Here is a 70,513-nt window from a genome sequence, read left to right as displayed (position 1 = left end):
GTAGGGTGACCAGATGTCCCAATAAAATCAGGATTGTCCTGATATTTAACCCTTTGTCCCGTGTCCCGATCAATGTACGATTGGGATGCCATTTGTCCCGATAGTCAGGTAAGGAGGCAAGCGGGAGGGAGGTGCTGACTCCATGGGCCTTTTATATTCTCTGTTATGTGGAAGGACACCCCTTTGTTCTTACTGTGGAAAATCACAGCAGCAAGATGGAGTTTGGAGTCACATGAGCAAGTCACATGTCCATGCATGACTCAGTTTGCAGACGTCAGCCATTGCTCACATGCTACCTTGAACATTCCCAGGAAGACTTCTCAGATGTGGATTGGAGTCTCCCAAGGGCCATTGTCAGTTAAGTGTTTCTTGATTGGGCACTTAGGCCTTGGCTACACTTGCAGATGTACAGTGCTGTGAGTTAAACCTGACTTTGTGCAGCTGAGTAGGGAAAGCGCTGCAGTCTGTCCACACTGACAGCTGCCCAGCGCACTGTTGTGGCCATATTTGCGGCAATTGCAGAGCTATTGGGAGCGGTGCATTATGGGCAGCACCTTTTCCCATTCTGGCGCCGTGGGTTGTGGGAAGGGGGCGTGGGTGCGGGGGATTCTGGGTTCTGTCCCAATGCCCCATGATGCATTGCTTCGCATCCCAGAAATCCCTTTGTTTCCGTCCACCTTTGGTGCCATCTTTCAACGGTTTCTGTGCAGCACGATCTGTCTGCGGGAAATGGAGCCCGAACTGCTGCGGCGTATGCTGACGAGTCTCACCAGCACGTCACGTTTGGCTGTCGAACTATTCCTTAAGATCCAAAGTGACAGTGAGAGTGAGGGTGAGGAGTCCGACGATGCTATCGAGCCGCATAATGCATACGACACGAAATTGCTTGTGGCATTCACGGACATGCTCAGCACCGTGAAACGCCACTTTTGGGCTCGGGAAACAAGCACCGAGTGGTGGGATCACATCGTCATGGAAGTCTGGGATGACAAGCAGTGGCTACAGAACTTTTGGATGAGAAAAGCCACTTTCATGGGACTGTGTGAGGAGCTTGCCCCCACCCTGTGGCGCAAGGACACGAGATTGAGAGCTGCCCTGCCAGTGGAGAAGCAGGTGGCTATTGCAATCTGGAAGCTGGCAACTCCAGACAGCTACCGGTCGGTCGCAAACCAGTTTGTAGTGGGAAAGTCGACCGTTGGAATCGTGTTGATGTAAGTTTTGCAAGGCCATTAATTGCATCCTACTCAGAAGAACCGTTACTCTGGGTAATGTGCAGGAAATAGTGGATGGCTTTGCACAAATGAGGTTCCCTAACTGTGGAGGGGCGATAGATGGGATGCACATTCCTATTCTGGCACCACCCCACCTAGGATCCGAGTACGTTAATCGGAAGGGGTATTTCTCTATGGTTCTCCAGGCACTTGTGGATCACCGTGGGCGTTTCATTGACATTAACGCAGGCTGGCCCGGAAAGGTGCATGACGCACGCATCTTTCGGAACACTTGGCTGTTCAGGAAGATGCAGGCCGGGACTTTTTTCCCAGAGCGGAAGATCACAGTAGGGGAAGTTGAAATGCCCATTGTGATCCTTGGAGATCCCGCTTACCCGTTAATGCCATGGCTCATGAAACCCTACACAGGGAGCCTTGACAGCAGCAAGGAACGGTTCAACTACAGGCTGAGCCGGTGCCGAATGACTGTGGAGTGTGCCTTTGGCTGTTTAAAGGGCCGCTGGTGATCTCTGTATGGGAAGCTGGACTTGGCCGAAAACAGCATCCCTGCGGTTATAGCCGCGTGCTGTGCCCTCCATAATATTTGTGAAGGGAAGGGTGAAAGCTTCACTCAGGCATGGACCTTCGAGGTTCAACACCTGGAGGCTGAATTTGCACAGTCAGAGAGCAGGGCTATTACAGGGGCCCAGTGGAGCTGCAAGGATTAGGAATGCCTTGAGGGAGCAATTTGAGGCTGAAAACCAGCAGTGATATCTGGTGCCCTGCACGGGAGTGAAGTGCAGTAGTTCCAATCTTTAGGAATCAGTGTCTGCTTAGCAGACAAGCAGACTTGCAGTGCCTGTTTATTTCCTGGGCTAAGGAGTCTTTTACTTTATGCAATAATAAAGAATGTTTTCAAAGCCAAAGAATCCATTTATTGAAAAGAAAAAAAAATATTTATTGAAAAGAAACAAGGGGGTGGAGTGGGGAACAGTACAATCACGGAAGTTGGGGAAAGTGGGTTGGAGGTGACAGTGGGGCACAATGGAAAGAGTTTTGGGACAAGGGCTGTAGGGAGGGGTGGCGTTTGCGGTACTGCTCCTCTTTCTGCATGGCTACCAGCTCCTGGATAGCATCTGCTTGGCACTCCAGGATGCTTATAAGCCTATCAGTGCTTTGCTGCCGGTGCGCTGCGTTTTCCTGGCGGATCCTGCTTTCTCTCTCCCTCCAGTTCTGTGCTTTCTCATTCTCTTTAATAGATTGCTGCATCACTTCTTGCAGCATGTCTTCTTTGCTTTTTCGCGGCCTCTTCCTCAGTCTTTGCATTCTCTGAGCAGGCGATAAGAGGGAGGGCTGAGGTCTCAAGGTTGATGCAGCTGTATAGGCAAAATGCAACATTTAACAGAGGCAGCATTGTTTATACCAGACAGAGTAATGATTCCCCCCGCACTTAAGGAGTAGAAAACACACAGGGTCTACACAATAGTATAATTTTCCCATCCGAAACAGAGCACACATATCCCACGGGAGCCTCAAAATGGTGAGTAAGGGGGACTGATTGTTTCAGGGCTGCACTGTCCTCTGGGTTTCTGTGCCTTGGGGAGAGCCAACAGCTTCAGGGGGCACCTACACTGAACACTGTCCCAACATTTTCTACAGAAGTTCATCCTGGATGATATCTCGCTGCTGAGGGTGACCTGGGAAGCAAGGGAGGGTCTTCTACTGCAATGCGGCTTCCGCCCTGGCCCATATGCAGCTTGCCTGTGTGCAGCAATGGTCCCCTCACGGCACAGTGGCACGGACACGTTAGCCTGGCTGGGACAAGGACCATGGTGGCTCTCCCGATAAACCTGCGCAAGCGCATTGCACATGTTCTGGATGAGACATTCGAGGAGATTACCGAGGCCGATTACCGGCCACATCAATGCACTATTCCACATCTAGGCATGCATGCCTAGCCCTCCTCTCCCAAAGAGCCCTCACCGAAAAAATTCCTTCCCGAAAAAAAAAAAAAAAAACCGCTTACCAGGAACCTGCTCTTCTGTTTGTCCTCCACCAAGTACCGGCCGCTGCGACTGGCTACCTTCCTCCTGGCTCAAGAAGAGCTCCTGGCTGCATGGCTCCAGGGATTCTGGGGTGTCTCCATCCGGCCCACCACCATCACTCCCGTTTTCCTCCTCCTCCTCCTCCTCCCCCCCCCCCCCCAGCTCTGAAGTGTCCATGGTGGTGCTCGGAGTGGAGGTGGGGTTAACCCCAAGTATCGCATCCAGCTCTTTGTAGAATCGGCAGGTCGCAGGGGGAGCACCCGAGCGGCCATTTGCGTCATGGGCTTTGCAGTAGGCACTCCGCAGCTCCTTCACTTTAATCCTGCACTGCAGGGCGTCCCGGTCATGGCCCCTTTCCATCATGTCCTTTGATACCTTCCCAAAGGTATTGTAATTCCTACGGCTGGAGCGCAGCTGGGAATGTACAGCTTACTCCCCCCAAACACTGATGAGGTTCAGCAACTCGCCATTGCTCCATGCTGGGGCTCGCTTGGCGCGTGGAGGTATAGTCACCTGGAAAGATTCGCTGATAGCGCTCCACACCACGCCGGGCTGAGCAAACAGGAAGGGGATTTTTAAAATTCCCAGAGAATGTAAAGGGTCGGTCACATGGTTGGTTACCTGAGGCCAGGGCAGTAGAGTTTGAACTGATGACCAGAGTGGCTAGAACAGGCATTGTGGGATACTGCCAAATACTTCTGGAGGCCGTTCACAGCGCATTGGGCGGTCACACTGGCGCCGCAGTGCTGCAGTGGCAGCGCAATACTCGCTATTCCTCTCGGAGAGGTGGAGTACATGCAGCGCTGCAACCATGGAGATACAGCGCTGCAAATGCCTTGCCACTGTGGACGGGGAGTGAGTTGCAGCGCTGGGGGAGCCTTTACAGTGCTGTAACTTGCAAGTGTAGCCAAGGCCTTAATCTGCAAATTCCTCTCTCAAGAAGCTGACCAAATGCTTCACTGATGCTACTTAGAATCAAACACATTGAGCTACAAGTACATAGCCAATATTCATAATTTCAACTACAAAAATGATACACACAGCATAATCATAATCAGCAAATTATAACCTTTTTGTAGACACCTCACTTGATCTCCTTTGTACAAGATTTGGTGCCACTATAGGACCTTGGTTGCAACAATGATCTATACGGTCACAGTTCAAGTTAATAACGTCACACCCCTCTAGCAGACAGTGGCTCTAATCCTAGGGCAGGGGTCTGATTGGCACAGTGGGTGGGGAATGGGACTTTCCCCTCTAGCTGCCTCCAGCTCCCATTCGGCCCCAGGGTGAGGGACTGGCTGGCTCAGGGGGGCAAGAAATGGGGCACAGGGCCTTCCCCTTCTGACCCATCTCCAATGGCCTTTTCAGCTTCCCCCTCCCCCCCGCCTGAAGGTCCTGGTGGACGCAGACGCCCGGGCCTGATCAGGGAGGATGACTTGTTCACGCTGAGATGCGTGGGGACAGCAGGTCTCTGGACCAGTTCTACTTCTGCGTTCACAACTACAAGGACTTGCCTGGGGGCCCCTCTGTACAGATCGAGCAGGGGGCAACCTTGTCTCACGGGGGCAATTACACCTGCATAGAGTGGGTCTCTGGCACTGGGTGCAGCTACCTGGCCATATCCCCCATGACCTATGTGGCTATCCTTGGTGATAGCAAGTGCCAGTATGGGGCCACAGCTCTGGGGGAGGGGGCCAAGGAGCACAAATGGGAGGGGCCCTTCTGTCACTGACATTCCAATTGGGGGTGGGGCCACAGCCATGGGGGCAGAGCAGGAGAGCACAGATTGGGGGGCCTTTCTGTCACTGACATTCCAGTTGGGGGCAAGGCCACAGCCATGGGGGTGGGACCAGGTTCACAAATGAGAGGGGGCTAGAGCATTGGGGACGGAGCCATGGAAAGCCCCTCTGCCCCATGCCATGCTGCGCCTAAGCCCCCAGCTGCCATCCCATGGGGGTGCCGTTAGCTAATATCTCATTCCACTTCCTCTGCAAGCCCCACCCCACCCCCCGTGGTGCATGTGGTGGCCACCTCAGGCCCTTATTGCAGCATAGGAGAACACCTGTACCTGATGTATGGGCTGGACACCAGCGCCTATAGCAGAGGATGGTGAGCCTATGGTACAAGGATAGTGAGCAACTGGGGTGGGCACAGCCAGAGCTGGCTTTTCTGCATGTCCAGGTGGCTGATGGGGAAGAGTATCAGTGTGAGGTGCACAGCACCCTAGGGAAATTCACCTCCCTGCCACTCACCATCACTGTTGTGTGTAAGTAGTGGGTACATTTGATTTCACGTTATGCATTACATAGCCAGGGAATGGCTTAGAGCCCCCCATGCACCATGGTTGAACCCCCCACCCCGTGCCACCTCAGCACCATCCTTCTACAAGACCAACTTCAATTAAACAAGCTCCCAGCTCGTGCTCCAGCTCTGTCCACTTTGTTGACCAGGCTCCAGTATCCCTGTCCAGTGCACAAAGCCATCAAGCGGCCGAATGATATTGCAAGTCAACCTGTCATCAGGTCAAAAAACACCCATTCAAATAATGTAGATTTGGTTGAAATTTAATATTTTTTAATTATTGTGAAAAAATGTCTGGTTTGCTCCCCTCAAAATTAGCTCTTTGCCAGACTTTTCATTAAATTTTTCATCTCAGCTTTTACCTATAATGTTTTTGAAGGGGCAACTCATGGGTGACGGGGGAACAAGCCATTGGGGGAGGCTAGCCCCTTGCCCCTACTTCTCTGCCCGAGGCCCCACCCTCCCCTTCCCTGCCAGAATCCAGAGCCCTGGTGTGTGTGTGTGTGTGTCCCTGCCCGCCCCCCGCAGCCACTGCCCACCCCCGTGCGCTCCCAGTTCTGGAGCACCCCCAACCCCAGCACCAGGCGGGGTGGCCCCAGCCCCCTCAGACCTGGCCCAGGCCTTGCAAGCAGCAGCCCCAGCCAGAGTGGGAAGGGACCTGGAAGCAGGTAGGAGAGTGCCTGGGGGCGGAGTGTGGCTGGGGCCACGCCTGGCTGGGGAGGCACAGCCTTTCCCATCCTATGATACCCGCCGCCTATGGGGCAATTGTTGAAAATTATAATCAGTTAAAATTAAAGTTAAATAATCTTTTAAACAGAAAATGGTGTGTGTGTGTGTGTGCGGGGGGGGGAGGTAAACAAAATTGTTTAGGTTTTTGGGAAACAGACAATTATGATGGCTGAACAGAACCATATTTGATCAAAATGCAGATAAAACAATGGATGAAAATTTGGAGGAAACGTTTGCTCAAAGTCAGATTCAATCTTTGACAAAAGAGTAGATTCAAAGTTTAGCAAAAGTTTCAAATGCCAAATTCCCAAAACTTTTTAGGGAAAAAAAGGGGAAACGGCTCCATTTTGTACCCAGCGAAACAGAAACACACATTTTTGTGATCATTCACATTTTTTCTTCCATTGGCCTGTGCAGCTGCCGGCACAAGGGGGCTCTAGTTTCACTTGGGGCAGGGTGTGTTTCATGCTCTGAGTCTGTGATCTCAGCAGGGACAGGGACTGTCTCTGTCTCTGGGTCTGGGCAGTGCTCAGCACAATGGGGCCCTGATCTCAGCGGAGGCTTCTAGGTGCCATTGTAATAAGAGGAGATTGGAGGTTTTATGAACCTGGAAGAAACTCCAATGTCCAATAAACACTTGGGAGGAAAATTCTCCTGGTTAAAAACCCAGCTTCCTTCCTGCCCCCTCCTCTGAGACTGGCCTTCATTGTCCCCCCTAGGACTATGCTGCCCCCTCAACCAGCTCCCACCTCCCCATCTCCCCTGTGCCTGCCCCACTGCACCCTGCATGACACTGGAGCTAATGATCCTATTCTCCATCCCTGCCCCCCACAGATGGCAGTGACTGGTACCAGCTGAGCCCTGGCCCCATGGCAGGCTTCGGAGCAGGGGTCCTGCTGCTCTTCCTCCTGAGTAACCTCTGGGTTTATTGTCTGGCCAGGAGACTCCACCAAGGGAAAGAACTGCGGGGGAGTCAGCAGGTGTGACGTTATTGACATAAACTGGGACCATATAGATCATCGTTGCAACCAAGGTCCGGTAGTGGCACCCAAATCTTGTATAAAGGGGGTCAAATGGGGTGTCTAGGACAAGGTTATGGTTTACTGGTTATGATTATGCTGTCTATATGTATGTATCAGTTTTGTAGTCGAAGTTATGAATATTGGCTCTATACTGTCTGTATGGCAAACTTATGCTATGCTTCTGGGTAACATCCCAGACAAGCTGAGATTAGCTCTGCCTAGCCTGCTTGATGGCCCATTAAGGACCATCAGTTATACAATGGACCCATTGAGAGAAGGCAGATACGCCTTGTACCTCAGCAAAGTATGCAGGGACTGGCCCATGTGACTCCAGACTCCATTTTGCTGTAATTTTCCACAGTAAGAACAAAGAGGTGTTCTTACACCTGGAAAAGACTATATAAGGCTGATGCCTGATCTCCATCTTGTCTTCAATCCTGCTTCTTACCTCTGGAGGGACTTTGCTACAAACTGAAGCTCTGAACAAAGGACTGAATGACCCATCCCAGCTGGGGATGTATTCCAGAGACTTGATTTAAACCTGCAGTTTATTCTATCACTGCTGCAAGCCTGAACCAAGAACTTTGCCATTACTGTATGTAATTGATTCCATTTAACCAATTCTATCTCTCATCTCTATCTTTTCCCTTTTATGAATAAACCTTTAGATTTTAGATTCTAAAGGATTGGCAGTAGCGTAATTTGTGGGTAAGGTCTGACTTGTATATTGACCTGGGTCTGGGGCTTGGTCCTTTGGGATCAGGAGAACCTTTTTCTTTTACTGGGGTATTGGTTTTTATAACCATTTGTCCCCATAACGTGTGGCACTGGTGGTAATACTGGGAAACTGAAGCGTCTAAGGAGATTGCTTGTGAGACTTGCGGTTAGCCAGTGGGGTGAGACCGAAGTCTTAGTCTGGCTGGTTTGGTTTGCCTTAGAGGTGGAAAAACCCCGGCCTTGGGCTGCAACTGCCCTATTTTAGCAATTTGTCCTGAGTTGGCACTCTCAGTTGGGTTCCGCCAGAACCGCATTGTCACAGTGGCGTAGTCGGCAGGATCCACAGAACCAGGTCAATTAAGCTTTGGGTCAGAACCCCACGCTATCCAAATTTGAATTTTGGGATTGAGAGTTTTGTTGGTTAAAGAGCTGCTGCAATGGCTGAGCAAAGAGCATATGAGGGACTTGGCAAAAAAGCCCTGGAAAATTTGTGTTCAGAAAAGAGGATAAGCTTTAGAAAGAAAGCTACAAAGGAAGAACTGAGAAATCTGTTAATAGCCAGTGATCAGGGGGCAAGAGCACAGCCCTTACCTGAGGCTGCAGAAGATGCAGAAAAGATTAGGATGCAAAGGGTGACAAGTCAACTGCAATTTGAGCATGAACAGAAGCTAGCAGATCTTCGATTGCTGGAGAGGCAAAAAATAGCAGAGTTAGAAAGAGAGAGAGAGAAAGAGGCTGCTGAGAGAGAGAAAGAGGCTGCTGAGAGAGAAGAGAGAGCTCGTAAGGGACGTCTAGAACTGCTCGCTGCTGAACAGGAGACGGCCAGACTTCAGCTCCAAGTAATGGAAGAGCGGAGAAAGTCATCCCCACCTGGTACTCCACTTCCCCCCCACCATGAGAAAAACTGGGAAAGGATGTGTCCCATTTACAATGATACTGAGGATATAGAGGAGTTTTTGTCTACCTTTGAACGCCTCTGCAATCTGTACCAGATCCCTGAGGGTCAGCGAATGCCTGTCCTGCTGACCAGACTGACTGGAAAAGCCAGGGAGGTGTTTAATGACTTGGGGGAACAAGAAGCCTTAAATTATGAGCGGTTTAAGGATTCTGTGTTAAGGCGGTTCAAGGTTACTCCTGAATCTTACAGAGTTAAGTTTAGAGAGTTTAAAATGTCTAAGGATTGTACTTTTGTAGAATGTGCTCATAAGCTGATGGGTTTTGTTAAAAAGTGGGTTGTGGGAGCCAAGGCGCATGGGAGTTTTGAAAAACTGCTGAATTTAATAACTTTGGAACAGTTCTTAAACATTGTGCCGGACAATGTGAGAGCAGCTGTGTGTAACAGGGACCCTGAGTCAGTCCTACGGGCAGCAGAGATTGCGGATGCCCATACCCAAAACAGGGCTCGAGAAGGGTGTAAAACCCCGGGGAAAACTGATCACCATTCTCCCCAGTTCAAGAGGAGGGAAGGATTTAAAAGTAAACCTGACTCTTCTAAAGGAGTTCAAGGGGGCCCGGGGGGTAGGAACTCACATCCCAGGACGGAACAGGTTACATGTTATCACTGTGGTATGCTGGGTCACATGAGACCAGACTGCCCGACACTGAAGGGCAGCCCAAAACCAGCAGCCCCAAATGCCACGGCAAATGCTAACCCTGTTGTTGTAAACTCACAGGCAAGCCACACAGAGCCCAGCATTGGTGCCCTGTGTGCAAATGCTGTTTCTGTGGTCTCTGAAGAATTTGACCTTAAAACTCACATTAGAGCTAAATATGGGGGAAATAATGCAGAGTTTATTAGCAGTGCAAAAGTTAATGGAGTCCGGTGTATGGCATGGAGGGACACCGCAGCAGATATTACTCTGGTTAAAGCAAGTCTTGTCAGGAAGGAAGATTATTTGCCAGGTGAAGATATAACTGTTGTAGCCTTATCTAAGTATTTTGTCAGGGTGCCTTTGGCTAAGATCCACCTGAAATGGAAGGGATTGGAGGGCACTATGGTTGTGGGAGTAAAAGACATAATCCCTAAGGATATTATGATTGAAAATGATATTAAAGCTATGGTCAGTCAAGTTAATACAAACCAGGCACAAGAGAGGATTGATCCTAAGGTTGTGCCTATGGAGGGTTTCTCCAAAGGTTTGTCTTTGGAAAGTAGCGGTTTGGCTGTGAATGAAGTTTCTGAATATCTATCTAATGTCTCAGAAGTAAATCTGGAATTAGATCAAGCGAAGGGAGAGGAGAACAAGGAGATTTTGGATGAGCCTAGGCAGTCATGTGAGCTGATGGCTTCATCTAGTCAGCAGTTTGGGAAGGCAAGGAGAGTGAAAGAGGAGTGTCCCTATACCTTATCTGTTTCCTGTGCGAAGAATAGTGACAGTAAAGAAAATGTGCCTGTGTCTGTCAGGGGTATTGACTTGCCTATGGAGGAAGCTACCCCAGTCTCCAAGCAGTTGTCTGTGAACAGCCCAGTGTGCTGGGACAAGGGAAATGAAATCCCAAACTATATGTCTAGTAAAGAAAAATGCGTCTCCAACTCTTTTTTGTCTGTGGAGCAGACAGAAGGTGCCTTTCGGCCTGTAATGGTTGAGAGTAATTTAGTTGTCTCAGAGTTGGTTCTGGATTCAACTAAAGCCCAGGAAGGGAATGGTCCTAAGTTTGCATCTGCTGGGGAGAATGGCACCGTAACTAGGTTGCATCCAGTTAGTGTCTTAGCAAAATCCCAGAGACCAGACAATTCTGATGCTTGTATTGGGCCTGTTGCTCATGTGTGGTTGGAGAAGGGTGTAACAACTCTGTCTAATCAGGGTAATACCCTAGCCAGGGCACAAGAAGAGCAGAAAGGTAATTTGGTTGTGTTACCTACGGACAGTTTAACAACTTGTAGCAAAAAGAAAAAAATTTCTAAGCTGGTGTGTGGCAAAGAGAAGGGAAATATTTCTAACCTTTTATCTAGGAAGTCTATGGGTTCGCCTGAAAGGGGATTGTGTAGAGATCTGCCTGATGGGCCAGAGGTGATCCTGAATGTAAGTAAGTCCCAGACAAAGTCTGTTGTTGCTCAGGAAAGTGTGCCTTTAGAGCAAGCCCTAGGTGAAAAGGGTAAGGGCAGAATTTCTGTGAGGGGTGAATTGCTGCTTAGAAAAGCTCCTGGAGAAAGGAATCCTCATGGTACTCGGTGCAAGCAGTTCTCTGCAACTGAAGGGTGTGAAAGTGATTTAATCAAGGAAGTTTCAGTTCCTAGCAGCCAAAAAATTGTCTGTTGTGAATGGATCCTCTGACTTTCCTTTTAAAAGATCCAGTGTGGGTAGCTTTGAGAAGGTTTCAGAGAAAGTAAAAGTTGTTAAGGAATTGAGGCAGCCCTATAACCAAGTGGCTGTGTGGGGCCAACTTGTTGGGGAGACAATGGTGTTGAAACAGGAATGTCTCCTTTCTGATTCTTTAAATGAGCAGTTTGTGCTTCAGGGTTTGAGGACAGATTTGGTTACTGATGTGTCAAAGCAAAGCAGTTTTATGGCTAAATGCTTAAGGATGCGGGGGAGAGCAAGCAAACTCTCACCCGCAGACTCTTTGGATTTGTGTGGTATCTCTTTAAGACAGAGTCCAGCCTTGGAGATGATAGCAGTTACGAATATGAAAACTGGTGAACTGGCTCTGGTCTGGGGTAGTGCAAATTACTTGCCTGGCTGGAAAAGGAAGGACTTGCTAATAGCTGTTAGCACAGAGGGCCCACCCCATCAGCCAGTGAATTCTGTTAAGCAAGAGAAATCGGGGTTTAATCCTGCAGGACAAGGAGGAAAGAGAACACTAAATTTTGCAAAGGGAAGCCACAGGTTAACCCTAAAATGCCCAAACTCCAATGGTATTGAGCCAAAGGTGTGGCATGACAAACATGACTGTAAATGGACACTTGCAATGAACTTGTTGTTATTGCTAAATTTTGTAATTAACAATGTGCCTAATCTTTTGGAGAATCCCTTGAACATGTTAAAAGGAATACATGAGAACACACGTTATGTTAAAAGGCCTTGTTACACTGGGGTTTCACAGGTAATGCCTATGAACAATATGGGAACTTTTCACAGGGGAAAAGACATTCCAGATCTAATGTGCTATATGAAAAGGAAGACTAAGGCACACTACCATATTGCTTTCATGGCTAAATGCCAAGATTCCTGGACTATAAAGAACATTAATATCTGCATTTATTCGATGTTAATTGGGTTCCAAACGTTTGCCCGAGCTGGTATGGATAAAGTAGCAGTTTTCTTTAGCTCTTGGCAAGATCACATGGCACATACAGGAACCATGCTGCCAGAGCAGATCCAATCCACTATTGTTCTAACTAAGTGTTACCTTGAGTTTGTAAAGAGGTTCAATCATGTGGTTAAACATGATTTTGATAAACCGTTTCTGTTATACACTGGTACGGCTTCTAACCCAATACTAGCTGTAGTGAGACAGAACCCAGGATGGGGAGCTCTTGGGATGCAGTCAGTGATGTTTGTGTCATCCCTTCCTGCATCAATTTTGCGTTGGGGGTGTGACGTTATTGACATAAACTGGGACCATATAGATCATCGTTGCAACCAAGGTCCGGTAGTGGCACCCAAATCTTGTATAAAGGGGGTCAAATGGGGTGTCTAGGACAAGGTTATGGTTTACTGGTTATAATTATGCTGTCTATATGTATGTATCAGTTTTGTAGTCGAAGTTATGAATATTGGCTCTATACTGTCTGTATGGCAAACTTATGCTATGCTTCTGGGTAACATCCCAGACAAGCTGAGATTAGCTCTGCCTAGCCTGCTTGATGGCCCATTAAGGACCATCAGCTATACAATGGACCCATTGAGAGAAGGCAGATACGCCTTGTACCTCAGCAAAGTATGCAGGGACTGGCCCATGTGACTCCAGACTCCATTTTGCTGTAATTTTCCACAGTAAGAACAAAGAGGTGTTCTTACACCTGGAAAAGACTATATAAGGCTGATGCCTGATCTCCATCTTGTCTTCAATCCTGCTTCTTACCTCTGGAGGGACTTTGCTACAAACTGAAGCTCTGAACAAAGGACTGAGGACCCATCCCAGCTGGGGATGTATTCCAGAGACTTGATTTAAACCTGCAGTTTATTCCATCGCTGCTGCAAGCCTAAACCAAGAACTTTGCCATTACTGTATGTAATTGATTCCATTTAACCAATTCTAATTCTCATCTCTATCTTTTCCCTTTTATGAATAAACCTTTAGATTTTAGATTCTAAAGGATTGGCAGTAGCGTAATTTGTGGGTAAGGTCTGACTTGTATATTGACCTGGGTCTGGGGCTTGGTCCTTTGGGATCAGGAGAACCTTTTTCTTTTACTGGGGTATTGGTTTTTATAACCATTTGTCCCCATAACGTGTGGCACTGGTGGTAATACTGGGAAACTGAAGCGTCTAAGGAGATTGCTTGTGAGACTTGCGGTTAGCCAGTGGGGTGAGACCGAAGTCTTAGTCTGGCTGGTTTGGTTTGCCTTAGAGGTGGAAAAACCCCGGCCTTGGGCTGTAACTGCCCTATTTTAGCAATTTGTCCTAAGTTGGCACTCTCAGTTGGGTTCCGCCAGAACCGCATTGTCACAGCAGGGTAAGGGACCCCACCCGGGGTGGGAATTGGGGGAGGGGCAGGAAAAGGGGGGTTCTGGCTGCATCGTGGAAAACCTGGAGTGTGAAGGAAATCAATCCACTGCTCTGTGTGTGTGTGTCACTCCACCCCCTGCTGGAAGGGCTGAGCCCTGCACTGTGTGTGTGAGGGTTGGTGGAAATGGCCTGCTTTTGGGGGGGGAGGGGCAGAGAAATGATTGATTTGGGGGGAAATGTTTAAAGAAGGAAAATAAACAGTGAAAGGGGATAATTGTGTCTCCTTCCCCAGGAGGCAGCAGAGAGGACCCCAGCACCCCATAGAGAGGCTTACTCTATGAGGTCAGTGAGGGGGTGGTCTGTTAGCCCTTGGGTCTCCACTACACCCACATACCGGCTGGAGTTGAGTAGGCAGCTGCAGCCTGTGCCCTCCCCCCAGCAGGGTGAAGCCCTGCCCCCAGCTGGACGGAATCAGCACTACCTGAGCATGCGTCATAGACCCCATCCTGATAATGGCTCAGGGGAGATTTTCCTTCACATCCAATAGCCAGATCCTGCACTGGCACAGGAGGCTGGGAGATGTCTCCCCAAATACAGTCGGGGATGCTCATTGTTAGTGCGCCAGGTAACTGCAGTTCACAGCTCTGCAGGGCAGTAAAGACGGGCTTGGAACACAGGAGTCCGGGGTCCCAGACCCAACCCCGCCCCGAGCCACTAGACCCCACTCTCCTCCCAGAGCTGGGGAGAGAACCCAGGAGTCCTGGATCCTACTCCTCCGCCCCGCCCCCATTATTGCAGGTACAGGCAGACATCACACACAGGTCTCCTGCTGGGGGAGTGTCACCTCTTTCACACAATCTGTCTCTCTTCCTGTGTCCCCAGCAGGAAATCCCATGTGCCAGGGAGATTCCCTGACCCTCGACTATTATAACCGCTCCAAGGACTATTGTAACTGAACACGGCCGAGATCCCTGTCATCCACAGTCCTCTCCGTGCTGCCGCAACCCAGATCTCGATAAGAGTCCACCGCTCATGCCCCAGGGAGCATTCACCCTCCTCCATGAGCTGGGGAAACCCACGAGAACCCAGGCATCTTGACTCCCAGCCCTCCTCCCACCCCGCAGCAGAGCCCTGGGGCAGGCCCCACTTGGACCACTGGAACTGGGCATTTCTGGGGCAGTTTAATTGTAGCTTCAATTTTCCAAGCTGTGTTGGCTTTCGGGAGTCAGGTCAGCCTAGCAGATAGAGAACAGAACTGGGAGGGAGGCGACCTGGAGTCTGCCTGCCCATGGGCAACTCACAGCCCTGCTGTGTGCCTCAGTTTCCCCATCAGTGCAAGAGGGGTAATGATCCTGCCCTGAGTGCCCTCCTGTGTATAGCACCTGGCGATCTCTGGCCGGAAAGCGCTAGACACGGGCAGGGTGTCGTTACCGACCCCACTGCTGTTTTCTTTCAGTTCCAGCCCCTTTCTCAGCTTTAACACAGTTTTCGTCAGGGAATTGCCTCTGTTTTGTTTCTTGTTATTGGATAATAAAGTGGTTTTACAAAACCATCAGCTTGGGTGACTGCCGCAGGACAGGGAGGGTTTGCCAGGGGCAGGGGACTCCGAGGCTCGAAAGCAAAAGGAAAAAATGACGCAGCAAGCAGCCTTTCAAAGGGTTTTTTTAGCAGATTGAGCAACTGGGAGCCAATCACACTTTCCCGCCAGGATCCATTTTTGACCGGACGTTCCAGTCGAAAACCAGACACCTGGCAACCCTACCTGTAAGTTGGTCTACTAATGCAGTTTGTTGCCTTGGCTCTCTTGTTCCTGGTGTCTTGTGGACAAAGCTCCCCCTTAAACGCTCTGTTCTCAGGTCTCCAAAACTTAGGGGTCACTGTTGGGCTGTTTATCTGTGCCAAAGTTCATAGGCCCCAAGCCTTATGCTAACTGCTGCAGCCAGCAATTTACAAGAGACAGGCCTGTGGGTTGCTTGCATTACTGTCCCATAAAATAAATGCTAAAGCTAGCTCTATGGGCTACACAATGCTGCCACAGGGCCCCATGTGACCACGAGCAAGCCACTGCAGTGCTCTGTGCCTCAGTTTCCCCATCTGTACAATGAGGATAAAAATCTTACTTTTCAGACTACAAATGCTTTGGAGCAGTTTCTCGCTGTGTCTGAGCAGCATCTGGAACAATGGTACCTTGATCCCAGCTGGGGCAGGGACTGTCTCTCGCTGTGTCTGGGCAGCACCTGGTAGTACAGTGGGGCCCTGATCCCAGCTGGGGCAGGGACTGTCTCTCGCTGTGTCTGGGCAGCGCCTGGTACAGTGGGGCCTTGATCCCAGCTGGGGCAGGGACTGTCTCTCGCTGTGTCTCGGCAGTGCCTGTGGTGCCCTGATCTCAGCTGGGCCATTAGATGTGACTGTAACACATGTGGTAAATTGTAACAATGACCTCGCAGTGTTTAGCTTTATTAAGCATCGCAGCTTCCTGCCTCGCCGAGGAGAACTGAGACACTCCCAGCCCAGCCGCTTACTGCTGCGTTCATTGATCTGCCCATCTTAATGCCAGAAGGGACCGTGGTGTCCACACAGTCCACCCAGCCCGGAGACCTCCCCACAGGGATCCCGGATTCCAGCCCAGATTTCATGGTCGAGCTAGAGCAGTGCTTTTAGGGACGTCTGATCTCCATAGAAAGACTCCGAGGGCTGGAGACTCTGCCCTGTCCCTGGGGCAGTGATTCCCAGGGTCAGTTCCCCTCCCTGGGGAAAATCTGCCCCTTATTCCCAGTCTTGATTTGTCTGGCTTTATCCCCCAGCCGTCAGCTCTCACTCTGCCCCTGTCTGTTGGGTTGATGAGACCTCTGCTCCCCGAAAGCTCCTCCCCAGTGAGGTGCTCACAGACCAGGATCTAATCTGCTTGTCTCCTTCTCTGGGAGAAACTCACTAGATCGAGCTCCTTCAGTCCTTGGCTCTCGGGCAGGTTTTCCAGCCTTCAGATAGTTCCTATTGCTCTTCTCTGACCCCTCCCCGATTTCCTGAAGTCCTGCTGCACAAAGACTAGTGGCGAAAGCCGGCCTCCTGGGTTCTTTATCTAGCTCTGGGAGGGGAGCGAGTGTGACGCTCTATAACCTCGGGGGAACATCCAGCACCCCATGTTCATCCTTGTAAAATGATTGTGTGGTATCTAATGCAAAGTTGTCGGGTGTCTTCGGAAGGCTCATGATGCACTGAGCATTGTTGTTACAGTAATGTTATAGGTTATAATTTCATGTATGTAGTTATGAGCCTGAAAATGTATCCTCATGGCTTAAAATAAGCCCAGGAAAAAACTCTCCAAGAGCAGAAAGGCAGTTCACACTTCATCAGGGCAGGTATGGGACAAACTCAGCCCAGACTCACAGGACCAAAGGATGGTGGCCTAGGCAGCAACAAAAGGATCTGATGGGCTCTTGAGTGAGTCACCCCCTTTCCTTAGGCCTGTTTGGGACTGCGATGAGGTAATGCTCACCTGACTCTGAGGGGGGGGGGGTGCAAAGCCAAGAGGGAAGAAAGAACATGATAAAAGGGAGAGACCTTTGCCATGCTCTTCCTCTCTTCCACCTACATCTACAGACACTACACCAAACGACTGAAGTGCTGATCAAAGGGGAGAGCTTGGCTGAAGAGCAATCAGCCAGCCTGTGGTGAGAAGCATTTAAGTTTGTAAGGACATTGAAAGTGTTAAGATCTCTTAGAATGCGTTTTGCTTTTATTTCATTTGACCAAATCTGACTTGTTGTGCTTTGACTTATAATCACTTAAAATCAATCTTTCACAGTTAATAAATCTGTTTTTTACTCTACCTGGAGCACTGCGTTTGGTCTGAAGCGTGTCAGAGACTCCCCTTGGGATAACAAGCCTGGTGCATATCAATTTATTTGTTAAATTGACGAACTCATATAAGCTTGCAGCGTCCCATTGGCATAACTGGACACTGCAAGATGGAGGTTCCTAGGGCTGTGTCTGGGACCGGAGATATTGGCTAGTGTCATTCGGTTGCACAATCCAAGAAGCAGCTTACATGCCAGAGGCTGTGCGTGAACAGCCCAGGAGTGAGGGTTCTCACAGCAGAGTAGGGTAAGGCTGGCTCCCAGAGTCAAGGATTGGAGTGACCTAGCAGATCACCAGTCCAGATAACAGCAGAGGGGAATGTCACAGCGGGGTCTACAGGTTAGAGCGGGGAGCTGGAAACCAGGACTCCTGGGTTCTCTCCCTCGCTCTGGGAGAGGAGTTGGGTCTTGTGGTTAGAGCAGGGGGACTGGCAGTGAGGATTTCTTTGTTCTATCTCTGGCTTTGGGATGAGTGCAGGTCCAATGGGTTAGCGCGGGGGGACTGGGAGTCAGGACTCCTGGGTTCTATGCCTGGCTTGGAGAAAGGTGTGGGGGTCTAATAGTTAGATCAGGGTAAGGGGGTAGGGGCTTTTCCCTGATAGGCGGCTGGGTGGAGTGAGCTGTGAGCATCTCAGACCTGTTCCTAGCAAACGTGTCTGAAGCACAAAATTGACACCAGGGCTGGCTGAACCTAGAGGGGAGGTGGGCATTAGCAGGGAGGCCATGAGCATGGGGTACAGCAGTGGTTCTCAAACTTTTGTATTGGTGACTCCTTTTACACAGCAAGCCTTTGAGTGCGACCCCACTTAGAAATTAAAATCACCTTTTTTATGTTTAATACTATTATAAATGCTGGAGGTGACAGCTTGCGACCCCCCCATGTAATAACCTCAGGACCCCCAGTTTGGGAACCCCTGGGGTACAGAATGGCTCAGCAAAGACCCCAGAGGGAATTCAGTCTCCAGGGCACATGAGCTGTGCCTTATCTTTGTTTCCAGGTGGCACTGTTACAAATTGCGTAGGGGCCACCATGGTGTGACCCACCTGAATGGGGAAAATGCAAATTGCAGCTCCCAGCAGGCCCCGCCCCCCCGAACTACAGCTCCCGGCGGCCCTTCCCCCAGACTACAGCTCCCGGCAGGCCCCGCCTCCACAGGACTACGGGCCCCGCCCCCCGAACTACAGCTCCCGGCGAACCACGCCCCCACAGAACTACGGGCCCCGCCCCCCCGAACTACAGCTCCCGGCAGGCCCCACAGCTCCCATCGTGCTTTGCGGCAGCGGCTGGCGCGCTCGGGTCCCGGCATGGACCCGTGTTGGAGTTGAAGCTCTGGGCGGCCCAGGAGATGGGGCTGCCCCCCGCGAAGGTGCCCCCCGACGGGGCCTTCCGCCGGTGAGAGCCCCGGGCCCCCCAGCGCGGGATCCCCCCGGCTCCCCCCCTGCTCCCCGGGACTTCCCCCGGCTCCTGTTCCCCGGGTTCCCGTTTCCCTCCTTGTCCGCCCCGGCCTCCTGCGGCTCCCTCCCCCGGCCCCCTTCCCCTGCTCCCTCGGGGTACCCGCTTTGGGGAGCGGCCTCGCTCTCTCCTCGCTTCCTGCCCCCTCCGGTCCTTTTCCCTCCTTCGACCCCATTTTCCCCCTCTTCTCCTTGGTACCTCCCTCCCTGCCCCAGCCCCCCCCCCCCGCCTATCATACCCCCACCTGGGACCTCTCTGCGAACCCCCCTGCCCTATGGTCCCCACCCCACCTGGCCCCATTCATTATGTCCCATCTGTGGAGCCAGAGCCCTCCCACCACCACTCTGCTCTCCCCCAGAAAAGGGTCTGCCTGCCCCCAGAGATATTACCCCTGAGCCCTGTGAGGTTACCTGGATGAGCCAGGCCTGGAGGGGGGAGGGAAGGAAAAGGGGCAGGGACAGGGGGGGATATACAGTCCTGAAGCGAGGGCCTCCCATGCTCCTTGTAGAGGTTTCCAGTCGTGTCCCTCTGGGCTGACGCTGTCGCTCTGTATCCCCAGGATTTGCTCAGGCCAGTGTGCGGAGATCTGGAGATACGTCACCCAGCACGTGCACCACCAGAGGTGAGAGGAATGGGGCGTGGGGCCTTTCCTCTCAAAGGGCTGCTGGCTCCCATCCGGCCCTACGGTGGGGGACTGGCTGGCTCAGGGAGGCAGTGAATGGGACATGGGGCCTTCTACTTTTCAGGTCTTCTCCTAGAGCCAGGGGTAGAACCCAGGAGTCTTGACTCCCAGCCCTCCCTGCTCTAACCACTGAACCCCACTCCCCTCCCAGAGCAATTGCTGTTTCTGCAGTAGCTTCACCCCTCTCTCTTTCCTCACAGGAATGTGAAGACGATCCGAGGGAACTTACTGTGGTATCCTTTCCTCGTTCCCCTCTGCCTTGGGGACTTGTTACTATGGGCAACTTTCTCACCAAGGGGCCCATCCAGCCCAGTGTCCCACCCCGTCCCTGCCCCCTAGATCAAGCCCCTGGGCCCATCCAACCCCTGGGGGGGAGAAGGTTTAATTTCCTTGCTGACCTTTGGCTGGCATCTGTCTCTTGGCCTTGGACCCCCCGCAGCCTGTTGGGTCCGACCTCTGTCTGTCCATCCAAGCCTCTGTCCCTCTCCACGTTCAGCCTCCTTTACTCAGGCCTTGCCTCAGGTACCAGCATCTGGAGGAGACAGAGGTGAGTGGGCCGGTGGAGACTGCTGGTTGAATGGAGCATGGGGCAGGTGTGGATAGGGGCGTGTGGGTGAGGGCTGTTGGTGGGATGGGACGAGTGTTGTGGGTGGGATTGGGTAATGCTGTGTGGTGTGGTGGGTGGGGACAGTGGGTAGGGGATAGTAATCTGGATTTGGAGGGGCGGGGAAGAGGATCAGGGTGCTGTGGGGTAGAACAGGGGCCCTGCCATGGGGTGAGCTGGATGCCTGGGTCTATAGCAGTGGGTGGATGGGGGGCACACTCAGAGGCGGAGCTGTCCAGGAGAAGCCCTACCCCCAGTCGGTGTCTCCCCCGCCCCACAGGGAAAGCCCAGCGGGTCAGAACCGGAGCAGGAGTGGCACAGTTGGGCCTGCAGATGGAGATGGCCCAGCGTGAGGTCATGGCTGACGATAAGGGGGGAGCCCCAAGGATCTGGGGGGTCAGCATAGTCTGTGCCCCCAGTGCGCTACCCCAGCCCATCGCTCTGGGGGTGGGGGGCATAAAGTCCACCCCAGTCCTCCCATCTGTTCTCCCCCAACACACAGTGGGATCATCCCCCTGCAGCCCAGATCCATTCCCTCCCCCCCCCCCGCCTTGGGGGCACCATCTCCCCACGTGGTCTTTTCCCCAGCCGCAAGGTTCCTGTGGCCCATGGGGCTGCTGCTTTTCCCTCCCATGCTCCCTCCCCAGAAATCACCTGTGGGGTTCACACCCATCACCTCAGGATTCCTGGGTTCTGTCTCCTACTCTGGGAGTGGGGCAGGGGAGGGGGAGAGGCTGGGAGCCAGGACTCCTGGGTTCTATCCCCAGCTCTGGGAGGGGAGTGGGGCCTAACATCTGGGGCTTGGGGTGAGGTTTCCCTGATGCTCTTTCTCCTCACACCCTGCAGAGGTCTCCCTAGAGGCGGCCCAGGAGTGGATCTGCAACACCCAGCGCCGCTCCCTGCTGCTCAAGGCCTATGCGGCCCGCACGACCAAGGAGCGCCAGCAGCTGCAGGGCAGCGTAACCCAGTTGGGGGTGCGGCTGGAGCAGCTGCAGGACATCAGCAGGTGTGTGGGGGATGGTTCCGTCCTTAGCGTGTGGTACCCACTGCTCCTGGTCACATCCCCCAGAATCCTTTGCTCCCGAAGCACTACCCAGTGGACATCTAAATAAAAATAAAATAAATAAAATCTCTGCTGGGTAGTAACTCCCAGAATCCTTTGCTCCTTGGGAGGGGTGTGACGGAGCAGGGAGCAGGGCAGATTTGACCTGGGAATGTTGCAGGGGGGTTGCAGTGGGGATGTGGGACTTCCCTTGAAGGAAGCTACCTGAGCTGTAACCTGAGCCAGGAACGGGGGTGGGGAGAATTAACACCTTCTGCCCGGGAGACTGAACAAAGGAGAGGAGCAGCGGGAGGGGCTGGGAGTTTAGTTTCGGTTGGGGCTGGGTGGTGCAACGCAGGGAACCCCAAGCTGGGGTCTAAGCTCCCTGAACCTCCCAGAGGGACCTAATTGAGGGGGTCCGGTCGTACCTACACGCTCTGAGACTGTGTTCCTGTCCTTAAATAAACCTTCTGCTTTACTGGCTGGCTGAGAGTCGCAGTGAATCTCGGGAAGAGGGGTGCAGGGCCCTAACTCCCCCACAATCCGCAACAACTGGTGGCAGCGGTGGGATCTACTGCACCCCGTGGACGGAGCTTCCTGCAGTAAGTGACTGGGGAGCAGTAAAACGAAGGGGGATTGACGGGGACCAGGCGTGCTGAAGAGTGAGAGAGAGACGGTTATTACCCCTGGGAGTGTGTGACCAGCGAGAAGGACTTTTGCAGTAACAGGGTCCCCCGGGGGGATCGCAGCGAGTGGTCCCAGGGGCGGAGGAGTCTGCAGCTCGACCCTGGCAGAGAGGTGGTGACCTCGAGAAGGGCTGGCACACTAGGGGTCCCCCTGGGAACTGTGGGGAGCTGTGAGCACACAGGCCGGTGAGTGGCCAGCAGGAAGATGTATGCCAAGCGGCTTAAGAGCAACCTGGTGGAGCTGTGCAAGCAGAGGCGGCTGTGCATTGGGAGGCTCACCAAAGAACAGCTCATTGCCCAGCTGGAGGCGGAAGATCGCGCGAATGAACTGATCCCTGTGTCTCAGGGAAGCAGCCTGGCAGATGCAGCGCAGGGACCAGTGTCTGTCCCAGCTGGGAGTGGTCAGCCGGCTGCTGAGGGCTTCCCGAGACCCCTCCTTCCTATGCCTAGGGGAAGGGTGGGGAGAAGCCCAGCAAATACCGAGGGCGCCGTGACCCCCCCGGCCAGCAGGGGATCCCCCCGGCGAAGCCCGCCGGCCAGCAGAGGATCCTCCCGGCGACGTTCGGCATCCGGGGAGCGGAATTGGCTGGAATGGGAGAAAGAGCTAAAACTGAGGGAGCTGGAGGATCGTGAACAACAGAGACAGCATGAAGAGAGACAGCGTCAGCATGAACGGGAGGAGAAAGAGAGACAGCATCAGCGTGAAGAGAGACAGAGACAGCATGAACGGGAGGAGAAAGAGAGACAGAGACAGGAGAATGAGAGACAGCATCAGCGTGAACTGGAACTGGCGAGACTGAGGGGCAGCGAACCCCCGGCTGCGGTGAGTGAGGGGGGACCCAGGACTGCACGGAGCTTTGATAAGTGCATCATGGCCCCATACAAGGAGGGGGAGGACATGGATGACTTCCTGGAGGCCTTTGAGACGGCCTGCGAGCTGCACCGGGTTGATCCCGCGGACAGACTCCGTGTCCTTACCCCCTTACTGGACCCCAAATCCGTGGCATTGTACCGCCAACTGGGAGAGGCAGAGAAAGGGGACTACGAACTATTCAAAAGGGCCCTGCTACGAGAGTTTGGGCTGACTCCTGAGATGTACCGGGAAAGGTTCCGGAGTCAAGATAAAACCCCTGAGATCTCATATCTGCAACTAGCCGTCCGCATGGAAAGATATGCCAGCAAGTGGGCTGGTGGGGCCCAGACGAAGGAGGACCTGATTAAACTGCTGGTACTGGAGCAACTGTATGAGCGGTGCCCATCCGACCTGAGGCTGTGGTTGGTGGACAGAAAGCCAGAGAACCCGCGACACGCCGGGCAGCTGGCTGATGAGTTTGTAAAGAGCCGGTCAGGGGGTGGCAGGGAGGAGCCCCAAAGGAACAGGCCCGCCGCGATGCAGAGAGAGAGTCACCCTGGGACCTCCCAAAGGGGGAATATGGGGAATCCCCTCCCACGGGGAAGGCCCAGCATCAGGGACAACCGACCGGCTCGAGGGGACCCACGGGACCTGAGCTGCTATTACTGCGGCCGAAGAGGCCACGTTCGGGCCCAGTGCCCCAAGCTCAAGGACAGACTGAGCAGACCGAACCCGCACCGGGTTAACTTGGTAGAGGCCCAGACGGACGAGGGGCAGGCTTCCCACGCAAGAGGGGCTGGCAGCTTATCAACTGCTCAAGAGAGAGAAGGGCCCCCGGCCAGCTTCTCTGGGGGGCCAGATGCTCCGGATTCAAAGTTCTCCGTTTACAGGGTTGGTGCGGGGCTGTCCCTGCGGAGCGAGTGCCTTGTTCCCCTGGAGGTGGATGGGAAGAAAGTTTATGGATACTGGGACACGGGCGCAGAGGTGACACTGGCCCGGCCCGAGGTGGTGGCCCCAGATCGGGTGGTGCCCAACACCTTCCTGACCCTGACCGGGGTGGACGGGACCCCATTCAAGGTTCCCGTAGCGAGGGTACACCTGAAATGGGGGGCCAAGGAGGGCCCCAAGGACGTGGGAGTGCACCACCATTTGCCCACTGAGGTGTTGATGGGGGGGGACCTAGAGGACTGGCCAAGCAGCCCCCAGACCGCCTTAGTCATGACCCGTAGCCAGAGCCGGCGAGGGGCACTACGCCCGGACCTTGGGAAGGATGTCCCACCGGAGGCACCGAACCCTTCCCGGGTGGGAAGGGAAACCCCAAGGACAGGCCGCGGGGTGGCTGGGGCTTCCGACCCAGCCGACGAGAGGGAGCAGGTCCCCATCCCTTCCCCAGCCGCCGAGTTCCAGGCCGAGTTGCAGAAGGACCCCTCCCTGCGGAAGCTAAGGGGCCTGGCTGACCTCAGTGTGGTACAGACCATGAGGAGAGGATGCAAGGAGAGGTTCCTGTGGGAGAAGGGGTTCCTGTACCGAGAGTGGGCTCCCCCGGGGGAAGTGGAGTCGTGGGGGATCAGGAGGCAGCTGGTGGTTCCCCAGAAGTTTCGCCACAAGCTACTGTACCTGGCCCATGACATCCCTCTCGCAGGGCACCAGGGGATCCGGCGCACCAGGCAGAGGCTGCTACAGAACTTTTACTGGCCCGGGGTCTTCACCAACGTCCGGCAGTACTGCCGATCCTGTGACCCCTGCCAGAGGGTGGGGAAGGCCCGGGACAAGGGGAAAGCAGCATTGAGACCTTTGCCCATCATAGAGGAGCCTTTCCAGAAGGTGGCCATGGACATAGTGGGACCTCTCAGCAAGGCGACCCGGTCTGGGAAGAAATACATCCTGGTGGTGGTCGATTTCGCCACCCGCTACCCCGAGGCAGTGCCCTTATCGTCCATTGAACCAGACACTGTGGCGGATGCGCTGCTGACCATTTTCAGCCGAGTGGGGTTCCCCAAGGAAGTCTTGACGGACCAAGGGTCCAACTTCATGTCGGCCCTACTCCGGTGCTTGTGGGAGAGATGTGGGGTCCGGCACACCTGGGCCTCAGCATATCACCCCCAATCCAACGGGCTGGTGGAGAGGTTCAATGGGACGCTAAAAATGATGCTGAAAACATTTATGAATCAGCACCCGCAGGACTGGGACAAGTACTTACCTCACCTGCTGTTTGCGTACAGGGAGGTACCCCAGGAGTCTACCGGGTTTTCGCCTTTCGAACTGCTATATGGAAGGCGGGTAAGGGGGCCCCTGGACCTGATGAGAGACGAATGGGAGGGGAAGGCCACTCCTGACGGAGAGTCGGTGGTGGAGTATGTCCTGACCTTCCGGGAACGACTTGCCGAGCTCATGGGCCTGGCCAGGGAGAATCTGGCCAGGGCCCAGAGGAAGCAGAAGGTCTGGTATGACCGCACAGCACGGGCCCGCGCCTTCGTCACTGGGGATCAGGTGATGGTCCTCATCCCCGTGAGGAAAAACAAACTCCAGGCCGCCTGGGAAGGGCCCTTCAAGGTTGTCAAGCAACTAAACGAGGTAAACTATGTGGTGGAGCTGTCGAACCGGGCACACCACCACCGGGTGTACCATGTGAATATGATGAAGCCATATTATGACAGGGGGAATATGGTGTTGGCCGTGTGTGGACAGTGGGAGGGGCAGGGAGATGACCCTTTAATTTAATTTAATTAATGGAGATATCCCATCTCCTAGAACTGGAAGGGACCTTGAAAGGTCATTGAGTCCAGCCCCCTGCCTTCACTAGCAGGACCAAGTACTGATTTTGCCTGAGATCCCCAAGTGGCCCCCTCAAGGATTGAACTCACAACCCTGGGTTTAGCAGGCCAGTGCTCAAACCCTATTCCCTGGGACAAGAGTTGGCTTCCCCCTGGAAGCAATTCCTCTCTCTGATCGGCTAACCCCTGCCCAGCGAGCTGAGATCGGAGGGGTGCTGCATCTGTACCAGCAGCTGTTTTCCAACCAGCCTGGACGCACTAATCTGACTGTCCACCGGGTGCAGACAGGATCGCACCCGCCTATAAAATGCTCCCCCTTCCGAGCCACAGGGAAAACTGCTCAGGACCTGGAAAGAGAGGTCAATGACATGCTGGCTTTGGGGGTGATCCAGCCCTTGGGCCTCGCCGGTGGTGCTGGTCCCCAAAAAGTACGGGTCGATCCGGTTCTGTGTGGACTATCGGAAGCTCAATGCCATCACTGTGGCCGATGCCTACCCCATGCCCAGGCCGGACGAGCTCCTAGACAAGCTGGGAGGTGCTCGGTACCTTACCACCATGGATCTTACAAAGGGCTATTGGCAAGTGCCGCTGGATGCAGATGCCAGGCTGAAATCGGCCTTTGTCACCTCTCTGGGGCTCTATGAGTTCCTGACCCTGCCCTTCGGCCTCAAGGGAGCGCCGGCCACCTTCCAGCGCCTGGTGGATCAGCTACTGAGGGGGATGGAGAGTTTTGCCGTGGCGTATATCGATGACATCTGTGTCTTTAGCCAGACCTGGGAGGACCACATATCCTAGGTTAGACAAGTGCTGGACCGACTCCAGAAGGCTGGGCTGACCGTAAAACCGGAGAAGTGCAAGGTGGGGATGGCTGAGGTATCCTACCTAGGCCACCGGGTGGGAAGCGGCTGCCTAAAGCCGGAACCAGCCAAAGTGGAGGTGATCAGAGACTGGCCCGCTCCTCAAACCAAAAAGCAGGTCCAAGCCTTTATTGGGATGGCAGGGTACTATCGGAGGTTCGTGCCCCACTTTAGCGCCATAGCCGCCCCCATCACTGAGCTGTGCAAGAAGGGGAAGCCAGACAAAGTGGTCTGGACCGAGGAGTGCCAGGAGGCTCTCCGGGCGCTGAAGGAGGCTCTGGTCAGTGGCCCAGTTCTGGCAAACCCAGACTTTGACAAGCCCTTTATGGTGTTCACCGACGCCTCAGACACAGGACTGGGGGCGGTGTTAATGCAGGAGGATGAAAAGGGGGAGAGACACCCCATCGTGTACCTGAGCAAGAAGTTGCTACCCCGGGAGCAGAACTACGCGGCCATCGAGAAGGAATGCCTGGCCATGGTGTGGGCCCTCAAGAAACTAGAGCCATATCTCTTTGGGCGTCACTTCACCGTGCACACCGACCACTCTCCCCTGACCTGGCTGCACCAGATGAAAGGAGCCAACGCCAAGCTCCTGAGATGGAGCCTGCTCCTGCAGGATTATGACATGGACGTGGTCCATGCGAAGGGACGTGACAACCTGATAGCGGACGCGTTGTCCCGGAGAGGGAGCCCTGAACTTCCCCAGGTCACTGGTCAGAGTGACCCCGCTCAGTTCAGTCTCGAAGGGGGGAGAGATGTGACGGAGCAGGGAGCAGGGCAGATTTGACCTGGGAATGTTGCAGGGGGGTTGCAGTGGGGATGTGGGACTTCCCTTGAAGGAAGCTACCTGAGCTGTAACCTGAGCCAGGAACGGGGGTGGGGAGAATTAACACCTTCTGCCCGGGAGACTGAACAAAGGAGAGGAGCAGCGGGAGGGGCTGGGAGTTTAGTTTCGGTTGGGGCTGGGTGGTGCAACGCAGGGAACCCCAAGCTGGGGTCTAAGCTCCCTGAACCTCCCAGAGGGACCTAATTGAGGGGGTCCGGTCGTACCTACACGCTCTGAGACTGTGTTCCTGTCCTTAAATAAACCTTCTGCTTTACTGGCTGGCTGAGAGTCGCAGTGAATCTCGGGAAGAGGGGTGCAGGGCCCTAACTCCCCCACAATCCGCAACAAGGGGGTCCCATGGCGAGTGGCATTACGGATAGGGGACTGCCCATCTTAGGTAGCGTCTCTCAGGATCCTTTGCTCCATGGCATGGTCCCACTGGGGATGGGGCCTGGGTTGAGGTGAGGGTGGAGGGATGTCCTGAACTGTGCTTCCCCTCTCCCCCATCCTGTTTTCACGGCCTCCTCTGGTCTGTGCAGAAAGGCCAAGGGGGAGCTGACAGTGGGAGGGAAGGTGCCTGACCTCGGATTTGCTGGCGCGGAGCCTGAAGTACTGGTGAGTGGGGAGGGGACAGAGAGTAGATTCCCAGGTGGGCGGAGAGGAATTTGGGAATCCTGCTCCCTTGTGCTAGTTGGGGATGGTGATCTGGGGATCCCAGTCCTGGGATCTTGAGGGGATCTGGAGATCTCAAGGCAAGATCTAGTGACACAGGGTACCCAGTGATCTGAACCCTGTGAATGCCAGCATGGGGCTCTGGTGATCTCACTGTGGGATCTGGTGATGGGGTTTGGTTGGGGAGGAGCAGCGAATCGGACTGAGCCTGGTGCCGGGACCCGGGGGGAGTCTGTCGGGCCATTGGCAATCAGGTCTTGGGATCCTGAGGGATCTCACTGAGCCTGGTGCCTGGATCCCAATAAGGGGTGAGGATCCAGTAGATCCTGGTGATTCCACCAGTGATTCCTGGTGATCTGCAGCTTTCTTGAGGGCCGTCGTCTCCTCCCCACCCCGGTAACCCGTCCAAGTGTCTGTCCGTCTCTCCACAGCGGGACATGCGGACGGCCTGGCAGCTGCGCTTCCACTTCCTGAAGTTGCTCTTCGAGCACAGCATGTCTGGGGCCCTCCCATAAGACCCTGCAAGCTCCCCTGCCCTCTCCCCCCCCCCACTCTGTTTCTGACTCGCCCCATGTGCGTCCAGCAGCGAGGAGCTGCTGGACGCATCCTACCAGCACTGGCTGAGCACAGTGGAGGTAACAGGGGAGGAAGGGGCAATGGGGTAGGGACCCTGGGGACGGCTCGCATGGTGCACAGATGCAGCCACCTCTGAGCTGGGAAGAACTGCACATAATGCTGCACTGGGACAGCTCACCTGGTGCTAAGGTGCAGCTACCTCTGGGAGGGGCAGCTGGGGCATTGGGGCAGCCCTGACTGCTGGGGGGATTCCCCCCGCCTTGCTCCCTGCAGCGCAGTGGCCCCAATGCTGGGCTGGGGCATCGGGGCCAGCCCTGACTGCCCGGGGAGAGCCCCCTGCCCTGCTCCCTACAGCACAGCGCCCCCTAGCACTGCACTGGGGTATTGGAGCCTGCCCTGATGGGGAGGGTACATTGTTCCTGCCCTGCTGTGGCTCATCCCACCTCTCTGCCCACACAGGACATCGTGGGTTCCCACCCTCCCAACCACATCCTGGCAGCCCTGGAGCACCTGGCCCCGGAGAACACCCTGCAGATGCAAGAGCTCACCTGCCGGGGAGGGAAGAGGGGGATAGCTCAGTGGTTTGAGCATTGGCCTGCTAAACCCAGGGTTGTGAGTTCAATCCTTGTGGGGGTCACTTAGGGATCTGGGGCAAAAATCAGTACTTGGTCCTGCTAGTGAAGGCAGGGGGCTGGACTCGATGACCTTTCAAGGTCCCTTCCAGTTCTAGGAGATAAGATAGGACATTCCCCGCGACATAGAGGCGCTCAAGTAGGTACCACGAAGGGGGTGGTAGTGTGGGTGCATGGTGCTGTACGGAGCCGTCGTCCCCCAGGGGTGGTGGCCTGTTTTGGGGGGGCAGAGTCAGAGCTTGGGAGAAGGGGGTGGTGTGGAGCTTTGACCCCCTGGTGGTGGAAGCTTGTACTGCAGGGGGCAGAGTCAGGGCTCTGTGGGGCTGTCACCCCAGCGGTGCTGCAGTGACCCATGGCACCAGTGCTGGGGCCTGTACCTCTGCCCTCTGGCCTGCAGGTTCCGCTACAAGAGCACCCGCCTGGAAGACCTGGCGGGGCTGCCAGCAGCCCTGCCTTCGGTCCGGGGCCTCATACAGGTGAGTGGGGACATGGGGAGAGGCAGGCAGGGCTGCGTCTAGGGGCTGGGCAGTCCCAGCAGCTAGGTTATAGTGGGGGAGGGGGGAGCGGGCCACATCAGGGGGCTGTAGGTCCCAGGGGCTGGGATATAGCAGGGAGGGGAGGTGGCCCCATCTGGGTGCTGAGGAGACTTCCCTGTCCCATGGGGTCCCCCTGCACTGTTGGGGCCCTGTAGTGGGCACCCCCTGCCGGGGAGACATCCCCACCACCCAGGGTCCCTCCTGCACAGTCAGTGACCGCCCACCCCTGGGAGAGTGCCCCCTGCTGGGAAGATTCCCCGCCCCCTGTGGTCCCCCAGTGTGGTTGGTGCCACCCGAGACCTACAGAGTGCGCCCCCTGCTGGTCCCCATCCCCCCCGCTGTACCGGAGCTGGAGCTGCGGGCTGTGCAGCGGGATGGGCTGCACCAGGACTGCCAGGAGCGGGAGGCGAGTGCCCGCCACGCAGAGCTGTAGGCCTTGCAGAGCAAGCAGCAGCACATCCTGGTCTTCTGCCATCTGGTGGGGAGTGTGGGGGGGAATCTGGGGGTCAGAGCAGGGCAACCTCTGGACATGGGACCTGCCTGGGGGGTGGGGGGACAATAGGGCACACAGGAGGATGAGGAGGGGTTGGCTGGGAGGGGGCCCGTGGTTGGGGGGTTCCTGGAGGGGGATCCACAGGGTACCTGGCTGGCCTAGGGGGAAGGAAGTAGAGGGGGTGCATGCTAGGGGGAATATAGGGGTGTGGCGATGATGGGGGAAGGGAGGGAGTGGACAAATTGGGGGAGAGTGGGGGTGCCCTCTGGGGGGAAAGGGAGGGATTGTGGGGGTGAATATTGGGGTTCCTTGCTGGCACAGGGGCAGCAGGGACACTGTCTCGAAGCAGCCCCAGGACTGACACCCCCTGCCCCCCCAATCCACCCAGCACGAAAAGCAGCAGCACATCCGGGCACTGATCAAAGGCACCTCCTAAATCAAATCCCACCTCCGCAAGGACCAGGCCGAGGTGAGACACCCCACCCTCCCCCACTATGGGGTGGCAGAGGAGGGGGGAGTCCAGGGCCAGGATACCAGGAGGCTGTGGGTCGGGACTGAAAGGCACTGGCAGGGCTGGGGAGTGAGGTCCAGGGCTGGGAGGGTAGGGGGCTGTGGGGCAGGACTGAGGGGCACTGGCAGGGCTGGGGGAGTGGGGCCCAGGGTTTGGACTGAGGGCACCAGCATGGTCTCCCCCCACTGTCTCTCAGGTCCAGGCCTTCGTGCAGAGGAAACTGCTGGGCCCGGAGCAGGACATGATGCTGGAATTGCAGCAGCTGTATGGGGGGGGTGGAGCGCAAGGTCTGGCAGCTGGGGGCCATCGCCCTCCCCTGCCTGCTGCACCACAGCCTCCTGGGGTGAGTCCCCCACCCCCCCCGCTCTGTCTAATCTGCCTCCCTCCCCCCCTCCCCGCAGGCGCTCTCCCCCACAGACAGCAGGGCCCTGGGGCTGACTGTCCCCTCTGGGAGTGCCCCAGGGGGTGAATCCCCATATGGGGGGAGCCCCCTGGCCTTGGGGGGGAGTACCTTGGATGGAGAGTGTCTGGTGAGATGGGGGGTGCCTGAGGGTAGGGGGTTCAGGGGCTGATCCTTGGCGTCCCTGACCCAGTCGTCCCCCACCTGCAGGTCCAGGCCCACGAGCTCTCCATCCAGAGGCTGGGCTGGATGGTGCTCGCCCAGCACCGGGCCTCCCTCATTGTGTGCCAGGCTTCCGGCTTCCCTCTCTACAAGGTGAGACACGCACTTGGTGGAGCAATGGGGCAGGGAGTGGGGAGGTCCCCCCACAGGGTGGGAGTGAGACCCTCTTCTGGGGGGAGATGGGATGGGGGGCCCTGGAGGAGGGAGTGGGGCAGGAGCATCCCCTAGTTTATTCTGCATTAAACCTCCCTAGAGCCCCATGGGGGGTGATCCTGGGGTGGGGGGGGGGCAGGCCCTGTGTCCCCTCACCTCTGTCTCTGCCCCAGGCCCTGGAGCACCTCCTGCCCCACATGGCTGAGCTGAAGAAGGAGCTGCTGGCCCTGTGTGTCCAGCTGGGCAACAAGAGCCAGGCGCTGGCAAAGCCTGCAGCAGCGCCAGGGCTCCCCGGGGACCGACGCACAAGGTGAGATCTCTTCCATGGCTCCAGACGGACAGGGGGACGCCCCCCCGCCTGAGGACCCTTCCCAGGGTCTGCAAGGGGCACTCTCCTGGCACACGAGCCGGCCTGAGGGGCGACAGGACCATGGCATCTGCCCAGCAGCTCAGCACCCGCCACCCCCAAGCCATAACTTCTCCAGGCCTCACCGACGTATCTTTCCTCAACCCTGGTGCAGGCCCTGTGGGACCACGACCGGGAGCAAGCTGGGGCCTGGATCCACTGGTGATGGAGCAGTGCAGGCAACGGATCGAGCGTTGGCCTGAGGTGCAGGCCGCTATTGACACCTGGTGAGGAGGCCCCACCCACCTGGTTTGTGGGACATCTTGTTTTCCAGAGGGGGGAGGCTCTGCCCATCCTGTGCTGGGGGTTGGTTCTCTCCTGCTTGGGGTAGGGGCTGTGAAGAAGAAGGGGGCTTGCCCAAGTGGTGGGGGCACGGGAGGGACTGATCGGGGGGTGTTGGGGGTTGGGGTGGGGAAAAAAGGGGGTGGCCTGGTGCCTCTGGAGAATGGGCATACCTAGGGAGGAGCCGGGGGGCATGTGCCACAAGGGAGGATGTCGGGGGGGGGGGGTGCAAGTGTGGATGTGGGGGTTTCTGTGCTGGGGGGGAGCTGTAGGGGGCGGGGCAGGAAGGAGATATCTCTTCCCCCCCTCCCTGTCTGCAGGTGGGAGCAGCCGGGGCAGTTGGCCCTGCCTGCGGAGCACCGCCTGGGCCTCACCTTGCAGCAGTGGCTGGAGCGCTGGACCCTGGCCGTCAAGACCCTCCAGCAGCAGCACAGCTGGGCCTGATGGCCCCATCCTGCCTGGGAGGGGCTAGGGGAGCCCCGCCCCCAAAGGGGTGCAGTTGTAGGTAGCCACACCCATGTTAGGGAAGGAGTGTGGGTGGGACACGCCTCTATGGGGTGGAGATTTGGGGGGTTTAGTCCAGCTGTCCCCTCTTGCGCAAGGTGGGGAGGGTCAGTGTTAAGGGAGTGACCAGATGCTGGTGGTGGGAGGGTTGGTGGGGCTGAGCAGAGGTGGGGGAGTGGCTGTCAGGTGTGGGGGGGATCCCAGATGGGTTTTGTGGCGTTCTGTAATTCACGTTGTTCTGTATAAACTGACTAAATTCACATTCAGGTCCATGGCAGGGACTGGGACATGGGGCCTTTCCCCTCTGCCCCAGGGTGGGGACTGGCTGGCTCAGGTGGGCAGGGAATGGGGCACAGGACCTTTCCCCTCTGATTGGGTCACGGCTCTGATTGGGCCCCAGGGCAGGGACTGGCTGGCTCAGGTCCGTGGGGAATGGTCACCTACTAGGCGGCACCAGCTCTGTCTGGCTACTCCAGGCCTGCTGGGCCTGTGGTTCTGCCTCGACCCTCCCTCGTGCCCTGCCCAAGGGGCCAGTAAAGACGTCCCTGTCCCGAGGGCCTGAGCCCAGGGGTTTATTCCTGGGCTGACGTAGCAACAGCCCCTGCTGTATCTTCCTGGCCTGTCCTACCCAGCACAGCCCCCCTTGGGGCAGGTAGGGATCCCGCCCCTGAGCTCGCTGCCCTGGCTGGGGCATCCCCTGCTTGGCAGAACCACCTCTGAAGCCTTTGTGGGGGAGGGCGGTTGGGTGGGCAGCTATGTCCTTGTCCCTCTTCCATAGAGAAACTGAGGGATGGAACAGGGAGAGGTGAGTGGCCTAAACCCAGGAGTCCTGGCTCCTAGACTCACCCCCTCCTGCTTCCTGTTGGAAATCAAGTGGGGGGAAGCTTTGCTGGGGGGCCCCCAGCTGGGAACGGGGGGTAGACAGCACCTATCGCTGGGGGGCAGGGACCCCTCTCAGGCTGGTCCCTTTGGCTCCCTCAGCCTGGATGCTGGGCACGTCCCAGAGCCGGCCGCCTCCTGGGTGATTTGTGGGGGGAGGGAGGGTGCCAGCGCTCTACCCGTTGTTAGGCAAGAGTCTCCTTGCTTCACACTATCCTCTGGGAGTGGATGGGGCCTGGAGTACCCTCCGCTGACTGGAGGCTGGGGGGATATGGGCTCCCGCTGCCCCGCGCTGGCTGACAGCATTTCAGGCTCTAGGCTGATCCCCAGGAAACTGCCCCAACAAATCCCCGCAGCCCCCTGCAAATCAGACAGTTCCCCTGGGCACTCCCCACAGGGCTGGTTTCCTAGTGGTGTGACCGGTTTTTGCAAAGCTTTTTTTTTTTTTTTGGTCATCTTTTGGCGCTAGGGCTGGGTGGCTTTTTCTGCGCTGCTGTTGACGAGGGCAGTGGCACAAGGGGCTCGGCGGGGGGGGAAGGGTGCATGGGGGGTCACAGATAAGAATCACATTCAGCCCTTGCATGGCAATGGCTGTGCAACGCCTTTTAGTATTCAGGACTATTGATCTATACAACAACAGCATCCAAAGAGACCGGGGCAGAATCAAGGCCCCCGTTGTGCTGGGGGCTGCACAGACACAGAGACAGGCCCTGCCCCAGCTGAGATCAGAGCCCTGTTGGGCCAGGGGCTGCCCCAAAGAGTTTACAGTTTCCATACCCAAAAAGTGGGAGGAAAAACAGGCCCAGTGTCACACAGCAGCACTGAGAATAGAACCCAGGAGTCCTGGTTCCTTCTGCTCTAACTAGTAGCCCCCACTCCCCTCCCAGAGCCTGGGTAGAACCCAGGCATCCTGGCTCCCAAAAAGGGTGGGAGTGGGGTCTAGTGGTTAGAGGAAGGGAAGCTGGGCATCAGGACTCCTGGGTTCCATTCCCAGCTCTGGGGTTAGAGTGGGGTCTGGTACGTTAGCATAGCTGGGGCTGGGAGCCAGGATTCCTGGGTTCTTTCCATCCTGCCCTTAACCATCTCGCACAGCAGGAGGGGGCTGGGCAGGAAGTGGTGATGGAGTGAAAACTACCAAGAAATGCAAATCTTCAAAGGAGCCTGTGTCAGGAACCGGGTGGTGCAGAAACCAGGGCCCTCTCCCCACCTCTAACCCCCCCTTTGGCTGGCATTGGATCGTGCCCCCTTGGCCCCCAATCCGCCCCCTATGAGCCCTGGGGGGCAGGGAATAGCCGCAGTGCACCCTGGCCACGCCCCCATTCCACCCCCTATGGGCCCTGGGGGGCAAAGAATAGACATGGTACTGGGCACCCCATCCAATTGAAGTGTTAAGTGTTGCAGTACCCGGGGGTGTGTGTGTGTGTGTGTGTGTGTGTACAGATTTGTGCATGTTTGTGTATGTCCCGAGCAGCTGATCCAGCACCAGGGGGGAGAGGATATGTGGCTGGGGGGGGGGGGAAGGCCTTGGGCTGCACTGGAGGAGTGCAGCGCGGGGGTGACACCCCAAAAACCTGCAGCAAAAGGATGGAGAGATTGAGGTATGTGGATAGAAGAGGCAGCGAGCATAAAATCTAAAAGGGGAGGGGGGGTCTAGTGGTTGGGGGGGAGACGAGTGGGGTTTAGTGGTCCTTGAGCCCTCCATACTTCAAGGACCCCAAGAGTCTTCAAGCACCTTCAAGGACAGTGCTTGAGGGCCCAGGCAGCGGAGGGGGCCAGCCTGCTCCCTGCGTGACAACAGGGATATTTTCACAAGGGGAAGGAATGGAACAATTCTCTCCTGGGGGGACACCGCTGAGAGACACTGATCCAAAGCCCACACTTCCGGAAAGCACTAACGTGTGAGAACCAGCCTCTTAAATGTTTTATGAAACAACACTAGAGTAGAAATAAGAGCAGCCACTATCTGGGTAAAGCCCCACCAGAAAAAGAAAAGACAAGCTGACAGAAAACACAGCTCAATGTTACAAAGAAAAGACTGACCGCACACTTTTTTTTTTTTAAATGCGTGGAGTGGATGGAACAAGTTTCTATTCCATCTCCCTGTTCCAAAAATCTATTTAATATTTAAAATTTTTATTAAAGTTAATGTTTAAAATCAAATTTACACAAGTTAAAAGGGAAGGTACTGCACATCTGGGATCAGGCTTGGGTTATGGGTAATTACAAGGTACATACATATCACATAACCAACATAGATCCAGATTAAGATCCAGAAGTTTTTAAAGCATCAGGAGATTTTAGCCATAAAAGCAAAAAATAAGTTTATTTTGCAACACTGCACTACCCTCTTGCTCCCATTGCTTTTTATGTCACAGGAGCTGCTTTGATAACTTCGTAGCTAAGTGGCAAGCGCTGCCCCGAAGTGACTCCGCTACACTCACTCAAAGCACCAACTCTCCACACCGAATTCTGCTCCCACACAGAGAATTCTCTCCGCCCGCTTCCTTGGGCTCAGCCAGCTGGACTGTGTTGTCGCCAGACATTGCTGATCTGCATAACCCCGCCCACTGACGTGTGACGCCTCCTGTCGGTGTCAACTACTCTCCCTGCCTGCAACAGACGCTGTGTGCAACGTGCTGCCGGAGCCCCGCTCTCGGAACCAGCCTGTCGGGGTGCATCCCTCCGCCACTGATCCAGCCCCCGGGCCTGCACCGTCCCTGCCCTGCGCTCCCCCCAGCTGCTGCGCTCAGCGCAGGGAGCCGGGCAGCGAGAGCCGGGCTGTGGATCAAGGGGAGTTTTCTGGGGGCGGGGGGTGTGCAGGGGCGATGGAATTTCCGGTCCCTAAAAGTGGGGGGGGGGCCACCAGCTCCAGAACATGCCTGCCCCCCTTCCTCCGAGCCCCCTCCCTCACGCTTCACCTTCACCTGCAGGCCCTGCCCTCAATCCGCCCATTCCCCGTAATCCCCGTCCCCGCATCGCCCCTTCCCTGATGCCCCGCCCTCACACCGCCCTTCCCTTCTAGTCCCCGCCCTCACACTTTCCCCGAATCCCCGCTCCCACTTTGCTCCTACCTCTAAGCCCCGCCCATTCATCCAAGGCCCCGCCCTTACACTGCCCCTTCTCCTGAGTTCCCCACTTTGCGCTTCACTTTCTCCCTGATCCCCCACCTCTTCCCCCAAATCCCCGTCCCTGCACCGCCCCTTCCCCCAAGGCTCTGCTCCTGTGCCACTCCTTTTCCCCAATCCCACATGGCCCCTTCCCCCGAGTTCCTGCCCTTGTGCTTCCCCTTCTTCCTGAAACCCTGGCCCTGCACCGTCCCTTCCCCCAAGGCCCTGCTCCCACACCAGCCCTTCCCCCAATCCCCCGCCCTCACTTGCCCCTTCCCCCAATCCCTGCTCCCGCATTGCCCCTCCCCTGCCCCACCTCTTCCTCCTCGCACCAGCTCTTCTCCCCGAGGCCCTGCCCCCATGCTTCCCCTTCTCCCCGAGCTTCCACCCATGCATTGCCCATCACTGCATCACCCCTTCCCTCAAGGCCCCACCCCCGCCCTTCCCCCAAGACTCCACCCCGCACCGCCTCTTCCCCTATGACACGCTGCCCATTCTCCTGATTCCCCGCCTCTGCACTGCCCCTTCCCTCTAATCCCCACACCTGCACTGCCCCTTTCCCTGATGCCCCGCCCCTTCATCTGAGGCCCTGCTCCTGCACCACCCAGCGACCCAGGCGCAGGCCAGACCGGGGAGGCGGGAGGTCAGAAACCTCCTTAAGAAAAAGAATCCGGTCCCAGCCCCCCTGCTCTGCCCCAGACTTCCCGGGTGCCCTCGGGCACATCACTCAGTCTTTCTGGGCTGTTCTCCTGGCTGGGAAATGGGGCTGGCGGTGCTTCCTGCCCTTGCACGAGCCTAGGAGGGGAACTACCCTGCGCAGGGCCGGCTCCAGCATTTCTTCCGCCCCAAGCAAAAAAAAAAGCCGCAATCACAATCAGCGGCGGCAATTGGAAAAAAAAAAGCCGCGATCGGCGGCGGCAGTTCAGCGGCAGGTCCTTCGCTCCTAGAGGGAGTGAGGGACCTGCCGCCCCCGACTTGCTGCAGGTGCCGCCCCTCTCCCTTGGCCGCCCCAAGCACCTGCTTGTTAAGCTGGTGCCTGGAGCCGGCCCTGACCCTGCGGATTAGGAAGATGCTCAGATACTGGGGTGATGGGGGAGGGGTGCAGGGGGAGCATATTAGCACCATCGTTTGGTATATGGAGTCTGTTTGGAAATAAAATGTTTCCCTAAAGTTATGCCCAAAGCCTGTATTCAGCGGTAACCTTGGGAAATATTTAACAGAGCAGCGCGTTTTTTTCCCTGTGTAGCCAGCCCCCGACCCGGCACCAGCCCCCAGTTCTGCCCCCTTCCTGTCACTATAGCCCCATCTCACCTGACCCTGTCTGGGAGCCCCTGGGCCCCTCGTAGCAGGGGGCTGTCCAAGAGGGTCTCCTTGCAGCCATAAGGGGGTGTCTGGTGGGTGCTGTCACCTCTGCCAGAGACCCCCAAGAAACCAACTGGCTTCCTCTGCATGTGGGGAGGGGCTCCTACTTTCTGATTTGGGCTGGTGGGGGGAAGTTTCTGTGATGTCAGAGCCCCGGGGGGGGGGGGGGTGTCAAATCATGACTCTGAAGTGGCAGGGCAACCTCCCCGCAACCCCACTCAGATTCTGCTAGGGGGCTGGGCTGGGATCTCTAGGGAGGGAGACACAGGAAAAAACAGCTGCCATTATGGAACCCAGGAGTCCTGGCTCCCAGTCCTCCTGCTCTAACCTCTAGACCCACCTCCGCGCCGAGAGACAGGGATAGAACCCAGGGGTCCTGGTGCCTAGCCCCCACCCTAATGGCTTCAGGAAGAGTTTTTCATGATTAATTTGTCACAATCCTGCATCAGTAATAACTCCCTCTTTATCATTTTCTCGTACCGATCTTCTCAAAATACTCAGGACAGTATACTACCTTTGTTAAAATGGGCCTTCTCCCGAAAAAGTGTTATCTGCAATGATCGATAATGAGCGTTCTTTATTATTATTTTCATGAACCGCTCTCTTCCAAATGATCATGAGAGACCCCTAATAACTTCAAGATGAAGCCTCCGTGAGAAATTCATTACAAGCGCTGTTATAAAGGACTTCTTCATTTTTCAAAATTTCCCTTACCAATTCACCACTAACGCTCAGGACAGAAGCCAAATGGCTTTAAAATGAAGATTCTCTAGAAATATGTCACGCACAATGATCAGTAATGAGTTTTGCTTTGTGTATTATTTTCCAGGCTCAATCTCTTCCAAAGGATTAGGCCATTATTACAGTCGCTTTAAAAAGACAATTGTATGAGAAGTTTGTCACAAGTCCAATTCAGGAATGACTGCCTCTTGGTTTCTCATTTTCCCGATCCAATTTAGACATATGGCTCAGGACAGAATGCTAACTGCTTTAAAATTAAGATTCAAAGAGAAATTTTTCCCCATCGAGGATCAGCATTGAGTTATGCTTGGCTTACAATTTTAACTAAGCGATTGATTGAACATGATAAGGACGGAATTCTAATGGCTTGAAGCTGAAGAGTCAAGGAGAAATTTATCACCAGCAAAGCTAAATTATTAGTTTTGCTTTGTTTGTAATTTTCAGAACTGCTGTCTACCAAAAGACGAACACAGAATCCTAATGGCTATTTAGCGAAGATTCCATTATACATTCCTCACAAGCACTGAACAGAACTGACTGTCTGTACTTTTCCTGAATCGACCTCCTCCAAATGATCAGGGTATAATAATAATGGCTTTCAGATGAAGCTTCCAGGCGGAATTAGTCAGCGGCGTTGATTAATGACTTTTACTTTGTTTTTAACCTGTCAACCCCAAATGTTCAAGAAAAAGTCCTAATTGCTTTAAAATTAATATTCAATGAGAAATTTTCCACCAGCAGAGATCAGCATTGAGTTATGGTTTGTTTGCAATGTTCATGAACCACTCGCTTCAAAGTCATGAGGACAGAATGCCAATTAATTAGAAAGGCAGATTTGAAGACAAATTTGTCAACGGCAATGATCAGTAATGCTTTTTGCATTCTTTGTCATTTTCTTAACCAATCTCTTCCAAATGTATAAGACTGTATTCTAATGGCGTCAGGAAGAGTGTTCCATGATTAATTTGTCACAATCCTGTATGAGTAATGACTCCCTCTTTATAATTTTCTCGTATCGATCTTCTCAAAATACTCAGGACAGTAATGGACCTTCTCTCAAAAAAGTGTTATCTGCAGTAATGAGCGTTCTTTATTATTATTTTCACAAACCGCACTCTTCCAAATGATCAGGAGAGATCCCTAATGACTTCAAGATGAAAACTCCGTGAGAAAATTGTCACAAGTCACTTCTGCAGCAGAGCTACACCCAGTCCTTTCCCGAGGTATCCTGCCTGATGCGATTTTCAGGACGGTGGCATCTGTTATCATTTGTTTTTCTGTTCTGTGATGGTCTCTGTATCTCTGTTGGCTCTCTCTGGGAGCTGTGACTGCTGGCTCAGATCAGATCACCTGTTCCTCTTGTGTGGTCCTTGTATGACCTGGGTGCCACTGCACCCCTCACAGTTTTGGTAGTCCACTCGGGGTGTCTCCCTACTGGCTGGACGCTCACAGCAGTGCCTGCCTCCAGGGCTGCTAGATCCTTGTCTGACCTGTTGTACTCTAGTGCCTGCTTTCTCTGATGGCCATCTTTCTTCAGTATCCCCATCCTTCTGGCACCAACATTGGTCTCCCCTCATTGATAGCAGATTTTTGGGCCTTTGTTCCATCAGTGCCTGGACTGGATTGAACTGTTTGGCACCACTGTGATGTGGTACTCTTGTGTGCCAAAAATGCTAACTAGGGTCTGAACCAGAAGAAACAGCCGATTCACCTTACCATCACTCCGTGGGTGTGTGGTGGGCAAACTCCCATTTACATGCCAATTTCTTGAATTCTTCTGAAGCAAATTGGGTCAGCTGTCAATGAATACAGTATCCAGAAAGCCATATCTCACAAAGTAGCCCCTCAGTTTGCTTCTTGTATCAAGCACTGCATCAGGGCATTCAGCTCAGAAAAATATTTACAGTTTTCACTGTAATCAAGTCCTGGAGTGGAAGGTAAGTCTGTGCCCACCTTTTCCCATGGTTGGGTGGGCAGCTCATGTGGTAACAGTCTTTCTGCTGGCGGTTATCACATAACAGGCCTGTCACCCCTTCTCTCCAGGAGTGGAATTGTGTATTCATTCCCAGTCAGTAAACTCACCCTTGAGCCTATCTAAAAAGCTGTCAGTGCCCATGTGTGAGGCAGGTAGTTTTTGCATGACATCCTTATGACAGGAGGCAGGGACAACAGCTCCTCAAAATATGGTTCCATCCTGCATGCTCAGGTCACCTTTAATTTGGAAATGGGGTTTTATGCCTATGAGTGCTTGGCTTTTGTCTTCTTCCCACGCTGCTAGGATCGCTCTCTGGACTGTCAGTAGCCAGGTGGCCTTTTCTGTAGCGTCTTTGATTTCCATCAGCTTCGCTGTTGAAATTGGCAGACAGCAGCATGTTAATGGATTCAGTGTCCTGAGCCCCTTCCCCCAACTGGCTGATGCAGGGTATATTTGCCTTGCTGTGGGTTTCAGCCAACACCAGTTGTTATCGTGGACAATATCCAGGGCTTAAATTCTCATAGAGTATTTCCAGGAGGGCCCCCTCCACCTCCACCCCTCAAAATGCTATGAAAACTCCAGGGGGGTTGAAAATATTTACTGGAGTTCTGCTCTGGGCAGCTCCGGCTGAAATGATATCCTCTTTCTACCTGGTAGTGCTGGAGGTACATCAACATGTGCTGCTATCCTCTTGGAGTGCTAAGAAGGCGCTTTGCCTTGATTGTCTCTCGGGGTTTGTGGTCTATTACTAGGTGGCTGTAGATGCACTGATGGAATTGCTCCACTACAGCACCAAATATCCTCGTCAGAAGCTCATTTTCTAGTTGGGCGCGCCCCAGCCCAGTCTTTGTCAGGGCTTTACTGTCATCACTGACTGGCTGCTCCTGCAAAAGAGCCCCCCCTTCCCCAATGCATCCCACTGAAGTGTCACTGGCTCTCCTGGCTGGTGGTGCTTCAGGACAGGGGCATCCTTTATCACTTGTTTTGGCACGTCAAATGCTTCCTGGTGGGGACAGCCAACATCCTGCCTTGTGAGCTAACATCTGGGTTCAGCTCCTGCAGCCAGGTGTGGACATTGTACCATTCCTATGAAGTGCTTGTGACATTGGGCCAGAAAGGGTTAAGCAACTAGCAGGTTAAATTACCAAAATTCAACCTTTAAAGACATATTAGAAAAGTATGTCAATGATAATTACAACCATTCCTTATAATTAGCTAACAAAGCCATGTTAGATAGAGTAGAGCTTTGAAAGGCAGACCTGTATTATTAGCGTATTAGAGAAATACAAATTGTACTTGTTTACTTATACCTTGTTAGATGTTAACCATGTAACCAGATGGTTCCTGTCTCTTACTGTATTCTATTGATTCAGAGATCAAAGGGGAACAGTAAGAGATAGCTGGAACTTGGGTGTAATAATATCATTGTCCTTATTTCTCTTTGAAGTTTGTAGTAAATTATCTATGAACTGCTTAATGGAGAATTTCCTTAGGCTGATGAATGCAACTTTTTACCTGGTATACATAGTAAATAGAAGGTTTTACTTCAAAGCCACTATTCTTCACCAAGGAATACCTGTTGTCAAGAGGCTATTGATAGCCTGCCAGAGATCTATAAAAGAACTCAAGGGCCCTGATCTGTTAGCTTAGATCTGCTTAAGCTTGGTCAGGGGAAGCTTGAGTTACAAAACTGAGGTCTCCAGCTCCAGTCTGGATTATCCTGCTAATTCTCATGGAAGAATTAGAACAAACTCTGGATATGGACGGCATATTTTGGACATAACCTGATGAACTGATTCAGAAAGAACTTTTTGCAACTCAGCAGCTCATCATCTCCGCTATGAAACTGACCTAAGAACTTTATTCATATCTGTATGTGTAATGATCTTTTAACCACAATACTCTCTCTCTTCTTTTTTAATAAATCTTAATTTAATTAATAAGAATTGGCTGTAAGTGTGTATTTGGGATTGACCGGTGGGTAATGTGCCTGATCCTTTGGGATTGGTAGAACTTTATATGTGATGAACAAGATTTTCAGTAATCCTCATCACATTTGTTTTGGCTGTCTGGGTGAGAGCCAAAGCTGGATAGCTTTAAGGGATTTGTGTCTTTGGCTTCTGGGTAACCAGTAAATATTGTAGAAACTGTTTTGTTGTTGCTGGCTTGGTGTATAGAATAACCATCAGTGATGGGGATTGTGTGCCCCATTCTCTGCAGTTTGCCCTAATTGAGCAATCTCAGTGTGGCCCTCCCTAGGGCCCTGGTCACAGCACTGTACCCCTTTCCCATCCCCTGCTCACGCTTAACAGACACAGACCACCCTGGGACATGGCCTGTTGCGCGTCTTTCCCTCCTATTCCTCTCTTCAGCATCCCTCTCTCCAACAGTCCCTTGCAGCCTCTGAGCTCTGCTCCCCAAAGCTCCAGGCCTGCCTGCGCGGAGGCTCTTTCTACACTGGCTCCTGTGGCGTGCAGCCCACCCACAGAGAGCCGCGCTGCACTGGTCTGGTTTATCCCCAGTGGAGCAAGGCCAGGACAAACCGCAGCTGCTGGGGTTTTATAAGAGAAATAAACCAAACAGATTGGAGCCCCACGCTGTAGGCAGTTAGCCACGAGCCTGCCATCACCTGATCATTGCTCATAGGTTGCATCCCTCCCCTCATCTTGTGTCTGTCCATCATTTGTCACTGGAAGCTCTTTGGGGCAGGGGCTGTGTCTGTGCAAGACCAAGCAAAGTGGGGTCCTAACCCTGCCTGGGGCCTTGGGGAGTGACTGCATAGTTAACAGCTTAGGGAATTGTACTGATGATGCCCCAGCCAGGACAGAATATGCTTCTGTCTCCCAGCACTGTGGCCCCTCCATGGCTAATGAAAATAACCAGTGCTAAAGTCAGTGGCTCTGACTCCAATACAGACAGGGAGCAGTAAGAAGGGGCCACACCTGACATCCTGATATCAGCTGGATGGCAGATTGGGCTGGGTTGGCGTACTTTCCTCAGGTAGCTGCCAGCTTGTTTCCCAGGATCTAAGCTTTTATCTGAAGGTGGTGAAGAAAACCTTCAAGACATGAGCTAAAGGGTGAAGCGATGTCTGCTGGCATCTGCAGACAGCCTGAAACAATAGAGCTCAGAGTTGTGAACTGCGCCCAGTAATGTCAGTTGACCATTGGCGTGTCTAACGAGAGCTAAAGCCACATTCTGAGATCCGGAAGTCTCAGGACCAGTCTCTACAGACAACAACCCCTCTGGGAGTATCAGCACACAGGGGGGATGAAAACCAGCCCAGGGCTGCTGTGAATGGCATCCCAGCTGAGTTGCAGGCAGAGTCTGGCATAGCACCAGCACTCTCCTCCCCTGACCCCAGCATCTGAGTGAAAGCTGCTGAGGCCACCATCTGTCCTCCAGCCCCCAAGTGTCCAGTCTGGCAGAGGGTAGGTGGTAGTGAGCCATCCGTCTTGAAGAACATCTGACACTGAAAGTGGTGCCTACATCCAGCTGTTACATCTTGGCTGAACCTTCCACTGGTGAAAACTGCCATAACTTTGCTACCTTCCATGGAGTGAGGCCAATTTGCACCAGCTGGCCCCTTGTCATTACACCATACGCTGCTAGGGCCACCACCACCTACAGTACGAAATTATTTCAAAATTATTCTATTCGAATTTCCAGAAGTGATTTTATACATTCGGTCTTTTGTGTCCCCACTTAAGCGCGTGAATTCAGCGGAGTGCGTCCACAGTACTGAGGCTAGCATCGAATGTCAGAGCGGTGCACTATGGGTAACTATCCCACATTTCCCGCAGTCCCATCCGCCCATTGGAATTCTGGGTTAAGCTCCCAGTGCATGACGGGGCAAAAACATTTTTGCGGGTGCTTCTGGGTGTGTGTCGTCAGTCGCTCCTCCCTCTGTGAAAGCTATGGCAATCGTTTCGCGCCTTTTTGGTGTACAGACTCCATACTGCTTTCAGCAGACAGTGCACCGCTTCTCTCCTGGTACCATGAATCCACCTCGCATTTCCTCTCATCTTTCTATGTAATCTCTATAAGTATCTACTCTTTCTCTTCCTCATCGACCGCTTCCGCTGCCAACCCTGCTCGGCCATTGTGAACTGAGCAGCACAGCTTCCGCCGCCAGCTCTATAGATAAGATTGATAACAGCACGTCTCCTCACTCTCGCATGCTCAAACCCCCTCACACACATGCTTGTGTGTTGGTAGGCAGCTGCTGTATTTTCAACAGTTTTGATCTATTATCACTTAGGGCTTGTCTATACTTATGCGCTGGTTCGGTGGCAGGCAATCGAACTTCTGGGTTCGATTTATCGCGTCTTGTCTGAATGCGATAAATCGAACCCAGAAGTGCTCCCCGTTGACTCCGGTAATCCTGCTTGGCGCGAGGAGTACGCAGGGTCGACGGGGGAGCCTGCCTGCCGTGTCTGGACCGCGGTAAGTTCGAACTAAGGTACGTCGACTTCAGCTACGTTATTCACGTACCTTAGTTTCAATTGGGGGGTTAGTGTAGACCAGGCCTTACACTGCAGAAGTGGGAACGCTGCAGCATCTTTAGCTGGACACCAAAACTGTTAGCATACTATTGTGATAATAATGCCAATCTTTAGACCAGGGTTAAAAAAACCCAGCAGATTAAATTATTTTTCTGGCAACTGGCAAATCCATAAAAAAGTCCAGGCCTGTCAAATACCAGCCAGGTGGTAACCCTACCCCAGGTTGACAAAATGTCTTATGGAAATGCCAATTTGGGGAAACCAAACCTTTTGTTGGAAAGGATTCTCAGGTCTAGGATGGAATTTCTGATCAAACCCAGAGAGACTCCAGCATAAGCCCTCAGTCAGGCTGATGATTTCAGCTATTTAAATCTGAAATTTCAGAGTATTGTAATTGTAGTATTGCCGCCATCAGCAGCTACCCTTACTTCTGAGCTGCTGATGGCGGCAGCGGCGGCGCCTTCATTGCTGATGTCATAACTATAAAGGGAAGGGTAACAGCCCTCCTGTGTACAATACTATAAAATCCCTCCTGGCCAGAGACTCCAAAATCCTTTTCCCTGTAAAGGGTTAAGAAGCTCAGGTAACCTGGCTGACACCTGACCCAAAGGACCAATAAGGGGACAAGATACTTTCAAATCTTGGTGGGGGGAAGGCTTTTGTTTGTGCTCTTTGTTTTGGTGGTTGTTCGCTCTTGGGACTAAGAGGGACCAGACATCAATCCAGGCTCTCTAAATCTTTCTGAACAAGTCTCTCATATTTCAAACTTGTAAGTAAACAGCCAGGCAAGGCGTGTTAGTTTTATCTTTGTTTTCTCAACTTGTAAATGTACCTTTTATTAGGGTGTTTACCTGTGTTTGCTGTAACTTTGAATCTAAGGCTAGAGGGGGTTCCTCTGGGCTCTTTAAGTTTGATTACCCTGTAAAGTTATTTTCCATCCTGATTTTACAGAGATGATTTTTACCTTTTTCTTTAATTAAAAGCCTTCTTTTTAAGAACCTGATCGATTTTTCCTTGTTTTTAGATCCAAGGGGGTTGGATCTTGATCCACCAGGAGTTGGTGGGAGAAAGGAGGGGGGATGGTTAATTTCTCCTTGTTTTAAGATCCAAGGGGTTTGGATCTGTATTCACCAGGGAATTGGTGAAGAGTCTCTCAAGGCTACCCAGGGAAGGGAATTAGTTTTGGGAGTGGTGGCAGCGGACCAGAGCTAAGCTGGTAGTTAAGCTTAGAGGTTTTCATGCAGGCCCCCACATCTGTACCCTAAAGTTCAGAGTAGGGAAGGAGCCTTGACAGCTGAGCATCTGGAGAGTGGCGGCTGCTGGTTGGGAACCCAGATCTGAAGGCAGAGCTGCTGCCAGCAGCAGCGCAGAAGTAAGGATGGCATGGTATGGTATAGCCACTCTTACTTCTGTGCTGCAGCCTGCAGAGCTGGGCCCTCAGTCAGCAGTCGCCACTCTCCAGCCACCCAACTTTGAAGGCAGCAGCACAGAAGTAAGTGTGGCCTGGTATGGTATTGCTACCTTACTTCTGTGCTGCTGCTGGCGGGGTGCTGCCTTTAGAGCTGGGCGCCTGGCCAACAGCCACTGCTCTCCGGCCGCCCAGCTCTGAAGGCAGCACAGAAGTAAGGGTTGCAATACTGCTACCCCCCACAAAATAACCTTGCAATACCCCCACAACTCCCTTTTCAGTCAGGACTCCACCACTTTGAGAAATTCTGGTCTCCCTTGTGAAATCTGTATAGTATAGGGTAAAAGCACAGAAAACACCAGATTTCATGGGGGAGAGACCAGATTTCATGGTCCGTGATGTGTTTTTCATGGCCACAAATTTGGGAAGGCCCGATGTATAGCACAGCCCCAGTGGGGACTCTGATCACTGTGCTGCAGTGTCAAATCTCTTTGCCTCTGGCCCAATGGCCAGGGCCAGCTCTAGGTTTTTTGGGCCCCAAGCAAAAGAAATTTTGGCTGCCCCCCGCCCCAGCCCTGGGCTCCCCCCTCCCCCACTCCTTGCTGCCCCAGCCCTGGGCTCTCCCCCCAACCTGCACCCTCCTGCTGTCCCAGCCCTGGGTCACTGGTAACTCACTCCCAGAGCGGGTCATTCAGCAGGAATTTTGGATGTGCACAGAACACAGACAGGATTGGTTCCCATATGGTTACAGAACTGCAGTAAAGTGGAACAGTTTTCAGCTTGTGTGATTGGAGGATGTCTGGATGCATATTATAAGACTGTCCTACATAAATGAGGAAAAGTTGAGGTGCCTTTATTATTCTTTTGCTCCACTCTTTGTTTCTATGGGGAATTTGCCAATGCAATCACTGTCTTCCTTTTAAACAAATGAAACAAAAAAAACAACAACAACAACAACAACAAAAAAAAGGCAATGGCTGTTGAAAATAGCAATTCTAGTCCTAAAAATCACTGGGAAGCATTGCTTGCTCAATTGTATCCTACTTTTTCTACAGCAAGTTACAGTGGATCAGTATATTTGATTTGGGAGAAATGAAGTAACAGCTGCCCAAATGGAGCTTGAGCACTCCTGAATTTTGAGGGTGTTCAAATCTGGAAGGCAGGTGCTAGATTCCCTTTCTGAATATTAGCTATATCTGGAAAGAAAAAGTCAATTTCTGCTTCCATGGCTCAGAAGTGGAAATCCTCCTACGTGCCTGGTACTGTATCTAAAGCTGCCCAGGTCCTCTAGCAGAGCCTCCCCTCCATTACTTTTCATTTTAAAGTCTAGTGGAATCCACGTACCTCCCTTGCTAGGTTTCAGATAGAGAGGTGCACTGTCCCTTTAGTCCGCACAATTCCTTCTTTGGGGGCTGCAAGGTGAGGTCACACCAGTATCCCTAATCCAGTCTGGGGAAGTCTTCTGAAGGGGATATCTGGGGAAAGCCTGCTACTCCTTGGGCTGGGCACACTTGTCCCCCACTCACAGTGCCACCCCGTTCTAGCAGCCAGCTCTCCATTCACAGCAAGCTGCAGCATGGCTCAGCTACCTCACTCCCTCCCCCTCCCTTTCCTGTTGATAGCTGCCAAGGGATTGCTGGGAAATGTAGTTCTTTCCCTGCTCCAGGGCTGGCTCTATAGGCAGGGAGCTAGGCAAGGAACTACAGCTCCCAGGGTCCCATGGGTTCTCCGCTTCTGCAGCGTTGCGAGAGGGGAGGAAGTGAGTTTAAAAAAAAAAAAAAAAAAAGGATGCCAGAATGCCGCACCCTGCAAATGTGCTGCCCCAAGCACCTGCTTGTTTTGCTGGTGCCTAGAGCCGGCCCTGCCAATGGCTCCATGTTATTTATACCAAGAGGAACAGCTCCAAGAGGAAAGAACGAGAGACTGACACTATACTTGTTGCTCAGAACTCTCCCCACAATCAGACAGAGCAATGTCATCCGTCCCCCAGGCATGGGCTCTGACCACAGAGCTATTGTCCAGCCCAGTAGAGCACTTTCTCTTTCAAATTTTTTGTGAAACATTTGGCAAGGCCTTATTTTTGCTCCCATGTGGAATGCAAACCCGTCAGAACCCTGCAGTTTTCCCTCAGCACCCTTGTTTTCCGGCCAGCCCTCATTGCAATGTTGTTAAAGCTGCAGCTATGCCTGGCAGACAGCCGGGAATTGGGCGCAGTCTCCTCTTGGAATGACAAGTTTCAGAGTAACAGCCGTGTTAGTCTGTATCCGCAAAAAGAAGAACAGGAGTACTTGTGGCACCTTAGAGACTAACAAATTTATTAGAGCATAAGCTTTCGTGGACTACAGCCCACTTCTTCGGATGCACGAAAGCTTATGCTCTAATAAATTTGTTAGTCTCTAAGGTGCCACAAGTACTCCTGTTCTTCTCTTGGAATGAGACACTGGAGGAGCTGCAAGGGCAAGCCCAGGAACAACTGATCTCCAACGCCCGCTACTCACCATTCCCGATCACCCATCTATCCCCTTCGCAGTCTCCAAACCCCAGCACCCAGATCCCTCCCATCCCCTTCACAACGCCCCCATGAGCACCCCTCCCGCTCCTTTCTATTTCCCATGCCCATATGACCGATCACCTCAACACACCACTCCTTCTCCGGCCCAACCCCCCTGGGTCCTCCGCCTCAGTCATGGAGTCCAAAGCTCAATAGCCCTGGGTCCAGACCCTTCCTTATGACCCTCTTGCTCACAGCCAGACAATTATCACTGCCCAAAGGAATGGCCACCCTACCTGAATCCCTGGGGCACTGTCTGGGGGACCCCTCCACCAAGGGGATGCCTGGTGCAATAGCCAGGGGGCCCATCCTCCATGTAAATGACTGGCACTAGGTCCCTCCCTCACATGGATCTCTGGTGCACCCCTCCTCCATGTGGATGCCTGGCAGGCTGCCCTGGGGGGGTCCGTCCCCAACATGGTTCCCTGGTGCGCTGGCCCCTGTCTCGCATGGGTCTCTGGCACGCTGCCTCAGGCACCCCCCTTCCCCAACATGGGTATCTGGCATGCTAGCCCCTGTTCCCCCTGGGTCTCTGGCGTGCTGCCTCAGGGGCCCCCTCCCCACACAGATCCCTGGTGCGCTGGCCCCTATCCTGCATGGGTCCATGGAGCGCTGCCCTGGGGGCCCTACCACACATGGGTCCCTGGAGTGCTGCCCCAGGGCCCTACCCCCCATGAAGTCTCTGGTGGACCACGAGGTAGGAGCTGCGGCTGAAGCAGCAGCCGCACTGGGTGCACTGGTAGGGGCGCTCGCCCATGTGGGTGCGCTGGTGCTGGAAGAGGGTGGAGTGGGCACCGAAGCTCTTCCCACAGGCATGGCACTTGTAGGGGCACTTGCCAGTGTGTATGCGGTGGTGGGTGATGAGGGTGGCATTCTGCGAGAAGCTCTTCCCGCACTCGGTGCAGCGGTAGGGCCGCTCCCCGGTGTGGGTGCGCAGGTGCTGGATGAGGTTGGAGCTGCCACTGAACTGCTTGCCGCACTCCCCACGTGGGTAGGGCTTCTTGCCCGTGTGCACCCGCTGGTGCTTGTGCAGGTCCGAGCTCTCAATGACGCACTTGCCGCACTCCCCACACGGGTGAGGCCGCTCGCCCGTGTGGATCCTCTGATGCCGGATCAGCGCCGAGCTCTCGTCGAAGCTCTTTGCACACACTGGGCACTGAAAAGCTTGTCCCTCCTCACCTGTGTCCTGTGGCTGGGCATGGCGCGAGTGCCGGGCAAGGCCAGCACGCCACCCCAGCCTCTCCCACTGCTGCAGGATCTGCTGCACAATGAAGTCCTGCAGCTTCTTGACACCTCCTCTCCCATGGCGTCTCTTCCCAGGGTGGGCTCTTGGCAGCTGCTTCGGCCGGTACTGGCCCTTGCAGGCCCCACGCAGGGGAGGGATCCCTTTGGGTTCTGCTGGTGCCAGCCCAGACAGATTGGCCTTCTTGGGAGCCTGCTCCTGATGATTGTCCTCCTTCACTTCCTCCTCAGTCTTGATCCCGTCAGCTGCTAGAAAAAAGAAATCCAGCCATGATGCCCCCTCTGGACGACGGGCATAATAACCCTCTCGCCCTCTGCTTCACTGTCCGCTTATAGTGTGAGCTCTTTGGGGCAAGGATGGACCCTCTCTGTGTGTCTGGGCAGCGCCTGGCACAACGGGGCCCTGATCTCAGCTGAGGTAGGGACGGACCCTCGCTGTGTGTCTGGGCAGTGCCTGGCACAACAGGGCCCTTATCTCAGCTGAGGTAGGGACTGTCTTTGGCTGTGTGTCTGGGCAGCACCCAGCAGAATGGTTAGGGTCTCTGTGCCACCATAATACAACATACAAATAATGCTTAATATTCAGCCAGTTGATTGATTCCCTGTGCATGGTGATGGGGCACCTGGCAAAGGAACCTGCCTAAGCGTGTCACTAATAAACTGAGACATCTTGTTTCTAGCCAAGCTGATGAAGCCTCCAGCAAACGCCAGGGATGGCTGAGCTTGTGGGCAGGACCTGGCCTGGCACTCAGGAGAGCAACGCTGGCTTCCTGCCTCTGCAACATTCTCCCAGCGTGACCGTGGGCTCCCCAAGTGGCCAAAGGGGTGATGATCCCTGCTATGTGTGCAGGCCGGGAGACTCTCTATGTCACACCCCAGCCAGCAGGGCCCAGAGACTGGCTGGAGTCTCTAGGCACTAGCTCACTACTAACCATTGGTCAGTCTCTGTGCTCAGGAGCGGGGTGCCCAGGCCTTGCTGGGCCTGTAGCCCCCTAGCTGAGTCCTCCCCCTGTGAGGTGTGGGGTGGAGATGGGAACTGGCCCCAGCCCCTTCAGGGTTTGCTCTCCCTGGCCCTGGCAGCCCAGGCTCTCTGGCTCTTGACCCATCTGCAGAGCAGGCTGAAGGGGAGGGGATGTACCCACTCCCAAATTGCACGTCCTTAAAATAAAAGCCAGTGATGTCACCTCCCTACATCCCCAAACCACCCCATGCCCCGTGCTCTGCACCTGCCTAGCGACAACCAAGCCCATCACAGAACAGAGCCCAGCTTGGTGCCAGGGGCCAAAGGGGCTGGATTTGGTTCCCAGTTCCCATGCACTGGCCAAGCACCAAGGCAGGGGATGCCCCGTGCTGGCATCACAGCAGCTCCACTCCATTTTCTGACGAGGCAGAAGGGCACATGGGAGAGCTCAGTGTCCCACTGGCCCTGCCCACACCACGCCTGCTCTGCCCGCTGCAGTCCCAGCCTTTCCGACCATCACAGCTAGTCACAGAGCAGGTCTCGCTCACTGCTCACCTCCACAGCCACCACTAGGGGTCTCCATCTCCTCAGGGATGGAGGATCCGGGACAAGCATCTCAGCCCCTCCTTCCAGCCAGAAGACAGCATCTGGGCCATGGGTGGAAAATCCTGTTCGAGGAAAGAGAGCAGGGGAACTCACAATGTGCCACTGAGAGCTGGTCCCACAGCTGGACACACCCCACAGGGCAGGGCAGGCGGCGGCCCCACAGGGCAGGACAGGAAATTCCCCACAGGCAGGGCAGACCCCGCAGGGCAGGACAGGACAAACCCCACAGGGCAAGGCAGGAAATTCCCCACTGGGCAGGGCAGACCCCGCAGGATGGGACAGCCCCTGCTGGGCAGGGCAGACCCCATAGGGCAGGGCAGGCCCCACAGGGCAGGATGGTGCACCGCAGTCCATAACTTCAGCTGTGCCAGGAACATCGTCACCCAGCCCCAGTGCCAGAGCCGGCTTCCTCCCTTCTCCAGGGACAGGACGAGGACCCAGGTTCCTCCCTCCCCCAACATCACAGACAGAACAGGGATTGTGACTCCTCACCAGTGTGTCGTGAACTGCCAGCGTGGCGTTCCTCTGCTTGTCCTCCTTCCCGGGCATCTCCTCAGAGGTACACATGACCTCCGCCTTCAAGGTCACTGGGGCCTGGAACAACACGCAACCCTCACTCAGCACCCGCTGCTCCCGGGACCATCTCCCACCCGCCGCCTCCAGGGACCATCTCCTGCCCTGCAGCCGGTCTGGCAGGACCATCCCCCACTCAGCATCCGGTGCCCCGGGACAATGCCCTCCCTGGTTTGTCTTTGCCTCCCCATCTACATTGCCCCCAGACCAGGACACCTGGGGCGGCCACCCAGGCTCCTGGGGAACAAGCTGGAAATCCTCTGCCAGGGCCACGGCCTCCTGGCCACTCTCCGGGCCATGCTCCCGCACCCAGCTCTGCATTTCCTCAGGTAGGATGCTCAGGAACTGTTCAAGAACCAGCAGCTCCAGCACCTGCTCCTTGGTGCGGGTCTCTAGCTGCAGCCAGCGACGGGAAAGTTCCCAAAGGCGGCCGTAAACCTCCTGTGGCCCCTCTGCCTCCCAATAGTGGAAGCCCCTGAAGCACTGGCGCTACGTCTCCATGTCGTGGCGGCACAGGACAGTTCCCTTCACTTTGGCACCATCACCAGCCTCCCTGGCCTCCAGGGTGATGTAGGCCTGTTGGTCTTCCCCACCGAGGGGGTGTGTGTCTCGGGCTCCCCACGGCGCACTGGGCTCCTGGCAGGTGTCAGTCACTCGTTTGGTGGTGGCGAGATCGGGCTCAGTCTCCCCCCCTTCCCCATCTCCCCGTGGGGCTGTGGAGGGCAGGGGGCCCGGCAGCCCCTCCCCATGAAGCTCTGGCTTCTCCTGCAAACATAGCTGATTCACCATCTGTTGCAGTCCCTGACACCTGCTGAGTTCATCATTCACCCAGGCCTGCCTTGAGGGAGGGTGGTTCCCCACTGACTGTGGCTCCTCCCTCAGGACAGGCCTGGTTGGCTGGTCTTGCTCCTCCATCTTCAGCTGCTCGGGCAGAGATGCTCCCTGCTCTGTGCCCATCTTCTATCCTGGGCTTGGCTGGAAATCCAGCCCTGGCCTGTGCTCCAGCTCCCTCGGCCCTGTACAGCGGATGATGTCCAGCTCCGCTCCTGAACCTCCGTCCCTAGCACTGACGGGTGTGAGAGGCTGTGGCAGGGGGTCTCCATGCCACGCCACTCTGGCAGACAGCCTGCAGACAAACCAGTCCACAATTTTTTTTGCAGCCAGGCTGAGGTAAGCCCCTCACCCCAAGTGCCAGGCCCTTCCCAAAGTCAGAGGGGGAGACAGCCCCTGCCCTAGGGGGTACCAGAAGAAAGGCAAAGGATAGTATTTGTGGGAGAGGGATGACGTGATAATCAGCATGCACCATGCCCATTCCAAGCAGATCTCCAGGCACTGGGGGTCTGAGCTAGCGGGACGAGGAAGGAGGGTGGTGGCTGGTTCTCCACAGAGGGAGCAAAGGGACGTTCACCAGGCTGCGGGAGCAGAGACTGTATGGTCAAGGCAATGGAGTGGGAGTTCAGGGCTGGACAGGGCAGCGACAGTGGGGGTGTCTGGTGGGGAGGCGAAAGTGGGACAGGGAGCCCACGGAGGGTCCCATCAACAAGCGGGCAGGGGGCCCCTACGATGCATCAACCCCGCCTCCCCCCAGGGCCAGCGTTTCCCGAAGGGGAAGGACGCCTTTGAACCCCAGTAATCAGGCTTGGCTGAGTCAGGCGGGTGGAGCGCCAGCCAGAGCCAGCCGCCGGGGGCAGAGCTCGCAACCCTGGCACATCCCACAGCACCCGGGACCCAGGGCTCCTTGGCCCAGCTGCCCCTGCAGGGGGCAAGTCCCGTCGCGCTGCGGCGGAGCTCCTGGAGAGATGCGCGCCAGAACCTCTATGTCTCCGGACCCTGCGTCCCCAGCCAGGCACTTCCCCTCCCAGGCTCCAGCTGCTGTGCTCCTCCCCTGACTCAGACTTCGGCTCTGTTTAAGAGCCAAGCTGCCCGAGCCAGCGCTACTGGCTTCGGGCAGCCCCTGTGCCTCCAGACCCCAGCCGCCGGAGCAGAGCAGCTGGAGCCCGGGAAGGGAAGTGCCCGGCCGGCGGCTTGGTGTCTGGAGGCACGGGGGCTGCCCGAAGCCAGTAGCGCTGGCTCAGGCAGCTTGGCTCTTAAACAGAGCCGAAGTCTGAGTCAGGGGAGGAGCAGAGCAGTTGCGGGAGAGGAAATGCCCGTCCGGTATTTTTCCCAGACATGTTCGGCTTTTTGGCAATTCCCCCAGGACGGGGGTTTAATTGCCGAAAAGCCGGACATGTCCGGGAAAAAACGGACGTATGGTAACCCTAGGGGAGTGGCTCATCCCCCTCTGAGTCTGTGGGAGGCCAATCCGCCCCACTACGTCTCCGGGGCCACCTGACATGGGGAATAAGCGGGGTGACGGGAGACGTGAGCTCGGGCCTGTGATCAGGGCTGAACAACAAACAGTTACGGAGCCGGAGCCCCAGCCCCTGGTTGGGGTGGGGCAGCAAAGAGTCTCTGGCTCAGGCCTGCACTCAGGCTAGGCAGCAAACAGTCGGGCCTCCTAGCTCTGGTGGGGGGCCGACAAGCGCAGGCGTCTTGCCTAAGGGAGGGGGAGGTTGCCACCCATGGCTTGGGGTGGCGGGGGGACGCAGGCGCACCCACTCCACTGTGTCCGGGCCCAGGGCCCTAACAGTGTCAGAGCAGTCTGCCTCTGGGTCAGCAGGGATCCTGACCGCAACGTGCTGACTCACTCGCTGGCAGCGTTGCAGCCAGACAGGGTTTGGCTACCCCTGGGCCACTTCCCAGGTCCCCCTCAGGGTGTACCTGGCTCTGGAGAGGGTCGTTCTGGTCACTGGGGAAGAAGGCCTCTGTCAGCGCTTGCAGCTCCTCCCTGCTTGGGTCTGTAAATGGCCCTGGCCAGTCCTCGGCTCCCTCGGGGTCTGCAGCAGCCTCCAAGCTCGGAGCTCACAGGAGGCGTCTGGCTCCTCCGGCGCCTGCCTCCCAGCTGAGTTCTCCAGCCCGCCTTTTGTACTTCCACTCTCCTGTATGTGCCAGCTACAGGGGCTTGCTGCCCACCAAAGGCCTGGCAAGGAGGGGACGCTCTGGATGGGGTAGTCCAGAGCACTCAGCGTCAGCCTAGCTCTGCTCCCATGGCGGGCGGGAGGGAAGACACCGTTCTGTTGACCTGAGTGGGAGCAGAAGGAGGCCAGTGCTGAGCACATCTGCATAGGCCACCCAGTGTCTGAGAAATGCCACGAGCCCCCCAGGACTCGTGGCCTGTACCCGTAATGCTGGGCAGCTCGCCAGCCCTGGAGACTGGAATTCCAGGTACCCGGTCCAGACCACACCCCCCACGGACAAGCCTCATGCGAAGGTGCAAATCCTGGAACAGCCCCAGCTGAAAGCACAATGCTGCTTAATCATGGGAATAAGGGGCAGCCTTGTAATGTACAATCAAAGGGGAAGCACATTCCCCTAAACTATATATGCTGCACCCCTTCTGCGGGGCAGTAACTCGTAGCACACCCTCTGGCGTACCCCTGCTATTGTTTGTAGCTGGGGGCATTAGCCTCTTAGAAGAAATGTGGAGTCATATTGGTTTCTTGTCTTCAAAATCTGCCTTCTAGTGATTGCATGTGATTGTGCTTTCAGGGGGCAACACAGGCGAAAGGACAGCACAAATCAAGAGGTTCTTTTGGGTGAGGTTACCATGTAAGTTGGGAAGACAGGGAACAAATGCCTCCATGCAGGGGCAGTGAGTGACAGTAACTGTGACACTGGGAGAGTTTAACTGTGTCTGTCTATTGTGGGAAGCAGGTAACAGGGCAGGGCAGCGAGGGCACAGGAGACCAATTCACTCCCAAGAGTCTCCTCAGCATTGGCACCAGTGCCGGGGGGAGGCTGTAGCTTAGTAACTCGGGGAGAAATGCAGAGAGGAGCCCAACGTGGATGTAACCTCTCCCCGACCTCCTCTCTCTCCATCCCCCTTTCTGGCCCTGAAACCATCCAAGACTTGACAGGCCATTGGCTGCCTTCACCTACCCACTGCACAAGAAGGGGGTTGAATTCAGGGAGCGGCTCCAGGCCCTGGCCTTATTGGGAGGGACAGTTCAGTGCAGGTAGCCTTCAGGGCTTTTACAGCAATGGCGCCTCCTGCAGAACGATGGTGAAACTAACCAGTGGGGAGATGATGATGCAAGTTACAAGTCTGAGCTGCCTCCCTGGAACGGCTGTGGGCACTGCATGTACCCCTAGCGTGGCACTCAGGGGCCCTGCTCCCTTACCTGCTGTCTGTGCAGCCCCTGCTCATGCAGAGCTCTCCTGTGTGGCTGGGCGCAGGGAAATCCGCCCTAACGGACACTGGAGACAATTGAGCTCAGTTGCTGCAGCCCTGTTCCTGCGTAATTCGCGCTACTTTGTCTCTGCCAGGCTCTTTTCTCCCCCACGACCACCCTTGTCCTTTCCCAGCCGTACAGGCCGTGCAGCTCCGTTCGCAGCACTGGCTGTGGTATCCTCCTGGAGTTGGGACTCACTCTGCCCCATCTGCTACCATATGCGCTGCAGGGGCAGGGCTGATTAAGTCTAGCACCCCACGGCTCACCCCTTTCAGACCCCCCATTAGCTGTTAGCACCGTAGAGCCAGAGTGCTAGCCCCGTTCCCACTAATCACTGGTGACAGGGCAGTGTCCAGTTCAGAAGCCGACTCCTTTAGCCCCCAAAGCCTTGGGGGAAGCCTGTGGTTCCGAGCGGTCCCATCCCTCATGTTCCTCAGGACACAGTAGTAACCCCCCTTCTGAGGGCCCTGTTCTGCACCCCTGCAGCAGGAGACTTTGCTTGGCAGTGCGCCCCAGCGTAAGGGTTACAGACCTGGGGCCGCACTACTTGGAAGGTGGAGTCTTATGAGCAACGGGGTGTCCCAGCACTGACTCTCTCCCAGGACCCTATTTCCTTCCTGGTCCTTTACACTCAGCCCTTCCACCTCCCGCTGACCCCTATTTCAGGTACGATCCCTCAGAGAGCACAAGGGTCAGATTTTTCTCTGAGCTGACAGCGTCTCCCATCCCACCACACCCTTCAGCCCTAACAACAAAGTCACTTGCTTTAAGATTCCAAGGCAAAGTTTCTCTCCGGGGAGAGCTGGGTTGCGGGACCCAGGGGAGTAGGACAAATGGCCTTCATCGGTGGCCTCTTCAAAGGCAGTGGGCCAATGGCACTGGGACTGACCCAGAGCGGGGCTCGTTCCACCCCTCCCTGCCATACCCCAAAGTTCCACCCGGCGATTCTTCTGGTGCCCAGCCCCGCAACTCTTAGCTGAATTGTCCCAGGCTTCACCCTGTTCGTCCAGGGGCTCCTCCACCTTCCACTACAGCCCTGCTTTACCCTGGGACAATGCCCAGCCTGGGGTGTAGTCTGTCTGCATGATCCCCACCCGGCACTGGCAGGAGCACTGCTTTACATTAAGGTTCTTTTGGTGATGGGCTAACCTTACCCCGTCCTGCATTTCCAGTGTGAACAGCTGTAGATGGAAACCCAGACAGTAGAGATGGAGCAGGACTAATCGTGGTCACTTGGTCTAGCCCTCACCCTGTGTCTATACTGTACAAGTGTTGCAAACAGCAGGTGCATTTTCCTGCCCTGATATGATTTTGGAGATGTTAACTCTTGCTACGGCTTTCTCGCTGTATGGGTTGTGGGATCCATTGGAGCGGTCTGTGTTCTGTGTACAGGACAAGATGTGTAGATCTTTTATACCTCGATGTACTACGGTAATTACAATTATTTAATCAATAAAATGAATAAAAGCATTAAAGTACATAAAAAAACATCAAAATGAAACAGAGGATTGCTGTGTACAGGGTGGGGGATTGCATGTGAGTGATGTTAGTCTATCGTTATCGATGAAGACCTCAACAACTCATTCTTTCGATGACCGGGCTCTGTACGTCTGAAGATGACTGATCAGTCCGATTCGGGCGTGGAACGTCCTGTCACACGTCGGGCAGACAGGTCATGGCGCTGTCCATGATGTACAAGCAGCTCTGGACTTGCGCAGCTCACGCTTTTTTTCAGCCTCAGCAATACGCCTCGCCTCAGAGGTATTACTGCCTGTGTGAATGAGGCTGCGCCATGCTGGACGGTTCAGTGGGAAGGTTTCCCATGTTGCGGTGTTGATCTCCAAGGACTTCAAAGAGGTCTTCAGCGTGTCCTTGAACCGCTTCTTTTGTCCTCCATGGGAACGCTTTCCCTGAGTGAGTTCTCCGTAGAAGAGCTGTTTAGAAATGCGTTCGTCTGACATTCTCACGACATGTCCGGCCCACCTGGTCTGGGCTCTCATCAGCAATGTGTGAACTGACGGCAGACTGGCTCTAGTAAGGACATCAGTATCAGGCACTTTGTCCTGCCATCTGATTTTTAGAAGCTTTCGCAGACAGGAAATGTGGAAGTGATTGAGCCTTCGTGCATGACTCCGATAGACAGTCCACGTCTCGCAGGCGTACAGCAGAGTTGGAAGCACCACTGCTCGGTAGACCTTCAGCTTCGTTGGTAGGCTGATCCCTCGACGTTCCCAAACGCTGGAGCGCAATCGGCCAAATGCAGAGCTGGCGTTAGCAATTCTGCAGTTTCCTTCATCATCGATTGACACTGCTCGGGAAAGGGTACTGCTCAGGTACATGAAGTGGTCCACTGTCTGAAGTCTCTGTCCATTTACAGTGATGGACGGTTCTGAGTACGGAGCGTGGGGAGCTGGCTGGTGCATTACCTCAGTCTTCTTGATGTTAATGGTGAGACCGAAGTTGTTGCATGCAGTTGAAAACTTGTCCATATTGGCTTGCATTTCTGGCTCTGTACTAGCATTCAGAGCACAATCATCGGCAAAGAGAAAGTCTCGAAGTACAATTTCCTTCACCTTGGTGATGGCATGCAGTCGCCTCAGATTGAATAGTTTCCCGTCAGTTCTATACTTCATGCCTACTCCTTCAGAGCAGTGTTGAAAGGCATCAGTCAGAGTGGCAGAGAATATCATGCTGAACAAAGTGGGTGCTAAAACACACCCTTGCTTGACGCCGTTGGTGACTGGGAAGGCCTCAGATGTTTCACCGTCATCCAGGACACGAGCCATCATACCGTGATGAAATTGACGTACCATTCGTATAAATCTGTCTGGACAGCCAAATTTCGACATGATCCTCCACAGGCCCCTGGCGACTGACAGAGTCAAATGCTTTCGTGAGGTCCACAAAAGTTGTGTAGAGTTCACGATTCTGCTCTTGACATTTCTCCTGTAGCTGCCGCACAGCGAAGATCATGTCAATAGTCCCACGTCCCTTGCAGAAGCCACACTGTGATTCTGGCAGTAAGCCCTTCTCCAGGTGAGTGATCAATCGGTTCAACAGAACCTGTGCAAGAACTTTCCCCGCTGTAGAAAGCAGCGAGATTCCACGGTGATTGTCGCATACCTGGCGATTGCCCTTCTTCTTATAGAGGTGCAAGATGGATGTGTCTCTAAATTCTTGTGGAATGGTTCCCTGCTTCCAGAAGGACTGAAAACAGCTCAGTGAGTTTCCGCAGCAGCACGGGTCCACCAACTTTGTACACCTCTGCTGGTATGGCATCTGACCCTGGGGCTTTGCCACTTGACAGCTGATTGATAGCTTTCTTCACTTCGTCCTCTTCTGGTGAAGCATCCATGGAGTCATTGACTGCAACCTGGGGCATCTTGTCAATGGCCTCATCACTGATGACTGAGGGGCGATTGAGAATTGCTTCAAAGTGTTCAGCCCATCTCTGGAGAATCTGCGTCTTCTCTGTAAGGAGCACAGTACCATCAGAGTTCAGGAGGGGAAAGCTCCCAGAAGACGGTGGACCATAGAGTGTGTTGAGGGCTTCATAAAACTGCTTATAGTTGTTCCTGTCCGCATATGCCTGTATTTCATCTGCTTTGACGCTCAGCCACAAGTCCCGCATTTTGTGCAGTTGGTTCTGTACTGTTCTGCAAGTGTTGATAAAGGTGGTCTTCTTTGCCACTGAGGATGGATCGTTTTGATATGCATGATGCAGGCGGTGCTTCTCAGCAAGTAAGGCCTGGATTTCTGCATCATTTTCGTCAAACCAGTCTTGCTGCCTGCATGTGGAGGGCTCCAATATCTTCGATGCAGCTGTATGGACAGTGTTGCGGAATCGCTCCCAGTCTCTCTACGCGTCATCCTCAATACGAAGATCAGCAAGCTCATTCTCTAGGTCTTCCGCTAGATTTTCAGTGATGTGGCTATTCTTCAGCTTCGACACGTTGATCCTTTTGAGAGCCTTACAGCTTTGTGGTCGTCTCTTCAGCATGATACGGAGCTTCATTTTGGATACTATGAGCCTATGATCTGTCCAACAGTCAGCGCCACACATAGTTTTTGTAACCCTGACATCTTGTCTGTCCCTTCTCCTGATGATGACATAATCGATCAAATGCCAGTGCTTGGAACGGGGATACATCCACGAAGTCCTGTTACGGGTAGGAAGGCGGAAGACCGTATTGCTGATCAGAAGGTCATGTGCTGCACAAGTTTTCAGCAGTAACAGGCCATTGCTGTTACGCTTTCCCACTCCATTTTTCCTGATGACTCCTTCCCAGGCTGCAGCATCACATCCGACGCTTGCGTTAAAATCGCCAAGCAGAATCAGCTTGTCTGTGCGGTGCACTGACAATAGCAGAGTATCTAATTCTTCGTAGAATTTATCCTTCACATCCTCTGGGTTGGTCATTGTAGGAATATATGCGCTGATCAAAATAGCTTGTTTTCCTTTTTGAAGCGGAAGCTGCATTGTCATGAGCCGGTCATTCATACCCTTGGGGGAACTGGCAAGTTTCCAAACAAGATGATTCTTGATGGCGAAGCCAACTCCAGATTCGCGACGCTCATCACTGCTGCGGTCACTCCAGAAGAATGTATAGCCACCGCCTGACTCGGACAGCTGTCCTGCATTAGCAAGGCGAGTTTCGCTAAGGGCTGCAATGTCAATGTTGTAGCGTGCGACAAGTGCTGTTCTTCTCTCCGGTCTGTCTGCCGTGATGTTGTCCAGTAACGTGTGCACATTCCATGTGCCAATAGTGATCGGTGTCACTCTAAGTTTTGTTTTTGTTCGACCGCTTTTGTGGGATCCCAGCCAGTATGCTGGCCAGGGTAAGGTGAAGCAGGCAATGTTTAAGGCACCTTTTCTAGCCCCCTCCTCATTCTACGGAGGTGAGCAGTGCAATCCTGAATAGGGCTGCTCAGTCGCTCAAGACGATGCCGAGCTCCACTGCTGCTTCGGTCAGTGAGGAACGACCATTATGTCTGAGCCGCCTATGTGCAGGTCCGCGGCTACAGCTCCCAGTGTATCCACACCTGCTGCTTCGTCGCTCGCCCATCGCCACAGGACTTGATATGATGTAATATGATATGATATTATGTCGAGACTGGCGCGTGAATTGGATTAAAGTGAGGGAGAGTTGCGCGACGTCAGCCTCACTCTCTCTTCCCAGTTCCTATCTGTATCCAGTGGCAGGACAGAAGTCGAGACGGCTGGAGATAGGGCAGGGCGCAGTGGATGACCAGGACGCCTACGTGTCTTGTCCTGCTCTTAAGCGTTCCACAACGCTTGCTGTCATTGCTTTCCTGACCATTGAACCAGCTTGCCTCAGTCAGCCGGATCCAGCCTTCGCATGCAATGGGTAGACAGGCCCTAACTCACCGAGAGTCTCATACTCATCGGCTACCCTCACCTGGTTTAGCCCGCCAGTCGAGACGGTCTCCGGGGTGTGGCCGCTATCGCATGTTGACAGCTACTTGGAGCCACAGGTGAGAGCTGGGTGTTGTCAAGTGGGGACCAAAGTGGATGAGCTACTCCTAGGAGAACGACTGCTCCCCCATCAGAGGTACTACCCCTCCCTGACAACCCCATGTGAGTAGGTAACCACTCGATAGCTTTCATCACCATATAGTTTTTGACAGGTTTTGACACCCCGTCCCCATTGCCGGTGCCGTCTCCATTTTTCTGTGTTTGACCGGGGGAAGGTTGCGTGCTTGTGTTTTGACATATTTAGAGAAAAAGTATGAAAGACTAGAAAGAGAGGCTGTAAGGGGTTTGCAGCTCCCTCCACGTCCGTCTGGGCGGGAGACAACGCCCCTCGCTACGATACTTCTGGGATACCTTGGAAAATTAGCTCAGTGTTAATAGTTCAGGCCTGCAGTCAGACCGAGCAAAGATAGAGAGTCTGTGTCGCAGGGCAACGATTCACCGGTGAGGGATGATCTCTTCCGGCCTCTAAGTGCCCTCTACAGGCCAGTGTCTCGCCTGCCGCTGGTCCCGGTGTACCTCCCAGACCCCGGTGCCCCTCTACGTCAGGGTCCTGCCCCCAGCAGTAACCCACTATCTGGGTGTCCAGGGGCCCAGGGGAACCCCCAACCCTCTAACCACACCTTGCCTCAGTGGCTACTGCCAGTCACTGTCTAGCCCCCGCTCACTGGGGCGGACTGCAGTATATAAACCACGCATCATCGGCAAGGGGGGTTGGACCAGCTGCCTCTGCCTATCTCTGGGCTGCCCCTCTGCAGCCCCAGTACCTTTTGTAGGTGTAAGAGTATCCGGACTCACCCCTGCGGCGCCTCCTGCTGGTCGTCCAGGGAATTAGCTCTCCAGCCTCTGGAGCGCCCTCTGCAGGCCAGTGATCCGCCTATCCTCTGCACTCAGGCTCCCGTGTCCCTTCCAGGACCCCGGTGCCCCTTGCTCTGGGTGCTACCCCCTGGCAGTACCCACACACGCTAGGTCTCCCTTCCCAGGGGAACCCCCACCCACTAACCCCACCTCACCTCAGGATAAGGCCACTGCCAGTCACCAGCTAGCCCCCACTCTCTGGGGCAGACTGCAGTATAGGCCACTCATCATCGGCAAGGTTGGGTTCGGACCTGCTGCCTTGGCCTAGCCCTGGGCTGCCCTCTGCAACCCCCAGTACCCCTTGGCCTATTACCAGGCCACAGCCTGGGGCTATCCAGGCTGGAGCTCCCCAGCTCCTCAGCCTTTCCCCAGCCCTGCTCCACTCAGGTACCCTGTCTTGCTCCCTGCAGCCAGGCCCTTCTCTCTCTGCACTCAGAGAGAGACTCTTGAGCTCCTGGCTCCCAGCCTTCTTATACAGGCCAGCTGGGGCCTGATTGGGGCATGGCCCAGCTGTGGCTACTTCCCCAATCAGCCCAGTAGCTTTTCCCTTTGCCCCAGCCCTCTGCCAGGGCTGTTTTAAACCCCTCAGGCAGGAGCGGGGTAGCCACCCTGCTACAGTAGGCCTTTATCTAGGCCTGCAGCCTGGGGTTTTGCCCAGAGCCCTCAATCAGGGTGGGGCGGCAATCGAGAAGGGGCTGTGGCCTACAGGCAGGCAGGCAGAGCAACAGAAGGTCCATTTGCCTGGCCACTGATCAGGGTGGGGCAGCAAGCAAGTAGGGGGGCTCTGGCCTACAGTCCAGCAGAGCTGTGGCAGTCTGAGGGAGGTTACCTCTCTGGTGGGAGAGTCAGCACAACCGTCTGGCGTCCGGATTCAGGTGGGAGCCAGACCAGTGCAGGCCACCTGAGAACCAGGTGGAGAGGCTACCACTCCTGATGTTGGGTTGCCGGGGGTAGGGGAACCCAGGCCCTCCCACTCACCTACGTCCCATCCCAGGGCCCTAATAGAAGCGGAGTGGCCTGCCACTGGGTCAGCGGGGAAAATCCGACTGCAACACACTGGCTGGCTTGTAGTCAATGACACAGCTGAATCTGATTTGGCTTCCCTGGGCTCCTTCCTACACGACCATTCTGTGTGTACATGGGTTCCAGGGTTGTTGTTTGCTTTGGACCACGAAAAAGTTCAAGGAGCTGAGATTACAGAAAAGTCCCATAAAATGTAAAAGGGCTTAAAGCCAATGGGGTTCTCTCTCTCCCTCTTTCTCTCTCCACATACACCACATCTATCTATCTATCCCCATACACAACCCCTCTCTCTATCTAGCCCCATACACCCCCTCTATCTATCCCCATACACCCCATCTATCTATCTATCTACATACTCCCCCCTATTTATCTATCTATCCCCATATACCACATTTATCTATTTATCTATCTACATACAACCCCCATTTATCTATCTATCTCTCTATCCCCATACACCCCCTCTATCTATCTCTCTATCCCCATACACCCCCTCTATCTATCTCTCTATCCCCATACACCCCCTCTATCTAACTATATCCATACACCCTATCTATCTATCTATCTATCTATCAGAAAAGATGCTTGGGGCCTGTTTTTTTAGATAAGAATAAGGCAGTTAAAGGGTGTGCGTAGTGAGGGGAGGGGAGGGAGAGGGCTATTGTTTAAAAATCTTGGATTGATAGGATTGGTTCAGGAAAATGCATTCTATGACTCAGCTGTAGAACATTTTCTGATTGGTCCACCCGAGAGGGGGAGATAACCATGCTGTGGGCTGTGAGCCTTGGGAGCTCTCTCTTTTCCCGGGGGCAGCCGCAAGGGTAAGTTCTCTTCCCCACCCCCACCCGCCCTCCCTTCAGCTTTCTATACTTTCCTTCTCTCACTAAGCCAAAAGGATCTCTTGCTGTTTTCTATACTCTCCCTCTCTCAGGTCTGGTCTACACTAGTCGTTTATTTCGGAATTAGCTGAGTTAATCGAAAAAAAAATCATTCTGTCCACACGATCAAACCGTTTTCTTCGATTTAAAGGGCTCTTTAATCTGATTTCTGTACTCCACCTTGGCAAGTGGAGTAGTGCTTCAATCGAGATCGCAATCCCGGGTTAAAGGTATTGTGGACGCAATTCGACGTTATTGGCCTCTGGGAGCTATCCCAGAATGCTCCCTTGTGACCGCTCTGGACAACACTCTCAACTCCGATGCACTAGCCCGGTGGGCAGGAAAAACCCTGGGAACTTTTGAATTTCATTTCCTGTTTGGTCACCAGCAGCACAGGTGACCAGCAGCACAGTCCACCATCACAGGAGATCATGCAGTCCCAGATTCACAGACGAGATCCAGCATGGTCCGAACGGGAGGTACTTGATCTCATCGCAAGTTGGGGAGATGACTCTGTTATGGTAGAACTACGTTCCAAAAAAAGGAATACAAATACGTACGCTAAAGTCTCCAGAGCCATGACGGAAAGAGGCTACTCCAGGGACACAGAGCAGTGTCGTACAAAAATCACGGTGCTCAGGCAAGCATACCAATAAGCCAGGGAGGCGAATGGGCATTCTGGGTCACAGCCCCATACATGCTGCTTCTACTGTGAGCTGCATGCAATTATGGGGGGGTGACAACACCACTATCCCACCACTGTCCGTGGATACCTCAAAGGGGGCAGTTGAACGGAGCGAGGAGGATGAGTTATTGGAGGACGAAGAGGAGGAGGAGGACAGTGCACAGGCGGCAAGTGGGGAATCTGTTTTCACCCCTAGCCAGGAACTATTCTTAATGCAGGAGCCAATAGCCCACCCCCTAACTCCCAAGGCGGGCTCTCAGACCATGACCCTGGAGAAGGTACTTCTGGTGAGTGAGCCTGATCAGAGCCACGCGGTGGGGGGCTGGGGGGAAACACAGCCACGCTGGGCTGTTCGCATTTAGTTTAAAGGGCTCATCCCTGCTCAGAGCCTCGTCGGAGCCAAGCGGTGGGTGCGGGAGGGGGGCGGGGGGTTGTGTGAAGCAATCATCCCAGAGAGCCCGCAGGCCCTCCTTTTATATTGCAAACCCACCAGGCATTGCTTGCTATGGGAAAGGGGGCCCAGCAGTTTGAAAGCATTGAAATGAATGCGGAAGAAGCAGAACCCCGCATGCCCGTAGGGCTCACCGTGGCTGGCTGCAAGCTAAATTCTGTTGCCCGGCCATGTATGATGTGCTGTGTACTATGAATTGCCCATTTCACTGAGAAATGTATCTTTTAAAATACTATCCTCCCTTTTTCTCCTCCCACAGGTGCAGATGTTTCAACGTGGCCCCTATCTACTCCATCCAAGAGGCTGGTCCAGATTAGAAGGTGGAAAAAACGAATTTAGGACAACATGTTCGCCGAGCTCATGCAGTCCTCCAGCATTGATAGGGCCCAGCTGAATGCGTGGTGGCAAACAATTGCGGAGTCCCATAAAGCATTACAGGAACATGAAGAGAGGAGGGACGCATGCGATGAGAGCAGGCAGGACGCTGTGGTCAAGCTCATGGGGGAGCAAACTGACATGCTGCACTGTATGGTGGATCTAATGCAGGAAAGGCAGCAAGACCACAGACTGCCGCTGCAGCCCCTGTTTAACCACCCTCCCTCCTCCCCAAGTTCCATAGCCTCCTCACCCAGACGCCCAAGAACACGAGGGGGGAGGCTATGGGGACCCACACGCTCAACCCCAGAGGATCGCCCAAGTAGCAGAAAGATGGCATATGCGAACTTTTGATTTGGTTTCTGGACTTATCCTTCCCTCCTCCTCCACCCCCATAACCCAACCTCCCCCCCATCTACCTTCTTATTTCTCTCAATGTGTTGTGCAACAAATAATAAACAATGGTTTTAAAACAATTGTGACTTTATTTCCTTTCATATAAATAGGGGGCAGGTAACTTCAAGATAAACAAACACAACTGTCACACCGTACCCTGGCCAGTCATGAAACTGTCTTTCAAAGCTTCTCAGATGTGCAGCACGCCCTGCTGTGCTCTTCTAATTGCCCTGTTGTCTGGCTGTGCGAAATTGGCCGCCAGACCAGTTGCCTCAACCTCCCACCCCGCCATAAACGTCTCCCCCTTACTCTCACAGATATTGTGGAGCACACAACAAGCAGCAATTACAACTGGAATATTGGTTGTACTGAGATCTAACCGAGTCAGTAAACTGCGCCAGCGCGCTTTCAAATGTCCAAAAACACATTCTACCACCAACCTGAACTTGCTCAGCCTATAGTTGAACTGCTCCTTACTACTGTCCAGGGTGCCTGTGTACGGCTTCATGAGCCATGGCATTAAGGGGTAGGCTGGGTCCCCGAGGATAACTATAGGCATTTCAACATCCCCAACAGTAATTTTCTGGTCTGGGAAGTAAGTCTCTTCCTGCAGCTGTTCAAACAGACCAGAGTTCCTGAAGATGCGAGCGTCATGCACTTTTCTCGGCCATCCCATGTTGATATCGGTGAAATGTCCCTTGTGATCCACCAGTGCTTGCAGCACCATGGAAAAGTACCCCTTACAGTTTACGTACTGGCCGCCCTGGTGTGCCGGGGCCAAGATAGGGATATGCGTTCCATCTATCACCCTGCCGCAGTTAGAGAAACCGAGAGCATTAAAGCTATCCACAATGGTCTGCACATTTTCCAAAGTCACTACCCTTGATAGCAGCTGGTCAATGATTGCGCTGGCTACTTGCAGCACAGTAGCCCCCACAATAGATTTGCCCACTTCAAACTGATTCCTGACTGACCGGTAGCTGTCGGGCGTTGCAAGCTTCCGCAGTACTATGGCCACTCGCTTCTCAACTGTGAGGGCTGCTCTCATTTTGGTGTCTTTCCACTTCAGGGCAGGGGACAGCAAGTCACAAAGTTCCATGAAAGTGGCCCTATGCATACGAAAGTTTCGCAGCCACTGGGAATCATCCCAGACCTGCAACACTATGCGGTCCCACCAGTCTGTGCTTGTTTCCCGGGCCCACAATCAGCGTTTCATGGCATGAACCTGGCCCAACGCAACCATGATCTCCCATTCGCCACATGCCGTGCTTCTAGGAATGTAGGTGTCCATGTCCTCATCAGTATAGTAATCGCGCTGTCGTTGCTTCCTCACCCGTTTTTGCAGATACTGCACATACTGCTGGATAATGTGCGAGGTATTTACAATGGTCAAGACTGCACTGGAGATCTGAGCGGGCTCCATGCTTGCCGTGCTATGGCGCCTGCACGGGTAATCCTGGAAAAATGGCGCAAAACATAGGAGAGCTGTTCGGTTCAAGATGGCTGATAAAAGGCGGGAAATGGTTGCCTTCTGTAGCTTCCACATGAGCCCAGCACTGACAACATGTAGAAATTTGCTAGCAATGCAAGAATGGGGGAGCAGAGTTTGTGGCGGAAGCTGTGCTGCTAGGTTCACAATGGCCGAACAACGGCGGGAAATGGTAAGGAATTTTCTCTCTTTTGCACAGCTCTGTTTTCTGCTTACTAACAAAAAAGGATCTCTCTATCTCTTGCTGTTTTCTGTACTTTACACAGCCCTGTGTCACTGACACAGGATCTCTTGCTAATTTTTCTGCCATGTGATTTCTTTCACTCAACCTTCCTTTATATTTCCCTCTTTTATTTAATTAGCCTTTACTTTTTAAAATGTATTTCAATTTTTTTACTCTTATTATTTTTTAGTCCCAACAAAAATAACCTTTTACCACATTCTTACTATTCTATAAAACAAACTCCTCTCTCTTGTTGCTTTCTCTAGATTCCCCTCTTTCTTCTATTTAAAATAACCTTTCTTTCCTTTTTTCCTCTAAGCCTAACCAATCTTTCTTTTTTTAAAACTCCTTTCCTTTAAGGCCTCTGTAGCGAGGGGGCGTGGTCTCCCGCCCTGACAGACAGGGAGAGAGCCATGAACGCCCCCTGTTGGGCAGAACCGGGACTTCCGCGGCCACCCCACCGGAAGCAGAAGGGCGGGACAGGAAGCGGAACTATAAAAGGCTGGTCCTCCAGCTCAATCGGGAGAGAGCTGCCAGAGGAGCAGGACGTCTCTTCCCCGCTGCGTGACCCCAGACCTAACAGAGACCGCTATCCTGACAGAGACCCAGAGGGGCTGACAGAGCTGCAAGATGCCGGGGTCTCCGACGAGCTGGTGGGGCTGCCACTAGCCGTCTACCCCAGCGAAGCAAACAACAACCCTGGAACCCATGTACACATGGAATCGAGTGTAGGAAGGAGCCCAGGGAAGCCAAATCGGGTTCAGCTGTGTTATTGACTACAAGCCGGCCAGCATGTTGCGGTTGGACTTTTGCCGCTGACCCAGTGGCGGACAACTCCACCGCAGTTAGGGCCCTGGGCTGGGACGCAGTGGAGCGGGAGGGCCTGGGTTCCTCTACCCCCACCACCCCAACGTCAGGAGTGGTAGCCTCCTTACCTGGTTGTCAGGAGGCCTGCATTGGTCTGGCACGCACCTGAATCCAGACGACAGACAGTTGTGCTGACTCTCCCACCAGAGAGCTAACCTCCCCTAGACTGCGACAGCTCTGCCGGACTGTAGGCCAGAGCCCCCCTACTTGCTTGCTGCCCCGCCCTGATCAAGGGCCAGGCAAATGGACCTTCTGGTGCTCTACCTGCCTGACCGTAGGCCAGAGCCCCTACTCAATTGCTGCCCTGCCCTGATTGAGGGCCCCAGGCAAACAGACTCTCTACCATTACTTGGCCTGACTGCAGGCTAGAACCATTAACACTGAGCTAATTTTCCCCTGAACCAAGGTACCCAGAACTATCATAGCAAAGGGCGTGGTCTCCCGCCCAGACGGACGGAGAGGGAGCCATGAACCCCTTTCTACTCATTCATACTTTTTCTCTAAATATGTCAAACCATAACCTTCCCCCGGCCAAACACAGAAAAATAATACAAAATAAATTTCAAAATGGCCGACGGTGCCAAAAACATACACGACCGGAAATGGGAACGGAGGGCGGGACGTAAATGCTACACAGTGCAGGGAAACCTGTCAAAAAGTACATGGTGATGAAAGCTATCGAGCAGTTAACTACTCACATGGCTGCGCAGGGCAGGCGGCCAATGGGGAAGAAGCCATGGTCTGGTACGAAGCTCCCAGGGAAGGGAGGCTGGCTTTTCCCAGAGCTAGGGCAGCTGGGCAGCTTCAATGACCGGGCTCTCCTTAGTGCACATTCTTGTTATCCTATGAAAGAATGTCCGTAGTCTGCAGCGGGCTGGAGGGTGGGTTCTTGAACTCCTCCAGGATGAGGATGGTCTGAGAAGCCAGGCTTTGGA

The 70,513-nt window shown here is 54.2% G+C and overlaps 1 protein-coding gene and 1 pseudogene across 1 annotated transcript; one reads left to right on the top strand and one right to left on the bottom strand.

The window, feature by feature from the left end:
• Positions 1-14,243: 14,243 nt before the first annotated feature.
• LOC128827332 (HAUS augmin-like complex subunit 5) lies at positions 14,244-32,601 on the top strand (annotated as a pseudogene).
• Positions 32,602-49,853: 17,252 nt separating this feature from the next.
• LOC128827331 (zinc finger protein 239-like) lies at positions 49,854-51,975 on the bottom strand. The gene is made up of 2 exons (XM_054011190.1): positions 51,948-51,975; positions 49,854-50,680 (listed from the first exon to the last, which is right to left on the bottom strand). The coding sequence occupies exons 1-2, from the start codon at positions 51,973-51,975 to the stop codon at positions 49,854-49,856; spliced, it is 855 nt and encodes a 284-aa protein (XP_053867165.1).
• Positions 51,976-70,513: the final 18,538 nt, after the last annotated feature.

The sequence above is a fragment of the Malaclemys terrapin genome, chromosome 21, assembly GCF_027887155.1.
Source record: "Malaclemys terrapin pileata isolate rMalTer1 chromosome 21, rMalTer1.hap1, whole genome shotgun sequence".
In the NCBI taxonomy this organism is placed as follows: Eukaryota; Metazoa; Chordata; order Testudines; family Emydidae; genus Malaclemys; species Malaclemys terrapin.
The sequence above is the reverse complement of the archived record's forward strand: the minus strand, read 5'-3'. Positions and strand labels throughout refer to the sequence as shown.

What these genes read in the sequence shown, in the direction of transcription:
- LOC128827331 (XM_054011190.1), bottom strand. Translation starts at nt 51,975, where the DNA reads ATGGAGACCCCTAGTGGTGGCTGTGGAG. An exon ending in CCCTAGTGGTGGCTGTGGAG is followed by an intron (nt 50,681 to 51,947) that starts GTGAGCAGTGAG and finishes TCTTTTTTCTAG; the next exon opens with CAGCTGACGGGATCAAGACT.